A 56,573-nucleotide genomic window follows, 5' to 3' on the forward strand; every position below is an offset into this window, starting at 1 on the left:
GTAGTGTTCATCTGTACATGATTAAGAAATAAAGTCCGCGTTTTCGTGAATGTTGCAGAATAACCTCCTCGGTCTCGAAATGTTGTTTGAAAGATAAAAGCCGAGGCTTTTATATTTCAAACATTTCGAGACCGAGGAGGTTATTCTGCATCATTCACGAAAACAAGGACTTTATTTCTATTCTGCTACATGTACTAGCAGCCCTCAAATACGACTGATCGTTTCTCTATATAGAGAAACGAATTAGGTCACCATGCTGCGTTAACGCTGTTCCATTTAAAACCAGAGTGTAACTTTTTCTTTCATTATTTTAAAGTACTCAATACTTGTGACTGATCGGCACTTAAGTCTTAAATAGCTTGATTTAAGAAAATGTTTTATTTCCTATTTACTTTTTTAATACCCCAAAATATGTAACTTTTTAGTGCGAAAAGGTCACACAATAATTTACGCGCATTAATTTGCAAGATTGGTTCAATGATAAATATTACTCAAACTATTTTGCGTAATTATATAATTATATTTATTGCCATGGTTACATCTGATAAAATATGATAAAGGTTAAAGTAATCAACCAAAGAGTTAAAATTTAAGTGCAAAAAGGTCAACTTAATTGTACCGTAGATCAGTAAGATGCACATTGACCCCCTATTTTCTCTGCGATTTTGAGTCACACTACATGAGTACTTATCCAAAATATACCTCTCAAAAAATCCTTGATTTAACAAATTTCACGAGTGACATACCTTAATTAAAAAAAAGGAGGGAAGTAAACGAAACCTAATATATTTATATATCAATAACCAGAATTATTATCAACTTTCAGTATTCTCTATTGCAAAGTTGATGGCTCGTTTTAATCCCCCCCCCCTTTTAAGGGAAAACGAGCCATCAACTTCTCAACGGAGAATAAAACTTTCAGCAACTCTTTTGACACTCCAGCAACGCTCAGTCACCTTATTGTCTGATCAACGCATGTAGTGCTGTAAAACGGCAGCGACAATTGCAAGTGATTTATTTCAGCTGTTGATTTCTTATGTACATTAAACAGTCAATATGCATTTTCCTTTTTCTTATTTTCTGAAGACATCAAAGAGATCCTCTTATTTTAAAAATTCTGAATTCATACAGAGACCCCAATCATTTCATAGGCGACAGAACTTCGTTTTTATTAATGATGAATTCTGTCGAAGATAATGTCAGATGTTGGGTTGAATTTGACAGGAAAGACGTGAAAATTTTGTCAGAATGGAATAAGAGTTTTAGAACTATCCTTCCAGTTTCAGTAAATTGAAGGTGCTCAAAGATTTCGAAAGCTTTCATTGACAATATGTTTTGGTTCTATACAGCAAAAAAGGCGTGTAATAACTTTTTTCTTTCTACGTCTGGAAATACAGCATACATGTATATGCTGTCAGTCCACTTCCTAAGGATGGAATTCTTCAAAATCACACTTCAGTCTTTAATACTTTTAAAACATTCTAGTGTCAACCAATATGATTTTCAACTTCCATATATGTACAGTGGATTTCTCAGTTTTAGACATTTGACAGGTACCGTAGTCTTTACCCCCATCCCACCCCCCTTTATTGGGGTGGGGGTGTATCTTTATGTAATAAGAATTAGAAATGAAAATTGAATGGTTATGATATTAATATTTAATTAATCAAATGTATAAAAATTGGCCATCCCTTTAGATGTTCCGAATGGACACGTGATGTTGATTTCGTTCAGAATCATCCAGTTCATCGGGTCCAGGTAAGTGTAGACGAACTTAGTGGTACTGTTAGGGAATAGGTACCCGAAAGTGATGTCCCGGTAAAACATGGGGTGGTCGAAAGGAACTCCCAGAAACATGGGTTTATAAAGGGAAAACGTCAATGTACCGTCATCTTGTACCTGAAAATCTACAATGACAATTCCTTAATCAATATCATAAATAATATCTTTATGATGTATTGTTATTAGTAGCAATTTAAAGGGAGTCATGCTACTCACTGATAAGTTGATACTACAGGGGTTTTAACAAACTTATTTAAAGGCGGCAATTTACAGGTTGTTTTAATGACCCTGTTAGGAACAAACTTGTTAGGAAATATAACCTATCACTGCGTTGTATTTGGATGACTTAATTGATTCATACCAAATTGTTAGGTCTTATCTTTATACTGATGTGCCCACGGAGAGTTCCGTCTACCCGATTAATACATAGGACTCATGGCACTCGAACAGGGGATGCTTTCTCCTCCTAGACACACGATTCTGGATTTTTCAGAAGTATGTGTATTTTGTCCTCTACATTATTTATATGACCTATAGATTTTGTGAGAACGATCACTGTTTGTTATCATCTTTTACATTTCTTTGGATTGTGCATGGGTACTTGAAAAATGCATGCCATAGGCGTCGTAACCGGTGGTGGGGGCTTAGCCCCGCTTTTTTGCAAAGATAGACATAATATAGGCATGGAACATTGGGGGCATAGATTTAGCCCCCTCCCCCCATTTTCAACAGGAACGTTGTGTAGTTTAGGAAGAAAAGGTGGGTAATTAATATTGTTTAAGGAAAAAAAAATTGTATTAAAGAAGTTCGATCCTAACCCCCCCCCCCCCGAAATAGGTTTTTTTCGTGTTTGAACACTGGATACATTGTCCCTTTTTTGCTTGTCAAGTTTTTAGTTGGTTTGATTTTTTTTTCATTTACTTAGCCCCCCCCCCCTTTTCAATTTGCTTCCGACGCCAATGCATACCAAGAATTTCATCTATGTAGTGTTCATCTGTTGAGACCGAGGAGGTTATTCTGCATCATTCACGAAAACAAGGACTTTATTTCTATTCTGCTACATGTACTAGCAGCCCTAAAATACGACTGATCGTTTCTCTATAGAGAAACGAATTAGGTCACCATGCTGCGTTAACGCTGTTCCATTTAAAACCAGAGTGTAAATTTGTTTGTTTACCTCACAGGTGCTTGAGGACAGGACCCTCCCCCCAATATAGACCCCCGGATTACATCACAAATATGTTACTTAAGGATAGTTTAAGAAAAAAAATTCGAAAAGGCCCGGGGGTCTATATTGGGGGGAGGGTCCTGTCCTCAAGCACCTGTTATTTTTGTATATAGAGTGGGTTACGAATTTTTATAAACTGTTTGTTTTTCGTAATTTTTCGGTTTGATGGTATGGATTACATCACAAATATGTTACTTAAGGATAATTTAAGAAAAAAAATTCGAAAAGGCCCGGGGGTCTATATTGGGGGGAGGGTTCTGTCCTCAAGCACCTGTTATTTTTATATATAGAGTGGGTTACGAATTTTTATAAACTGTTTGTTTTTCGTAATTTTTCGGTTTGATGGTATGGATTACATCACAAATATGTTACTTAAGGATAGTTTAAGAAAAAAAAATTCGAAAAGGCCCGGGGGTCTATATTGGGGGGGGGGGGGGAGGGTCCTGTCCTCAAGCACCTGTTATTTTTATATAGAGAGTGGGTTACGAATTTTTATAAACTGTTTGTTTTTCGTAATTTTTTCGGTTTGATGGTATGGATTACATCACAAATATGTTACTTAAGGATAGTTTAAGAAAAAAAATTCGAAAAGGCCCAGGTGTCTATATTGGTGGGGGGTCCTGTCCTCAAGCACCTGTGATTTTACCACTTTATTACCAAGATCACGGAATTTAAATATGGCGGAGGGAGGTTCGGAAAACACTCCCGCTAAGCTTTAGAAACCTACATTCATCAGCTACTTTCTGCAATATACAGTGTTTAAATTGCAAAAGACGACACATCAATGTGGTTTAAATACGTATTTCATTCTTAAGTCAAATGTACATTTCAACTGCACAGGGTTTATACGTGTTTCTGATCTGATAATTTCTTGATGACGTTCGTGATTTATTGGAGAATAATGTCCGCGGCTTTTCTTTGAAGTAGCCAATAATCGTAGTAGAATAAAGATTTAATTTAGCATCTTGCCTTTAATATCGCCACCAAAAGTCAGATTCCTGCAGTCATTATACGTGCAGTTGCATCCCGACGTGTTTGTGACCATTCGGATTTCCTCTCCTGTTATCAGTTTCTTTTTAAGACTCTTAAATGAAGTCACCAATTCAGGGGCAGCACGTTTTGAAACGGAAAAACTGATAGTGTCACTGTAAAGATAAAGTCTAAAGTTCAACATGGACCAACAACGAAATATTACAATTACATTGAGCTTTTTGCAAAAATACGTGTATTTTAATTTTTTCTCCCCCCCAAAAAATAGTAGACCTTAAATTGAGTGAACATGATTTAAACGGCTCTTCCGTATTTGATAAACAATGTTATGTTAATAAGCTTACCTAGGTTTTCCTTCATCCCATTTACAAGAGGCACCGTGCATCCCTCTGGTGTCATTGAGATTGACAGTTGGTCTGTCCAGCAGAATTTGGACTGGTTTATCAGGATAAATCGATATATCTTTCATGTCAGTATTGAAGATTTCTACAAAGAAACGAACAGACAACCAATTCAATGTATGAGAGAGCGAAGCAGTATCATTAATCAAGTCTCATATCAGTTTTGTATTATTGTGCGTTAGCTGTTAAATTAAACGAAGAATTTATGACAGCTATTTAATACAGCTATCTCTTGATTACTCGAACTTCCTTGATCTCTCAAAGTGAGTATCTGCGGTCTTGAATTCTTCCCCTATACAACTATATAATCAGATTTACACTGCATGATTTCTCGGACTCTCAATCTCTCGAATCCAGAAAGTAAGAGCTTACCATAGTACCCGTCCCAGCCTTCTTGGACGTAGAGCATTTGTGTGAATATGATTTTACCATTGTCATACTTTCTGGGAGGAAAGGCTTCGAAAAATTGGATTTTTCCTCCAAAGATAGGCGTTTTCTGCTGTGGGATTTCGCTCCCCGTGGCCTGACAGAGAGTTGTATTGAAGAAGTAGTGGACCTTGTGTCCTGACGTCAGCGTGGTCATCAGTCCATCATAGGTGGTCAGTGGACTGGGACTGACAAACAACCCAATATCTGATTAATAAGGGCTAGAAACCTCATTTACATGTAATGTTACGGTATTTTCATATAGTTATATGCTATTTTTAAATGGGTTTCCAGTTGTATTGCTTAAAACACATGTAATCCTGCGCAAAGAAAAATAAATTATTTATTTGAAAAAAGGAAAATGTTTTAGATTATATCATTACCTTTCACTGCAGACGTGTTGAAAACACTGAGTGAAAGTCCCAATAACGAAACACAGGAATAAAGCTGCACAGGAACCCATGTAAAGAGGTTTAGGGACAAGAGCACCGATAGCGATAAGCCTGCCCTAGTGCTAAACATAGATATATACTGTATGTGTCGTATTCTCTGTAGAGAAGTGGTCAGGCTTTCGCCTACATCCACTTCTCTTCGCAGGCCTTCATGTTATTATTCTGGAAACTGTATAATTGTAGATGTAGGCGATAGCCTGTCCACTTCTCTAAAGAGAATGTATGTGTCGGTGAAAGAAGTTTTGAAACACGTTATAGATTTAGGGAACCTCAGAAAATGTTAATGAAAACGGTAAAGAAAACGAGCTGTGATCGATCTTAAATAATGTACAGATAAAACAAATTTATGAACAGAGCATGAACACAAGAGAGCATTATTAAACCTTGGGAAATACCACAAGTAGTCAAGTTAAATTTAGTACAAAGGTCTAACAGCTGGCATGAAACAAATCAGCCACATTACGACCCAAAGTTAGGTTATATTTGCTAACAAGGCTGTTATAACGACCTTAGAATTTACAAAATGTCGACTTTAAAGAGCTTGTTGTCTTGTTGAAATCCCTGTAACAACAATTAATTTGTCAGTAGCCTGACACAAGCTTTTTTAAAAAAAAAGATTGTACTCATAGCCTGCTCTTGAGTATCGAAGAATCTTGAAGACATAAACACCATATACAGGGGAAATCATAATTAATTTTAAGGAAAGATGACGATGGAAAAAAAATGAAGTCTTCTCGTTTGTCCTACATTTATTTGTTAGTTGGTCCTTATCGAGTATAGTCAGTAAAACATCCAAATGTGAAACAGGTATTGCAGATTCTGTGGTGTCATTTGTGTTCACTTTGATATATCGAGTTAACATATTAGTGGAAATTGTTAATGATACAACATCGTTGAGTATCTAAAATGCCGAGTTGAAGGCCAAAAGCAAGAGTTCTTTTTCTTCTCTTGAAAAATATATAAATGAAGTCTGCTTCTTAGGAATATAAAAACAGATCAGCTAATAAAGGAGCACAATTAGTGCTCATAGGTATTCCAACAGTTTGTTTGAAGACTTAGTCTCCGAAGACCATATAAATGGTGTTAATTAGGAACAGCAGTATCCCTTTATTATCAGCTCCAGAACCTGCGTGTAGAATCAGATTAATTTTCAATGGAGAAATTTTGCTGATAAACAAGGTAAAGATTTGAAAATTTCCTATTTCCTTTTTTTATGAAGAAGAATTTATTCGCAATATTAGACGTGACATTAAATCCAAGTTCGTCAAAGCCAATTACTCATTCGATACCCGCAGTTATAATCACGAGACTGTCAAGAAAAGACGACATTGTTACAACCTCGTACTGCTATAGTTTTATCCATTCACAGGATTTAGATACGAACTTGTCTCTCTCATCTGTGGAAAGTTGCTTTCCGCGTAATTAAGGACCTAACCAAATATAGTACGTGTACAATATAATTATTATATACATGTATATCAATATATTTTTGTGAGGAAAAAAGATATTTAAACAAGCGGCCCATGGGCCACATCGCTCACCTGAGCAATGTGGCTAGGAAAAAGTAGAAATTGGTTTATTATCGAAAAGTTTAAATCAAAAAGTAGTCCCATGACCAATCATGGCTTCGCTATTCTTGAGAAGATGATTTTTAAAGAATTTTCCTATATATTTCTATGTAAAACTTTGGTTGGTCATTTTGGCCCCGCCCTACCCCCGGGGGTCACGATTTGAACAAACTTGAATCTACACTACCTGAGGATGCTTCCTTATAAATATGATCAATTATGGCTTTGTCATTCTTGAGAAGAAGATTTTTTAAAAAATTTCCTATATATTTCTATGTAAAAGTTTGGTCGGCCATTTTGGCCCCGCCCTACCCCGGGTGGTCATGATATGAACAAACTTCAAACTACACTACCTGAGCATTTTTTTTTTTTTTTTTTTTTTTTTTTTTTTTAAAATTTATTGCAAATAACAAAAACATAATATACATGTCACACACATGTACAATACATTGATTAGATAAGTTGAACAATTACATTCTTTCTATTTGTCATGTGAGAATCATATATTTGAAATAAATAATCAAAATATCAAATTGAAGAAAAGTCCTTTAAAAATACAGCTGAATAACTTATGTATAATTGTAAGTACCCTTACATATCTGGGAGACCACACCTCCAGTTCAAAAAGTCTATTTATTGTCTCCCAGATAAGATTTGTAGAACAACAGGCTTATTCTACAATGGGTTGATGAATTATAGTTTGTCTTTAATACATTTTATAATATTACAATATTTCATATGGTGAATTTTCTTATATACTTCTGAAAAAATATTCAACATACTCTTCATATAATAACATATTTCTTTAGGCTTTTCTTCTTTGTTTTCTAGTCTACAGTACATTTTGTATTTGTAAATTTTACATGCAATCAGGGATATTATACTATTCAAAAATAATATCTTTTCATTTTTTTCATTATAAAATCCAATAACAATATTTTTCCTCGATATATCAAATTTCAAAACTTGCTGTACAACATCCCATATGTGAGACACATTTTGACATTTTAGAATAAGATGTTCATTATTTTCTTTTACATCTCTACAAAAGACACACAATTCATTTTCAACATGTTTCCATTTCTTCAACATTACTCTATTACACAATAAGTTATTTAATAATCTATAATTAAAGTCTGATATTCCTCTATCTACAATTGCTAATATTTTTTGTTCATATATAGATTTCCAAGCAGCTTTTGGAATTTCAAACAATTTTTCATAATAATATTGATGTAACGGAGGTTTAAATTTATCATGACATAAAATGCTATAAATCAATTTTGAAGTAATATCAAAAACTGTTACTTGATGATGGTATAGTAAATCATATACATTATTTTCATATTTGATATTTTCATACTGTATATTTGTAAAATCATAATCTACAAAAGCTTTCAAAACTACATTTTTCATTATCATATATTCACAAAACCAATTACTCTTACATACAAGTTTATCATTAAACCATTCTATGGGTTGCATACCACTTTTGTCTACAATATCACCAATATACTTAAAACCACTTTTCAGCCAATTTACAAAAAATAGTGGCTTGTTTTTAAACTTCATTTTATTATTGCACCACAGTGGTTCCTTTAATAAAGCATTTAAATTTAGTTCTCTTTCGTTTCTTTTACATTCATTAAAAAAATACAAGCATTTCTTTGTAAAACAAAGGAAAGTTTTCCATAATTTGATAATCCTTGGTATCAATAACGTTTGTTTTACAAAGATATTCAAAATCAAAATTTCTCTCTCTACACAAACTATCAACAAATAAGAATAAGGAATTTGTTTTACTTAATATGTTTTTAATCCACGATACTTTTATGGATTTTAATTTTAAAGGTACATCGACAATACCTATTCCTCCTTCTTGAACTCTTCCAATCTGAGTGTTTCGTTTTATTCTATCTTTTTTATTCCATATAAAATTGAAAATTAGACTTTGTATTTTCTTAAGTGTATTTTCATTTGGAAAACTTAAAACTGACCCAACATATATAATTTTTGATATTGCTAGACTATTAATTACACAGACTTTGCCAAGAATTGTTAATTTTCTTTTTTTCCAAGATTCAAAAAGTTTTTCTAAGTCGTCTACAATTTTTGTCCAGTTTTTATTGTAACATAGTTCCTTATCATGCCCTATGAAGATCCCTAAGGCTTTTATACAAGAATTATTAACGTCAACATTTTCTATTTGCCGATACAAATTTTTCCATTGGCCTGTTAAAAGACATTCTGTTTTGGACATGTTTAGTTTCATACCAGATACTTTACTGAATTTTTCTATAACCTCTAAAGAATGTTTGAAGGACTTCTTATCTTTTAATGGAAGTGTGCAGTCATCTGCATGTTGTATAATCTTTATAATATCAGTCATTAATGTTAGAATTTGATCTAATAGCAATGGCTAATACTTCTACTACGAATAGGAATAAAATAGCAGAAATAGGACATCCTTGTCTTTGAATCCATGTTATTTTCTTCACAATATTCAAAAATATCAACAATTAATCTTGCATTTAAGGCTATGTTGCGCCCTTTTATGTATGCTGATTGATTTACATGTATTGCATTATTTAGTATTTTTTGAAGTTTATTAGCTAAGATAAATGCTATTATTTTATAATCAGTATTTGTTAGACTAATAGGTCTATAATTTGTTATATTCTTAGAGTCACCTTTTTTAAATAAAAGAGTTATTAAAGATAACCTTTGTGTATATGCCATTTGGTTTTTTTCAAAAATCTCCTTAAGAGTCGAATAATAATAATCTTTAATATTTTCCCAGAATGTTTGGTAAAATTCACAAGGTAGTCCATCAAGTCTTGGTGATTTATTTTTCTTCATGTTAAACACTGCTTCTTTACAATCAGATATTGAAGGAAATTCATCTAATTCTATTCTTTCCTTATCATTTATAGTATATTCTAACTGTAAATCTTTGAGATATTCCTCTATCTTATTATCACTTACATTTTCTGAAGAGTATAATTTTTCAAAAAAATTACATGTTGATTGCAATATTTCATCCTCATCAAAAACAGTACCGTGCTCAGTATTTAAAGATTTTATTATGTTTGATATCTGTCTTTTCTTTTCTAAGGTTAAGAAATATGAAGTGTTTTTCTCTCCATTTTCAATCCAGTTTGCCCTTGATCTAACTTGAGCACCTTTTGCTTTTTTGTTTATCAATTCTGTTAATTCGTTTTCTAATTTTCTTTTTCTATTCATATCAATTTTTTCATAGGGCAGGTCTTCTATGTTTTTTAATTCTTCTTGAATGAAATTTATTTTACTTTTGTAAGATTTTGATAGATTCTTGGAGAAGTTAATACAAAAATCTTTTACATTTCTCTTTAAATCTTCCCATGATTCTATTGGGTTTTCTCTATCATAATTAAAATCTTTGAGAAAAGTTTTCATATCACTGATAAAATTTTCATTTTCAATTAAAGATGTGTTGAATTTCCAGTATCCTGGACCTCTAAGATTTTCATTTACTAACATGGAGAAAATTATACATTTATGATCAGACATTCTTGTTCCATTTGAATGTGAACCAGGAATGTTTTGGAGTCTTATAGTTTTACATTGATAACAAAAAGTATTTGAAAGTAAAATATAGTCAATTCTACTTGTTGGAGTATTTTCTCCATTACACCAAGTATACCCTTGTTTATCACTTTTTATAGTTTTCCACAAATCATGCAAATTTAACTTATTCAAAAGTTGTTTTAAAGAAAGAGTACTTTTATCATTATTGTTGTCCGACACACAGTTCAGATCGCCGCATATCAGCATATTTTCAAAACTTTCTGTGTATTTACTTATCCAGTCTTTAGTACGTTTAAAAAAATCTGTTCTATTGTTTATATCATCATACACTACCTGAGCATGCTTTCATATATATATGATGATTTATGGCTTTGTTATTCTTGAGAAGAGGATTTTTAAAGAATTTTCCTATATATTTCTATGTAAAACTTTGATCGGCCATTTTGGCCCCGCCCTACCCCCGGGGGTCATGATTTGAACAAAATTGAATCTACACTACCTGAGCATGCTTCCATATAAATATGATGAATAATGGCTTTGTCATTCTTGAGAAGAAGATTTTTAAAGAATTTTCCTATATATTTCTGTGTAAAACTTTCGTCGGCCATTTTGGCCCCGCCCTACCCCCGGGGGTCAGGATTTGAACAAACTTGAATCTACACTACCTGAGCATGCTTCCAAATAAATATGATGAATTATGGCTTTGTCATTCTTGGGAAGAAGCTTTTTAAAGAATTTTCCTATATATTTCTATGTAAAACTTTGGTCGGCCATTGTGGCCACGCCCTACCCCCGGGGGTCATGAATTGAACAAATTTGAATCTACACTTCCTGAGGATGTTTCCCCATAAGTTTCATCTTTCAAGGCACAGTGGTTCTGGAGAAGAATATTTTTAAAACATACCACCAAATTTTCATTAATTCCCAATTATCTCCCCTTGAATAAGGGCGTGGCCCTTCATTTGAACAAACTTGAATCCCCTTCACCTAAGGATGCTTTGTGGCAAGTTTGGTTGAAATTGGCCCAGTGGTTCTTGAGAAGAAGTCGAAAATGTGAAAAGTTTACGGACAGACAGACGGACGGACAGACAGACGGACAGACAGACAGACGCCGGACAAAATGTGATCAGAAAAGCTCATTTGAGCCTTCGGCTCAGGTGAGCTAAAAATGGAACCCTGCATACTTTTCCATTGGCCATCTGCAATCTTATTTTGTTAGAGTCATTAAAATTTTACAAACGAGTAGGGTTTTGGAGACCATCTTCATTCTGTTGAATTTCCATGGCTACTTATTGTACCCTGTTATTAACAGACCTATGAGGCAGAATTTTTTGAAGAAAAAAATCTACATGAAAATGGTCCTTTACTGTGACCTATAATTCGACATATTGTCAACGTTTTGGCAAAAAACAGTTGTTTTCATTCCTATTTGAAGTGGTAAATCCAACTGCACTCGAAATAAAACACACACAGAGTTTTCTTCACTTCTTATATACGATTTTATTAGATAAAGACACCGATTCCAAACTAACAATAAAATTTATTAAAGCTGATGACCATTTTTTTCTATCGTTAACTTCCCTTGTAAATGCCGCAATTTACATTATCAACTGCATTTAGAGTTATGATCTTTCCATTTACTCTCTATGTAAAAGCATATTCTAGTAAGAACAATTTCATAAAAACTGGCACTGATAATACAAAAAATTTAACAATCTCATTTACAATCAGATTTCGATATACTGGTTATGTTTGCAAACATAAGGAGCAGACGATAGATATCACAAGTTGACAGAGGATGCTTACTCCTTCATGGCCCCCGATCCAATCTTTGTTCTCAGGGGCTTGTGGTGGCTTTGCTCGTGATGAGTTGATATGAACTTTCGATCAAGTTTGTTATCTTCATTTCATCGATCGCTGTCCATCTTCATACTTAGTCTCCAATATGCTCATTTGATTCACAAGCTATTAAACTTTTCTTTTCAGTGAGATCAATTTTTTAAGGGGGGGGGGGAGGGGGAGGCATAAATGATTTTGAAAAAAATTGCAGGGAATCCTTTTTGCTTCATGTTTGTTAAAATAAGATTTCAATACTTTTAGATCTCGATAGTAATTTTACTTCCTCCAGACCAATAAGTACATGATCTGACTCATGTGTCTGATTTGTTCCCACCCTCTTCCTCTCAAAATTTGTAGTTTTGTTTATAATGTAACTGTGAATCATTTTATGTACCTTTTAAGAGATGTAACAGAATTAATTCTCAGGTGCATGGTTTAGTACATGTGTGGACCACAATAAACCAAGTACTGACTTTTCGTGTTTTATCGTCTCCAACAAAATTTGTTAGTTTAAGTCTCTACAGAATGTGGCCTGGCTGAACGCCTCGCTTCACAGCTTCATGAATATTTTCAATTACCGCTCATGTTCGTCAATTAATACAACAGTATCAGATCTCTTGGAAGGATCAACATGTTGATGTATGATCAAACTTTAAGATGCCAATAGTTTCTCCACAAAATGACAGTCAATACAGTTTAGTAAATCAAAAATTTTCAGTCTGTTAATCAGAAAGACGATAGTAGTTCGATGAGTGATACCGGTCTTCAAAACGAACACCGGGAACCCTGTATTCATCAAGGCCATTCCACTGTGAACTTGCTTCGTTAATTGTTTGTGGGTCAAGGGTGGAAAGCGTTTCCAAGGTGGGTTCTTGATGATCTAGTATATACAATACAAATAACAAATATTTTTTTATTAATCACTAATTCATTTTTTTTCTTAAACTATGAAAAGAAAAAAAAAACTCCACAAAAACACTTAGTTTATCAGTGGATTACATGACTTTATTTGATTGACCTACCTTGCACGTTAATTGTGTGAGGGCCATAATTGGAACCCGTACCAAAGCCGGATTCGTGATTATCTATACAATACGAATAAACAAATATTTTATATCACCAGTTCAATGACTTTCTTAAACTATGAAACTTATTATACAAGAAATAAAGAAAATCACTTTAGTTTACTTGACGTTATTGATTGACCCACCTTGTATGTTAATTGGACGAGAATAGATCTGGTCTCGACCTACATTGAAACAGAGAAACGAAGATAAGTATATAAGGAAAGTTTAAGGATGGAACTTCACTGATATATTTATACGGATGACACTCGTTTTTTAACTAATATACCGTATAAGTAGAATTTTTAGCGAGGATTTAATTTTGGCATTATTAGCGAGGGTGCTGACATCACTAAAATTGAATATCGCTAAAACTTAATTGCGTATTATTTGTAATAGCTTCTTTAGCTAGCATTTTGAAATCGCTAAAATTATTTCTCGTTACGAATAAAATACCAGGTAGAAATCGCTAAATTTGCGTCTCGCTAAAATTTCCACTTATACGGTAATTATGTCTTAATATACCTGACTGACTGACTGGAAGCGTATTCATGGTATTATCATCTGGGACGAGGAGTGGTTGGGACCTTTCATTACTGGATTCTGCTTCTGTAAAATGCGACAATAAAATTGTCCAAAAGATATTTATGAAAAAATGAGGTAACATTTCAATTTTCGGGTCAAGGTATTTATCAAATTATAGGTAGATGGTTTGATGAAAATGTATCTTATTATACCTTCGTATCTATAAGGAGGAACTCGTGCTTCCGGTCGCTGAGTTCTCTCCGTATTAGGCGGTGCTGAAAAAAAAAATCACTCTTTGACTTTTTGAAAATTATTTTATATCCAAAGATTTCAGGTACAAAATACTTTTATTTATTCATTTTAAAAGATCTTTGATGTCTATTATGAATTAAAACCTTGGTAAAAGCATGTCAGTGTTGTGGAGGTCGGATCCAGTGTTTTTCCTTTGCATTTTCCTCTTTTGTAACAAACTACAACTAGTATTATATTGGCGACCAGGACCGAGGCCAGAGATATCCCTCCCACTATCAACAAAGTGTCGGGGGTGTCATGCTTACGACTGGTAAGAAAAATTATTTTATGAATTATGAAAGATATTTAGATATTTATTTACTTACAAGACATTTGATTTTTTTTTAAATCTTAGCTTTGCATAAACAATGTTGTTTTTTTTAAAAGGAAAAGACGTGCTCTCTCTCTCTCTCTCACTCTCTCTCTCTCTCTCTCTCTCTCTCTCTCTCTCTCTCTCTCTCTCTCTCTCTCTCTCTCTCAGATATTAGAACTCATTTATGAAATTTTAGATAATACTATCTTGGCATTACAAAGAACTTATAGTAATTCAACAATTCTTACTTTAAATAAATTTTGTTGTCTTCTCCGGTAGTATTATTGAGAAATCTGTCGGTCTTGGTTTGCTTCTTTTCTTCTTTAAAATTTTCACTCGTGCTAGAAATTAAAAGAAATTAGAATGTCATTCAACACAAATTTAAAAAATAAATAAATAAATTTATTTTACATAAGAATACAACCAGAAGTCTCTGTCGAGACTAGCTCTACTGGTTTGTACTTATAACAAAGGATGAGAAAAGAAGCCATTGCCATCAGACCAAAACTGTAGAAGGGGTAGCGTTTTAAAGGAATTTCACGGATATTTCTATCTTTAGTAACAAAGGCAACACCGTTCATCGAAATCAAAAACCGATTCACTATATTATGTACCTTAGTGTAGTCTACTTGTGTGCCAAGTTATATATAAATCAGACCAAAATTGTAGGAGGAGTAGCGTTTAAAGGAATTTCACAGAAAATTCTATTTTAAATAACCATGGCAACACTGTTCATCGAAATCAAAAACCGATGCACTATTCTCTATATCTAAGTGTAGTCTTGTGTGCCAAGTTATATTGAAATCAGACCAAAACTGTAGAAGGAGTAGCGTTTAAAAGTTATTTCACAGAAAATTCTATTTTTAGTAACCAACTAACCATGGCAACACTGTTCATTGAAATCAAAATCCGATGCACTATTCTATGTATCTTAGTGTAGTCTACTTGTGTTAAGTAATTTGGAAATCAGACCAAAACTGTAGGAGGAGTAGCATTTTAAAGGAATTTCACAAAAAATTCTATTTTTAGTAACCATGGCAACACCATTCATCGAAATCAAAAACCAATGCACTTTTCTATGTATCTTAGTGTAGTCTACTTGTGTGCCAAGTTATATTGAAATCAGACCAAAACTGTAGAAGGAGCAGCATTTTAAAGTTATTTCATAGAAAATTCTATTTTTAGTAACCATGGCAACACCGTTCATCGAAATCAAAAACCGATGCACTATGTATCTTAGTGTAGTCTACTTGTGTGCCAAGTAACATTGAAATCAGACCAAAACTGTAGAAGTAGTAGCATTTTAAAGTTATTTCACAGAAAATTTTATTTTTAGTAACCAACTAACCATGGCAACACCGTTCATCGAAATCAAAATCCGATGCACTTTTTTTTGTATCTTAGTGTAGTCTACTTGTGTGCCAAGTAATACTGAAATCAGACCAAAACTGTAGGAGGATTAGCGTTTTAAAGGAATTTCACAGAAAATTCTACTTTTAGTAACCAAGGTAACATTGTTCATCGAAATCAAAAACCGATGCACTATTCTATGTATCTTAGTGTAGTCTTCTTGTGTGCCAAGTCATTATATAATCAGACCAAAACTGTAGGAGGAGTAGCATTTTGAAAAATTGTTTACAGACAGACGGACGGATGACGGACACCTTACTATCGCATAAGCTCTTCTGGTCTCTAACCAGTAGAGCTAAAAACCAGAAGTCTCTGTCGAGACTGACGCTCTCCTGGTTTGTACTTATAGAAAAGGAAGAGAAAAGTAGCAGTTGGGAATTGAAACTTTACAACAGCAATAAATAGAATAATGATCCTTGATTAAGTCTCTATGTTCTTAGTGTAGTCTATTTATTTGCCACATTATATTATAATCAGACTGAAACTGTATTTGGGGTAGCATTTTGATAGTATTTTACAGAAACTTCTATTTTTAGTAACCAAGGCAATAATGTTCATCGAAATAAAACATAGGTAATCAGAGATTACAGAGCTCACCTCAACAAATGTTGTCTTTAAGGAAGGCAAAGTCACACAATTAACCAACAAAAAGTATACATTCCAAAAATGAAAATATTTTTAAAAGCAATTTTGATCTGATACTTTGAAATAGACCTACATAACAAATTTAAACTACTTCTTCTTCATGAAAATGTAATGAAAATCCAGCATCTGAAGCAAATTTGAGAGTTTTCATCTCTTGATGCAGCATTTGTGCAAGTTTGGTTTATACAATGTTATATTAGCCTTATAGTTTTTGGTAATAGACCTGCAACCATAACTTTTACCTTGTCTATTATCTGAAAAATGTATGTCCAATTCAGCATCCGAAGCAAGTCCATTAGTGTGCATCCTTAGATGTATCATCCATGCAAGTTTGCTCATTATAGGGCTCATAGTTTATTGGAAATGAAACGTGCATCAAAACTAACATTTTCACTCATCCACAAAAAGTAGGTCAGATTCAGCATCCGAAACAAGCCTGGAAGTATGCATCCTTAGATGTATCATCTATGCAAGATTGGTCATTAAAGAACTCATAGTTCCTTGGAAATGAAACCTGCACCAAAAACTTTTAACTAATCACTCAACCGGAAAATGTAGGTCAGATTCAGCATCCGAAGCAAGCCTGGTAGTGTGCATCCTTAGATGTATCATCCATGCAAGTTTGGTCAACATAGGGCTTAAAGTTACTTGCAAATGAAACCTGCACCAACATTAACCTGTTTGCTCAACTGGAAAATGTAGGTCAGATTCAGCATCCGAAGCAAGCCCGGTAGTATGCATCCTTAGATGTATCATCCATGCAAGTTTGGTCAACATAGGGCTTAAAGTTACTTGCAAATGAAACCTGCACCAACAACATTAACCTGTTCACTCAACTGGAAAATGTAGGTCAGATTCAGCATCCGAAGCAAGCCCGGTAGTATGCATCCTTAGATGTATCATCCATGCAAGTTTGGTCAACATAGGGCTTATAGTTACTTGGAAATGAAACCTGCACCAAAATTTTAACCTGTTCACTCAACCGGAAAATGTAGGTCAGATTCAGCATCCGAAGCAAGCCCGGTAGTATGCATCCTTAGATGTATCATCCATGCAAGTTTGGTCAACATAGGGCTTATAGTTACTTGGAAATGAAACCCTCACCAAAAACTTTAACCTGTTCACTCAACCGGAAAATGTAGGTCAGATTCAGCATCCGAAGCAAGCCCGGTAGTATGCATCCTTAGATGTATCATCCATGCAAGTTTGATCAACATAGGGCTTATAGTTAATTGGAAATGAAACCTACACCAAAAACTTTAACCTGTTCACTCAACCGGAAAATGTAGGTCAGATTCAGCATCCGAAGCAAGCCCGGTAGTATGCATCCTTAGATGTATCATCCATGCAAGTTTGGTCAACATAGGGCTTATAGTTACTTGGAAATGAAACCCACACCAAAAACTGCACCAAAAATGTTAACCTGCTCCAAAAACATTAACCTGGTAATTCCTTTGCTGAAATTGCAGCATCTGAAACTTTGTCTGGTACAATAAAACACACTAAAACCATCTTCCATGCATGTCTAATCAGTATAGGACACAGAAGTAATTAAAAAGAAAACTGCTCCAAAAAACTTAACCTTAACCTGGGACGCCGACGCCGACACCGACACCGACGCCGACGCCGAGGGTATCACATAAGCTCCCCCCAACTTCGTTGAGGTGAGCTAAAAAATGATAAACAGAATTGTGTATCTTAGTGGAGTCTACTTGTGTGCAAAATTAAAATCAAAAACTAATACACCGATTTGTGCATCTTAGTGTAGTCTACTTGTGTGCCAAGTTATATTGAAATCAGACCAAAACTGTAGGAGGAGTAGCATTTTGAAACAATTTCACAGAAATTTCTATTTTTAGTAACCACGGCAACACCATTCATCGAAATCAAAACCGATAAACAGAATTATGTATCTTAGTGTAGTCCACTTGTGTGCCAAGTTATAATGAAATCAGTCTAAAACTGTAGGAGGAGTAGCATTTTGAAACAATGTCAGAAAAATTTCTATTTTTAGTAACCACGGCACCACCGTTCATCGAAAACTGTAGAAGGGGTAGAATTTTGAATGTTTTTCAAGGAAATTTCTATTTTAGTAACTACGGCAACACCATTCATCGAAGTCTAAACCAGATACACAGAATTGTGTATCTTAGTGTAGTCTACTTGTGTGCCAAGTTATAATGAAATCAGACCAAAACTGTAGGAGGAGTAGCATTTTGAAACAATTTCACAGAAATTTCTATTTTTAATAACCACGACAACACCGTTCTTCGAAATCAAAAACCGATACACAGAATTATGTATCTTAGTGTAGTCTACTTGTGTGCCAAGTTATATTGAAATCAGACCAAAACTGTAGGAGGAGTAACCACTACACTGTATAATTTATCGTGGAGAATGAGATGATGTCAAAAAGCCTGGACTTTAATTTATCGTGGTGAATGATTTCAAATTTTAAAAGTTTTTTTTTTTTAAAGTGTTACATCACTTCTTGAATACTTGTAATGTATATAGGACGGTGGCGTATGATGTTTTACTAAGGAATACACGGGAAATAATTCTGTTTAATAATATACCCCCACCCCGAGGAGATTGGGGCTATATAAAATAGCCCAGTTTAACATTGCCTTTTAAGAATCAAATAGATACCAAATTTGCTGATGAAGAAGTCACTCCAGTTACCTTTGGAGCCTATTGGTCTATATTTTAAATTCTTTGATATCAGAGTTGATGAACTTAGTTTAATTATCATCTTTATTTCTAGGTTTAAGCCATTCACGTGAATTTGATATGAAAATTGTAACCACTTAGCATGTAAAATATTGTTTAAATTCAATGCCCTGTCTGTAAAAAAATATTTCCATTGTAACTCTGACAACAGACACTGTTTTGTATGTGAAATGTCAATTTTAAATTTTGCCAATACACTTGGATTACCTAGATGTATTTGAATCTTTTATGTTTTCATTACGAGACTTTCTTGATGGTAGAATATAGGATTTATGTTGACAATTGCAGGGATCAGGTCCTTCAAAGCCATTTGTTTCGTCACAACGGCATTTCCTCTGGCACCCCGACAATGGAAAGGAATCTGTCGGAATCGAGTCTGTAAAAAGAACACAGAATTGTTTCCTTTTTATTCCCCCCGAATTAGTTACTTTCATTATGATAAAGGTTTGTTTTACTCCGCTATCTGAATAAGCTGTCTGAATAATTATGTTCCCCAAACGAAGTTGGGGAACATATTGTTTTTACTCTGTTTCTTATTATTAAGGTCTTCCGTCTCCAACGGAAGACCTTCTTGTTATTCTTCGGTTTCTTTTTCCCTGTTATTATTATTATTATTATTCTTACCGATTTTGTGCACGCGATTTCTCGTAAACTACCAGACCGATTCTCATGAAACTTTGACATCTGATAGGTTCTGATCTGAACCTTATTGGAAATTTTTTTCGTTGACGTCGTCACTTCCGGTCGTGAGATATGGCCAATTTTCTAATTTTAAAATGCAATTTTGTCTTGATTACTTAGCGAAAACTGCTTAAGATATGAAGTGAAGATTAATTGGAGATGATAGTTCATGATCAATAGCGTTGCAGAATTGCCTTTTCGTGCGTCGTCAGTACTTCCGGTCGATACCGGAAGCGAATTTAAAAAACGCAATTTTTCAACTTTTCTTTTTTAATATTTTTGTTTTTCATTTGAATAGAGACCCTTTTGCAGAAGCGAAATATGTAATTTGTTTGAAAATCGAAAAAGCCAATCTATAGATATTTGCATTTGAAAACGCGAAGCGGCGATCCCAATGGCTAAATGGTTAGCGCGTTGGATTGTCACGCGGGCGACCCGGGTTCGATCCCCCAAATGACCAAAAAATTTTATCATTTTTTCTGCTCGAATTTTCGATATTATTTAATTTTAGACCATTTGGAATAATATATTATAAACTTTTAAGCATATCTTGCGTAATTAGGGGTCACAAGGGGCCAGAATGTCACATCTTTGACGCTTTATAACTCGAAAAGGGGGAATATTTTGATAAGCAATATTGAACAAAAGATGGTCAGAATAATGTTCTAAACAATATGCATACTTTTAATTTTTGTAAAACGGCCCCATTAAGGACTTGTAGGAGTGGCCCTTAAATATTTTCATTTAGCATAGCTCCACAACGAATAGAAATCTCTGAATAAGTGTTGAATAAAAAATCTTCAAAATCACAAGACCTTTCATTTAATATCAAGAGATAGGGGCTGACCCCTCAAATTAGGGGCTCAGAGGGGCCAAAAGTCTTTTATCTATAATTCTCTTATGATCAATATTTTGTTATAAATTACAGAAGCAAAAGTATTCATCTTAACGATTTGCAACAATAAATGATACTATTTTGATAATATGTTACGTAATTAGGGGTCACAAGGGGCCAGAATGTCACATCTTTGACGCTTTATATCTCGAAAAGGGGGGATATTTTGATAAGCAATATTGAACAAAAGATGGTCAGAATAATGTTTTTAATAATATGCATACTTTGAATTTTTGTAAAACGGCCCCATTAAGGACTTGTAGGAGTGGCCCCTAAATATTTCCGTTAAGCATATCTCCACAACGAATAGAAATCTCTGAATAAGTGTTGAACAAAAAATCTTCAAAATCATAAGACCTTTCATTTGATATCAAGAAAAAGGGGCTGACCCTTCAAATTAGGGGCTCAGAGGGGCCAAAATTCTTTTATCTATAACTCCCTAATGATCAATATTCTGTTATACATTACTGAAGCAAAAGTATTTATCTGAACGATTTGCAACAATATATGATAATATTTTCATCATATGTTACGTAATTAGGGGTCACAAGGGGCCAGAATGTCAAATCTTTGACGATTTATATCTCAAAAAGTAGGAATATTTTGATAAGCAATATTGAACAAAAGACGGTCAAAATAACATTCTATACAATATGCCTACTTTGAATTTTTGTAAAATGGCCCCATTAAGGACTTGTAGGGGTGGCCCCTAAATATTTCCATTCAGCATATCTCCAAAACGAAAAGAAATCTCTGAATTGGTGTTAAACAAAAGTCTTTGAAATCACAAGACCTTTCATTCGATATCAAGAAAAAGGGGCTGACCCCTCAAATTAGGGGCTCAGAGGGGCTAAAAGTCTTTTATTTATAACTCTCTAATGATCAATATTTTGTGATACATTACTGAAGCAAAAGTATTTATCTTAACAATTTGCAACAATATATGAAAAAATTCGGATCATATGTTACGTAATTAGGGGTCACAAGGGGCCAGAATGTCAAATTTTTGACGCTTTATATCTCAAAAAGGGGGAATATTTTGATAAGCGATATTGAACAAAAGATGGTCAGAATAATGTTCTAAACAATATGCATACTTTGAATTTTTGTAAAACAGCCCCGTTTAGGACTTTTAGGATTGGCCCCTAAATATTTCCATTCAGCATATCTCCACAACGAATAAAAATCTCTGAATAAATACTGAACAAAATATCTTTAAAATCACAAGACCTTTCATTTGATACCAAGAAAATGGGGCTGACCCCTCAAATTAGGGGCTCAGAGGGGGCAAAAATCTTTTATCTATAACTTTATAGTAATCAATATTTTGTTATGGATTACTGAAGCAAAAGTATTCATCTTAATGATTTGCAACAATATATGATACAATTTTGATCATATGTTCCGTAATTAGGGGTCACAAGGGGCCAGAATGTCAAATCTTTGACGATTTATATCTCAAAAAGGGGGAATATTTCAATATGCAATATTGAACAAAAGATGGTCAGAATAATGTTCTAAACAATATGTATACTTTGAATTTTTGTAAAACGGCCCCGTTAAGGACTTGTAGGGGTAGCCCCTAAATATCTCCATTTAGCATATCTCCACAATGAATAGAAATCTCTGAATAAATACTGAGCAAAATATCTTTAAAATCACAAGACCTTTCATTTGATACCAAGAAAATAGGGCTGACCCCTCAAATTAGGGGCTCAGAGGGCCAAAAGTCTTTTATTCAATAATTCTCTAATGATTAATATTTTGTTATACATTACTGTAGCAAAAGTATTAATCTTAACAAATTGCAACAATATATGATAAAATTTTGATCATATATTACGTAATTAGGGGTAACAAGGGGCCAGAATGCTAAATCTTTGACGCTTCATATCTCGAAAAGGGGGAAAATTTTGATAAGCAATATTGAACAAAAGATGGTCAGAATAATGTTCTAAACAATATGCATACTTTGAATTTTTGTAAAATGGCCCCGTTAAGGACTTGTAAGGGAGGCCCCTAAATGTTTCCATTCAGCATATCTCCACAACGAATAAATATCTCTGAATAAATACTGAGCAAAATATCTTCAAATTCACAAGACCTTTCATTTGATACCAAGAAAAAAAAGGGCTGACCCCTCAATTTAGGGGTTCAGAGGGGTCAAAAGTCTTTTATCTATAACTCTCTAATGATCAATATTTTATGACGTATTACTGAAGCAAAAGTATTCATCTTAATGATTTGCAACAATATATTATAAAAGTTTAGTCATATCTTACGTAATAAGGGTTGCAAGGGGCCAAAATGCTATATTTTTTATGCTTTACGTCTCGAAAAGGGGGAGCATTTTTATAAGCTATAGTGAACAAAAGATGTTCAGAATATCGTGATAAAAATCAGAAACTTTAAATTTAATGAAGAAAAACTTAATGTCATTCTCTTTTAACTAATATCTCAGTCAAAATCACATCTCATCTTATCGAGAAATTCAACGGAAGACCTACTCGTTGCTCGCAACGAGATCTCATCTAGTTATGTTCCCCAAACGAAGTTGGGGAACATACTCTGTTTTTACTCTGTTTCTTATTCAAAGGACGATCACTGGTTGTACTGGTCCGATGGTAGCCATGGAAACCTGTGCAAATTTTGTGAGTGTTCTCTCTGGTAAACGTTCAGAAACTTTTCTTATTTTAAGCATAAATCTGTATAAAATTTTCATATAATCGATTATTTTTTCTTATTTTAAGCATTAGTATCTGTAGTTCTGCAACTCGTATTTAAAATTTTCATATAATCGATTATTGCCATGGAAACCGGGTGAAAGTAAAAATTCTTTAATTTCGATTTTCTCAATAACTACTCAGGCAATCGTTTTGAAACTTTCAATGTTTATTCCTTGCAATGTGTCAAAGTGATTTCTACTTTCAAAATAATTGTAATGAGTCGCTCACGGTTGCCATAGAAACGAAACAGAAAAAAAGATTCAGATGTACACATGTGTTCTCCAAGGTCTAGGTCAAAGGGTCAAAGTTCGTCGTATCCAATAAAAGTTCTTTTCACAAGGATTACATATTTGAAATACGAAAGCCCTAGTACTTACCGTTCAAACGTTATGGCTATTTACTATGTTCAAGACGACCCCCCCCCTTTTTTTTGAAGCACACAGCCAAGTAGAATACACAGATATAACATATACAACTTACAAGTAACTTTTTAAAATCTTCATTCATAAAATTCAGTTCCCGTCATGTGATATTTTGCCATCATTCATTCTCCTTCTGTTTTGTCTCTTGAATTTATAAATATTTTATTTTATCTATATAAAAAAAAATAACGATTGTCAGCTGCATTTATTATCATTTCGCGTTTTCTTGTATATCTATCACTTGTATATTATTCATTTCATTAGATAGTGCAAGTATAAATTAAAAAATTGGTACGTCATTTCCATAGTTTTTATTCATTCATAAATTCTTTGATCCGCTCCTGATGGTTCGCAAAGCCTTGATCACCACTGTATACAAAACATTCATCTCGCCGAAAATGTTCATGATTCCGCTAAACTGAGAAAGTTCACACATGATTTATCATCTCATAACACACATCAGCTCTCTGCAATGCAGAAATGCTCGAATTGAAGGGGAAAATTCAGGAGTTATTGATGAGAAAAATTCAGGAGTTATTATGTCGCCCCGAACGAAGTCGGGGACGACATATTGATATTGTACGCATGTTTTTTTTATCCAGGCTGTTTCTCGGAGATGGCTGGGACAATCTTCCTGAAACTTTCCTCAAAGGACGATCACTGGTTGTAGTTGTGCAGTGAGGTCGTTCAGTTCCAATATGTCTACCGTTGCCATGGAAACCTGTAAAAAGCGACAAATTTTGTCCGAGAGTGTTCTCTCTGGTCCCTTAAACGTTCGTCATGAAACTTTTCTTATTTTAAGCATTAGTATCTGTAGTTCTGCAACTCGTATTTAAAATTTTCATATAATCGATTATTGCCATGGAAACCGGGTGAAAGTAAAAATTCTTTAATTTCGATTTTCTCAATAACTACTCAGGCAATCGTTTTGAAACTTTCAATGTTTATTCCTTGCAATGTGTCAAAGTGATTTCTACTTTCAAAATAATTGTAATGAGTCGCTCACGGTTGCCATAGAAACGAAACAGAAAAAAAGATTCAGATGTACACATGTGTTCTCCAAGGTCTAGGTCAAAGGGTCAAAGTTCGTCGTATCCAATAAAAGTTCTTTTCACAAGGATTACATATTTGAAATACGAAAGCCCTAGTACTTACCGTTCAAACGTTATGGCTATTTACTATGTTCAAGACGACCCCCCCCCCTTTTTTTGAAGCACACAGCCAAGTAGAATACACAGATATAACATATACAACTTACAAGTAACTTTTTAAAATCTTCATTCATAAAATTCAGTTCCCGTCATGTGATATTTTGCCATCATTCATTCTCCTTCTGTTTTGTCTCTTGAATTTATAAATATTTTATTTTATCTATATAAAAAAAAATAACGATTGTCAGCTGCATTTATTATCATTTCGCGTTTTCTTGTATATCTATCACTTGTATATTATTCATTTCATTAGATAGTGCAAGTATAAATTAAAAAATTGGTACGTCATTTCCATAGTTTTTATTCATTCATAAATTCTTTGATCCGCTCCTGATGGTTCGCAAAGCCTTGATCACCACTGTATACAAAACATTCATCTCGCCGAAAATGTTCATGATTCCGCTAAACTGAGAAAGTTCACACATGATTTATCATCTCATAACACACATCAGCTCTCTGCAATGCAGAAATGCTCGAATTGAAGGGGAAAATTCAGGAGTTATTGATGAGAAAAATTCAGGAGTTATTATGTCGCCCCGAACGAAGTCGGGGACGACATATTGATATTGTACGCATGTTTTTTTTATCCAGGCTGTTTCTCGGAGATGGCTGGGACAATCTTCCTGAAACTTTCCTCAAAGGACGATCACTGGTTGTAGTTGTGCAGTGAGGTCGTTCAGTTCCAATATGTCTACCGTTGCCATGGAAACCTGTAAAAAGCGACAAATTTTGTCCGAGAGTGTTCTCTCTGGTCCCTTAAACGTTCGTCATGAAACTTTTCTTATTTTAAGCATTAGTATCTGTAGTTCTGCAACTCGTATTTAAAATTTTCATATAATCGATTATTGCCATGGAAACCGGGTGAAAGTAAAAATTCTTTAATTTCGATTTTCTCAATAACTACTCAGGCAATCGTTTTGAAACTTTCAATGTTTATTCCTTGCAATGTGTCAAAGTGATTTCTACTTTCAAAATAATTGTAATGAGTCGCTCACGGTTGCCATAGAAACGAAACAGAAAAAAAGATTCAGATGTACACATGTGTTCTCCAAGGTCTAGGTCAAAGGGTCAAAGTTCGTCGTATCCAATAAAAGTTCTTTTCACAAGGATTACATATTTGAAATACGAAAGCCCTAGTACTTACCGTTCAAACGTTATGGCTATTTACTATGTTCAAGACGACCCCCCCCCCTTTTTTTTTGAAGCACACAGCCAAGTAGAATACACAGATATAACATATACAACTTACAAGTAACTTTTTAAAATCTTCATTCATAAAATTCAGTTCCCGTCATGTGATATTTTGCCATCATTCATTCTCCTTCTGTTTTGTCTCTTGAATTTATAAATATTTTATTTTATCTATATAAAAAAAAATAACGATTGTCAGCTGCATTTATTATCATTTCGCGTTTTCTTGTATATCTATCACTTGTATATTATTCATTTCATTAGATAGTGCAAGTATAAATTAAAAAATTGGTACGTCATTTCCATAGTTTTTATTCATTCATAAATTCTTTGATCCGCTCCTGATGGTTCGCAAAGCCTTGATCACCACTGTATACAAAACATTCATCTCGCCGAAAATGTTCATGATTCCGCTAAACTGAGAAAGTTCACACATGATTTATCATCTCATAACACACATCAGCTCTCTGCAATGCAGAAATGCTCGAATTGACGGGGAAAATTCAGGAGTTATTGATTAGAAAAATTCAGGAGTTATTATGTCGCCCCGAACGAAGTCGGGGACGACATATTGATATTGTACGCATGTTTTTTTTATCCAGGCTGTTTCTCGGAGATGGCTGGGACAATCTTCCTGAAACTTTCCTCAAAGGACGATCACTGGTTGTAGTTGTGCAGTGAGGTCGTTCAGTTCCAATATGTCTACCGTTGCCATGGAAACCTGTAAAAAGCGACAAATTTTGTCCGAGAGTGTTCTCTCTGGTCCCTTAAACGTTCGTCATGAAACTTTTCTTATTTTAAGCATTAGTATCTGTAGTTCTGCAACTCGTATTTAAAATTTTCATATAATCGATTATTGCCATGGAAACCGGGTGAAAGTAAAAATTCTTTAATTTCGATTTTCTCAATAACTACTCAGGCAATCGTTTTGAAACTTTCAATGTTTATTCCTTGCAATGTGTCAAAGTGATTTCTATTTTCAAAATAATTGTAATGAGTCGCTCACGGTTGCCATAGAAACGACACAGAAAAAAAGATTCAGATGTACACATGTGTTCTCCAAGGTCTAGGTCAAAGGGTCAAAGTTCGTCGTATCCAATAAAAGTTCTTTTCACAAGGATTACATATTTGAAATACGAAAGCCCTAGTACTTACCGTTCAAACGTTATGGCTATTTACTATGTTCAAGACGACCCCCCCCCCTTTTTTTGAAGCACACAGCCAAGTAGAATACACAGATATAACATATACAACTTACAAGTAACTTTTTAAAATCTTCATTCATAAAATTCAGTTCCCGTCATGTGATATTTTGCCATCATTCATTCTCCTTCTGTTTTGTCTCTTGAATTTATAAATATTTTATTTTATCTATATAAAAAAAAATAACGATTGTCAGCTGCATTTATTATCATTTCGCGTTTTCTTGTATATCTATCACTTGTATATTATTCATTTCATTAGATAGTGCAAGTATAAATTAAAAAATTGGTACGTCATTTCCATAGTTTTTATTCATTCATAAATTCTTTGATCCGCTCCTGATGGTTCGCAAAGCCTTGATCACCACTGTATACAAAACATTCATCTCGCCGAAAATGTTCATGATTCCGCTAAACTGAGAAAGTTCACACATGATTTATCATCTCATAACACACATCAGCTCTCTGCAATGCAGAAATGCTCGAATTGAAGGGGAAAATTCAGGAGTTATTGATTAGAAAAATTCAGGTGTTATTATGTCGCCCCGAACGAAGTCGGGGACGACATATTGATATTGTACGCATGTTTTTTTTATCCAGGCTGTTTCTCGGAGATGGCTGGGACAATCTTCCTGAAACTTTCCTCAAAGGACGATCACTGGTTGTAGTTGTGCAGTGAGGTCGTTCAGTTCCAATATGTCTACCGTTGCCATGGAAACCTGTAAAAAGCGACAAATTTTGTCCGAGAGTGTTCTCTCTGGTCCCTTAAACGTTCGTCATGAAACTTTTCTTATTTTAAGCATTAGTATCTGTAGTTCTGCAACTCGTATTTAAAATTTTCATATAATCGATTATTGCCATGGAAACCGGGTGAAAGTAAAAATTCTTTAATTTCGATTTTCTCAATAACTACTCAGGCAATCGTTTTGAAACTTTCAATGTTTATTCCTTGCAATGTGTCAAAGTGATTTCTACTTTCAAAATAATTGTAATGAGTCGCTCACGGTTGCCATAGAAACGACACAGAAAAAAAGATTCAGATGTACACATGTGTTCTCCAAGGTCTAGGTCAAAGGGTCAAAGTTCGTCGTATCCAATAAAAGTTCTTTTCACAAGGATTACATATTTGAAATACGAAAGCCCTAGTACTTACCGTTCAAACGTTATGGCTATTTACTATGTTCAAGACGACCCCCCCCCCCTTTTTTTTGAAGCACACAGCCAAGTAGAATACACAGATATAACATATACAACTTACAAGTAACTTTTTAAAATCTTCATTCATAAAATTCAGTTCCCGTCATGTGATATTTTGCCATCATTCATTCTCCTTCTGTTTTGTCTCTTGAATTTATAAATATTTTATTTTATCTATATAAAAAAAAATAACGATTGTCAGCTGCATTTATTATCATTTCGCGTTTTCTTGTATATCTATCACTTGTATATTATTCATTTCATTAGATAGTGCAAGTATAAATTAAAAAATTGGTACGTCATTTCCATAGTTTTTATTCATTCATAAATTCTTTGATCCGCTCCTGATGGTTCGCAAAGCCTTGATCACCACTGTATACAAAACATTCATCTCGCCGAAAATGTTCATGATTCCGCTAAACTGAGAAAGTTCACACATGATTTATCATCTCATAACACACATCAGCTCTCTGCAATGCAGAAATGCTCGAATTGAAGGGGAAAATTCAGGAGTTATTGATGAGAAAAATTCAGGAGTTATTATGTCGCCCCGAACGAAGTCGGGGACGACATATTGATATTGTACGCATGTTTTTTTTATCCAGGCTGTTTCTCGGAGATGGCTGGGACAATCTTCCTGAAACTTTCCTCAAAGGACGATCACTGGTTGTAGTTGTGCAGTGAGGTCGTTCAGTTCCAATATGTCTACCGTTGCCATGGAAACCTGTAAAAAGCGACAAATTTTGTCCGAGAGTGTTCTCTCTGGTCCCTTAAACGTTCGTCATGAAACTTTTCTTATTTTAAGCATTAGTATCTGTAGTTCTGCAACTCGTATTTAAAATTTTCATATAATCGATTATTGCCATGGAAACCGGGTGAAAGTAAAAATTCTTTAATTTCGATTTTCTCAATAACTACTCAGGCAATCGTTTTGAAACTTTCAATGTTTATTCCTTGCAATGTGTCAAAGTGATTTCTATTTTCAAAATAATTGTAATGAGTCGCTCACGGTTGCCATAGAAACGAAACAGAAAAAAAGATTCAGATGTACACATGTGTTCTCCAAGGTCTAGGTCAAAGGGTCAAAGTTCGTCGTATCCAATAAAAGTTCTTTTCACAAGGATTACATATTTGAAATACGAAAGCCCTAGTACTTACCGTTCAAACGTTATGGCTATTTACTATGTTCAAGACGACCCCCCCCCCTTTTTTTTGAAGCACACAGCCAAGTAGAATACACAGATATAACATATACAACTTACAAGTAACTTTTTAAAATCTTCATTCATAAAATTCAGTTCCCGTCATGTGATATTTTGCCATCATTCATTCTCCTTCTGTTTTGTCTCTTGAATTTATAAATATTTTATTTTATCTATATAAAAAAAAATAACGATTGTCAGCTGCATTTATTATCATTTCGCGTTTTCTTGTATATCTATCACTTGTATATTATTCATTTCATTAGATAGTGCAAGTATAAATTAAAAAATTGGTACGTCATTTCCATAGTTTTTATTCATTCATAAATTCTTTGATCCGCTCCTGATGGTTCGCAAAGCCTTGATCACCACTGTATACAAAACATTCATCTCGCCGAAAATGTTCATGATTCCGCTAAACTGAGAAAGTTCACACATGATTTATCATCTCATAACACACATCAGCTCTCTGCAATGCAGAAATGCTCGAATTGAAGGGGAAAATTCAGGAGTTATTGATAAAAAAAAATTCAGGAGTTATTATGTCGCCCCGAACGAAGTCGGGGACGACATATTGATATTGTACGCATGTTTTTTTTATCCAGGCTGTTTCTCGGAGATGGCTGGGACAATCTTCCTGAAACTTTCCTCAAAGGACGATCACTGGTTGTAGTTGTGCAGTGAGGTCGTTCAGTTCCAATATGTCTACCGTTGCCATGGAAACCTGTAAAAAGCGACAAATTTTGTCCGAGAGTGTTCTCTCTGGTCCCTTAAACGTTCGTCATGAAACTTTTCTTATTTTAAGCATTAGTATCTGTAGTTCTGCAACTCGTATTTAAAATTTTCATATAATCGATTATTGCCATGGAAACCGGGTGAAAGTAAAAATTCTTTAATTTCGATTTTCTCAATAACTACTCAGGCAATCGTTTTGAAACTTTCAATGTTTATTCCTTGCAATGTGTCAAAGTGATTTCTACTTTCAAAATAATTGTAATGAGTCGCTCACGGTTGCCATAGAAACGAAACAGAAAAAAAGATTCAGATGTACACATGTGTTCTCCAAGGTCTAGGTCAAAGGGTCAAAGTTCGTCGTATCCAATAAAAGTTCTTTTCACAAGGATTACATATTTGAAATACGAAAGCCCTAGTACTTACCGTTCAAACGTTATGGCTATTTACTATGTTCAAGACGACCCCCCCCCCTTTTTTTTTGAAGCACACAGCCAAGTAGAATACACAGATATAACATATACAACTTACAAGTAACTTTTTAAAATCTTCATTCATAAAATTCAGTTCCCGTCATGTGATATTTTGCCATCATTCATTCTCCTTCTGTTTTGTCTCTTGAATTTATAAATATTTTATTTTATCTATATCTATATAAAAAAAAATAACGATTGTCAGCTGCATTTATTATCATTTCGCGTTTTCTTGTATATCTATCACTTGTATATTATTCATTTCATTAGATAGTGCAAGTATAAATTAAAAAATTGGTACGTCATTTCCATAGTTTTTATTCATTCATAAATTCTTTGATCCGCTCCTGATGGTTCGCAAAGCCTTGATCACCACTGTATACAAAACATTCATCTCGCCGAAAATGTTCATGATTCCGCTAAACTGAGAAAGGTCACACATGATTTATCATCTCATAACACACATCAGCTCTCTGCAATGCAGAAATGCTCGAATTGAAGGGGAAAATTCAGGAGTTATTGATAAAAAAAAATTCAGGAGTTATTATGTCGCCCCGAACTCCTGAATTCATATACAACTTACAAGTAACTTTTTAAAATCTTCATTCATAAAATTCAGTTCCCGTCATGTGATATTTTGCCATCATTCATTCTCCTTCTGTTTTGTCTCTTGAATTTATAAATATTTTATTTTATCTATATAAAAAAAAATAACGATTGTCAGCTGCATTTATTATCATTTCGCGTTTTCTTGTATATCTATCACTTGTATATTATTCATTTCATTAGATAGTGCAAGTATAAATTAAAAAATTGGTACGTCATTTCCATAGTTTTTATTCATTCATAAATTCTTTGATCCGCTCCTGATGGTTCGCAAAGCCTTGATCACCACTGTATACAAAACATTCATCTCGCCGAAAATGTTCATGATTCCGCTAAACTGAGAAAGGTCACACATGATTTATCATCTCATAACACACATCAGCTCTCTGCAATGCAGAAATGCTCGAATTGAAGGGGAAAATTCAGGAGTTATTGATAAAAAAAAATTCAGGAGTTATTATGTCGCCCCGAACGAAGTCGGGGACGACATATTGATATTGTACGCATGTTTTTTTTATCCAGGCTGTTTCTCGGAGATGGCTGGGACAATCTTCCTGAAACTTTCCTCAAAGGACGATCACTGGTTGTAGTTGTGCAGTGAGGTCGTTCAGTTCCAATATGTCTACCGTTGCCATGGAAACCTGTAAAAAGCGACAAATTTTGTCCGAGAGTGTTCTCTCTGGTCCCTTAAACGTTCGTCATGAAACTTTTCTTATTTTAAGCATTAGTATCTGTAGTTCTGCAACTCGTATTTAAAATTTTCATATAATCGATTATTGCCATGGAAACCGGGTGAAAGTAAAAATTCTTTAATTTCGATTTTCTCAATAACTACTCAGGCAATCGTTTTGAAACTTTCAATGTTTATTCCTTGCAATGTGTCAAAGTGATTTCTACTTTCAAAATAATTGTAATGAGTCGCTCACGGTTGCCATAGAAACGAAACAGAAAAAAAGATTCAGATGTACACATGTGTTCTCCAAGGTCTAGGTCAAAGGGTCAAAGTTCGTCGTATCCAATAAAAGTTCTTTTCACAAGGATTACATATTTGAAATACGAAAGCCCTAGTACTTACCGTTCAAACGTTATGGCTATTTACTATGTTCAAGACGACCCCCCCCCCTTTTTTTTTGAAGCACACAGCCAAGTAGAATACACAGATATAACATATACAACTTACAAGTAACTTTTTAAAATCTTCATTCATAAAATTCAGTTCCCGTCATGTGATATTTTGCCATCATTCATTCTCCTTCTGTTTTGTCTCTTGAATTTATAAATATTTTATTTTATCTATATAAAAAAAAATAACGATTGTCAGCTGCATTTATTATCATTTCGCGTTTTCTTGTATATCTATCACTTGTATATTATTCATTTCATTAGATAGTGCAAGTATAAATTAAAAAATTGGTACGTCATTTCCATAGTTTTTATTCATTCATAAATTCTTTGATCCGCTCCTGATGGTTCGCAAAGCCTTGATCACCACTGTATACAAAACATTCATCTCGCCGAAAATGTTCATGATTCCGCTAAACTGAGAAAGGTCACACATGATTTATCATCTCATAACACACATCAGCTCTCTGCAATGCAGAAATGCTCGAATTGAAGGGGAAAATTCAGGAGTTATTGATAAAAAAAAATTCAGGAGTTATTATGTCGCCCCGAACGAAGTCGGGGACGACATATTGATATTGTACGCATGTTTTTTTTATCCAGGCTGTTTCTCGGAGATGGCTGGGACAATCTTCCTGAAACTTTCCTCAAAGGACGATCACTGGTTGTAGTTGTGCAGTGAGGTCGTTCAGTTCCAATATGTCTACCGTTGCCATGGAAACCTGTAAAAAGCGACAAATTTTGTCCGAGAGTGTTCTCTCTGGTCCCTTAAACGTTCGTCATGAAACTTTTCTTATTTTAAGCATTAGTATCTGTAGTTCTGCAACTCGTATTTAAAATTTTCATATAATCGATTATTGCCATGGAAACCGGGTGAAAGTAAAAATTCTTTAATTTCGATTTTCTCAATAACTACTCAGGCAATCGTTTTGAAACTTTCAATGTTTATTCCTTGCAATGTGTCAAAGTGATTTCTACTTTCAAAATAATTGTAATGAGTCGCTCACGGTTGCCATAGAAACGAAACAGAAAAAAAGATTCAGATGTACACATGTGTTCTCCAAGGTCTAGGTCAAAGGGTCAAAGTTCGTCGTATCCAATAAAAGTTCTTTTCACAAGGATTACATATTTGAAATACGAAAGCCCTAGTACTTACCGTTCAAACGTTATGGCTATTTACTATGTTCAAGACGACCCCCCCCCTTTTTTTTTGAAGCACACAGCCAAGTAGAATACACAGATATAACATATACAACTTACAAGTAACTTTTTAAAATCTTCATTCATAAAATTCAGTTCCCGTCATGTGATATTTTGCCATCATTCATTCTCCTTCTGTTTTGTCTCTTGAATTTATAAATATTTTATTTTATCTATTTTATATCTATAAAAAAAAATAACGATTGTCAGCTGCATTTATTATCATTTCGCGTTTTCTTGTATATCTATCACTTGTATATTATTCATTTCATTAGATAGTGCAAGTATAAATTAAAAAATTGGTACGTCATTTCCATAGTTTTTATTCATTCATAAATTCTTTGATCCGCTCCTGATGGTTCGCAAAGCCTTGATCACCACTGTATACAAAACATTCATCTCGCCGAAAATGTTCATGATTCCGCTAAACTGAGAAAGGTCACACATGATTTATCATCTCATAACACACATCAGCTCTCTGCAATGCAGAAATGCTCGAATTGATGGTGGCATGTCTGATTCGTTTTTCGGTAGAACCTCTAAAATGAAAGTGAAAGAGGGAAATTTCAGAGTTCCCACTGGCGTTACAATACACAAAATAATTCGGCTGATCTTCTTCATAAATTACATTTCCCAAGCTTTTATGATAGGAAAGATACTGCCAATTAACAAGTATGAGGCTCAGTTCAGTACATCTGCCAGATTTCGTTTATGCAAGTCTGCAAATTGAGGAACTTGTAATTTTCCTGCACTACTTTCTTCTCCTACCGATTCTAAAAATAATGAGAGGGATGTACCGAATTAAGGTCTTCCGTTTCCAATGGAAAGGACTGATATAACTCAAAGGTTTTCAAACTTAGCTTATGGACTTTTGTTTTAGTGATGATAAAAATGAAAGTCTTGTCTAATACGGGGCGACATATGCTATTGCTTGCAATAGCAGACTTTCTAGTTCTTCTTCTTCTTCTTCCTGGGTACTTTTTTGTCCGGGAGTGATCTTGTAAACTACACATCCGACTTAGGTAAAACCTTTTTAGGGTCAGTAGGCATGTGATGTAGATTTGCGGAACGAAGGTCATTTTGCGCGCACGTGCTTGCAAGAGCGTGCACGTGCAACACGTGAAATGACCGAATTAATTGATAAAAGCGTAACTTTTTACATTTTTGATGAAATGCTTTGAAACTCATAATATAAGGATATATTAGTAGCATAGACAACATGACATGGTCAAAATAGCAAGATCTCACGCGCATGCACGTGCGCTTTGCTCTGATTGGCTGAAACTAAAGTATCAATATCTTTCTTGTTTTTCGGCGAAATCCTTTGAAATTTTGAACATAGCCATGCATTAGGATATCCTACAACATGATATATAGTAGCTATCATGAAAACACGTGTATGCACGTGCGCTGCAATCTGATTGGCTGAAACTTTAAATAGCTATAACTCCCTTTGTTTTCAACCAAACAGTATGGGATTTGGAACATAGATATATATATAATCGACTTTTACAAGAAGGTATGGTCACCATGCACATGCATACATGTTCGTGTACGTGCACTGCAATCTGATTGGCTGATACTTTTAACAGCTATTACTCCCTTGGTTTCAACAGAACGGGTTGGGATTTAGAACATAGATAGATGTAATGGACTTCTACAAGAAGGTATGGTCACCATGCTCATGTATGCACGTGTGTGCACGTGAAATAGGAAAATAAAAAAAATACACTTTTGGATTAAATACTTTAATATTTAGCATATTAAAATATATAGATTGTGTAGACAATATGATATGGTCATTACGCACATGCATTCACATGCACAAGTGTGCAATGATAAAATTTGAATGAACATGGTACACTTCTGAGTAAACGTTGTGAAAGTCTCAAATGCATAGAGTTTTTCTTGTCTAATTACGCTTACAGGGAATATGACTATAAAAGGGAGTTGGGGAGCGTTTGGGGAACATCTGTAACGGTCCCCGTTACAATTAGCACTAGTTATGTTCCCCAAACGAAGTTGGGGAACATATTGTTTTTACTCTGTTTCTTATTATTATTATTAAGTCTTCCGTTCACAACGGAAGACTTATAGTGATTGTATTGTTTCTTTTTATTATTATTATTATTATTCCTCCCAAATTTTGTGAGCGCGATTACTCAGAGATGGTTGGATAGATTTTCGCAATTTTTCACATGATAGTAGGCTGATATAAGAAGTTTATATAAAATTCCGTTTTTTGAAAAATTTACTTCCGGTCCGAAGTTATGGCCAATTTTCTAAATTTAAAATGAATTTTTGTCCAGAATTTTTCTCAAGAACGGTTTAAGGTAAAGATGTGGAATTTACAGGATTATTAGGTCATGACATTCCCTTTGTTTTAAAGTAGTTTTCGTGTGTTTTTGATACTTCCTGTCCGGACCGGAAGTGAATTTGTGTTTCGGTCAATTTTCGACTTTTTTGTTTTTAATATTTTTTTCAAAATATTTCTGGGCATAATAGAGATAGATCCACAATATCCAAATATATGATTTGTTTTAAAATCAGATCACGCCTTTTGTAGATTTCAGCTACTTTCGTTTTGCATTTATAAAATCAAAGTACTGAAAGTACTAAAGGGGCATTTATTACTTTAAATTACACAAAGGTTACGTTTACATGTTTTTTTCTGCATACAAAAATCAAAACATATAGACTCATTTATATTAAGATTAAGATAACATAATTGCAATGAAAATCAAAGTACCTAAAGTACTGAGAGGACTGTTTTAGATACCAACCTTTTTCTCACTAAAATGTACATGTACATGTATGTAGTATAAACAGGCATGTTTTTCCTACACATAGACATCAATGCATACAATAAGTTACCTATTTTTTGTCAATCAATAAAAGTCATAGTACCGCAAGTACTGAAAGGATATTAACTATTTTATTTTACTTTGACTTATATATACATGTAAATCTTTCTTTGAATGCAAAAATTCAATTCATATAAACACGTATTTTAATTTGTCATGTGTATACATCAAGGACGGTGAATACTTTCATTTTTGTAGTGAAAATCAAAGTACGGTAAGTTCTGAGACGTTGTCTTCTAGATACTCCTCATTTATTTTTTTTTTAATCTAAAGTAAGTTTAAATATGCTTCTTAAACACCCAATTTTATGTTAACGCCCCCAAAATCTACCTGATTCAAGATCAATAATTTACCGCCTGTCAATCATTAAAAAAAACAATAGCTTCTGATTTAGCTACCTGTGCTTCTTGATAATCTGAGTTTGCATGTTTTGAAAACAATTACCTGGTCACGCGTCAAACGCTTTCATGCACCCGCATAGTATACACGCGGATTAGAAAACTCCAATATGTTTGAATTTTATTTCAAAAAATAATTGGAAGTAGACTACTAAAACATTGACATAATGAAATATTTCTTTTCTATCTTCATTGCTGTTTGTTACTTGTAAGTATTATATCGTCCACGTAGAAAAAAATACCGCGTCCACAGAAACCAGCTCTAATTGCCGTAATTAGAAGTCCGACGAACTAAATTATTTTTTAAGAAATGGGATAGAAGAAAAATATTCAGCACTAATAAACGGCAAAGCATAGTTTTTAAAAGATGTTTTATTTTGTACTATGGCTACAATCCGCACGATGTTGCACAGAAATTGATGTTAGAATTAATGCTCGAATTTACTCTAGCGTCTGTATGTATACGTAATGAAAATGTGAAGATAATTAGTAGTGATCGATTCTGAAAAGAAATCTTTCTAAAAATAAAATTTTGTTAACACACGAAGAATAAAAAATATGGAATATTTTGGACAACATTGTTGGCCATAAAAAAATATTCCGATCGCGGTAAATGCATGTTCACATGCACGACGAATAGGTGGATCAATATTTTTTTTTATTTCAATAGTCAGACTTTTTTTAATCAAGTGATTTCTTTTATTGAAGAGTAAAAAAGATAAATATAATTGATTTGTAGTTTTTACTCGTGAATTTTTCTTTTATGTAAGGAAAAAAATTTCTTAAACGATATACTTGTATCTTATTATTTTTTTCCCTTCAAAACATTACCATGATTTCGATGAATGCGTTTAGTTTACAAATATATTCCATCTTAAAATAATTATTTTACGTAGTTTCACTCAAAACCAGACAAAAAACACGTAATGTTTACCCTGATTACCAAACACAGACTTCCTGTGTAATGCTACGTATACACAGATTTTTGACATCTTGAGTATTGGGGGTCTCCAGGTAAATAACACCACTGTTACTTTGACCACTCCCCCTCCTCAGGTAACCGTACGGTAAAAAAATTGGGTCTTTAACCAAACAAAAAATTGCATGCAGAGGGACAACAGATACATTTATTTTTGCAGTAAAAATCAAAGGACTGCGAGTACCGAAATGACATACTTAGTTTCTTACAATTTTAAATTTATTACATAATGTACACATTTCTCTACATATAAAAATCAATGCAAACGGTATCGTACAGGAACGGAAGACTTTTTTGTTGCCATGGCAACAAGAGTCTAGTTCTTATTATTATTTTTCTTCTTCCTGGGAAAATTTTGTCCACGAGTGATCTTGTAAACTACACATCCGACTTAGGTGAAACCTTTTTAGGGTCAGTAGGCATGTTATGTAGAGTTGCCAAACAAAGGTCATTTTGCGCGCACGTGCTTGCAAGAGCGCGCACGTGCAACAGGTGAAATTACCAATATAATGGATATTGCCGTAACTTTTCTATTTTTTGATGAAATTTTTTGAAACTCATAATGTAAGGATACATTAGTAGTATAGACAAGATAGCATGGTCAAAATAGCAAGATCTCACGCGCATGCACGTGCACTTCGCTCTGATTGGCTGAAACTAAAGTCTCAATAACTTTCTTGTTTCTTGTCATAATCCTTTGAAATTTTGAACATAGTCCTACATTATGAAGATCTACCGCATGATAAATAAAAATTTTCATGAAAGCATGCGCATGTGCGCGTGCTGCAAGCTGATTGGCTGAAACTTTAAATGGCAATATCTCCTTTAGTTTTTGACGAAATTCTTTGAAATTTAAAATATAGTCATGCATTAGGATATCCTACAAAATGATACAGAAAAAAAATCATGAAATCACGCGCATGCACGTGTGCTGCAATCTGATTGGCTGAAACTTTAAATGGCTATTTCTCCTTTGTTTTTTGACGAAATTCTTTGAAATTTAAAATATAGTCATGCATTAGGATATCCTACAAAATGATATAGAAAAAAAAATCATGAAATCACGCGCATGCACGTGTGCTGCAATCTGATTGGCTGAAACTTTAAATGGATATAACTCCCATGTTTTTCAACCAAACAGGATGAGATTTAGAACATAGATAGATGTAAGGGACTCCTACAAGAAGGTATGGTCATCATGCACGTACACGCACGTGCGTGCATTTGAAACGAGTATATTTAAAAATACTCTTGAATGAGTGATTTTTATTACTTTTGGACTGAATGCTTTAATACATAGTATATTAAAATAGATAAATAGTGTAGACAAGATGATATGGTCATAACGCCCATGCATTCACATGCGCTTGGGTGCAATGCTAAAAATTGAATATAATTGGTATCCTTCTGGGAAAACGTTGTGTAAGTCAAAAATGCACAGAGTGTGTCTTATTTAATGAAGCTTACAGGGAATATGGCACCGAAAGGGAGTTGGGGAGCGTTTGGGGAACATCTGTAACGGTTCCCGTTACAATTAGCACTAGTTATTATTATTTTTCTTCCTGGGAAAATTTTGTCCGCGAGTGATCTTGTAAACTACACATCCGACTTATGTAAAACCTTTTTAGGGTCAGTAGGGATGTTATGTAGATTTGCCGAACGAAGGTCATTTTGCGCGCACGTGCTTGCAAGAGCGCGCACGTGCAACACATGAAATGACCAATATAATGGATATTGCTGTAACTTTTCTTTCTCTTGATGAATTTTTTTGAAACTCATAATGTAAGGATACATAAGTAGTATAGACAAGATGGCATCATCAAAATAGCAAGATCTCACGCGCATGCACGTGCGCTTCGCTCTGATTGGCTGAAACTAAAGTCTCAATATCTTTCTTGTTTCTTGTCATAATCTTTTGAAATTTTGGACATAGTCCTACATTACGAAGATCTACAGCATGATATATATAAAAAAATCATGAAATCATGCGCCTGCGCGCGTGCTGCAATCTGATTGGCTGAAACATAAAATGGCTATATCTCCTTTGTTTTTTGACGAAATGCTTTGAAATTTAAAACATAGTCATGCATTAAGATATCCTAAAATATGATATAGAAAAAATTCATGAAATCACGTGCATGCACGTGTGCTGCAATCTGATTGGCTGAAACTTTATATGGCTATATCTCCTTTGTTTTATGACGAAATGCTTTGAAATTTAAAACATAGTCATGCATTAAGATATCCTAAAATATGATATAGAAAAAAAAACTCGTGAAATCACGCGCATGCACGTGTGCTGCAATCTGATTGGCTGAAACTTTATATGGCTATATCTCCTTTGTTTTTTGACGAAATGTTTGGAATTTTAAAATATAGTCATTCATTTAGATATCCTTCAATACGATAAAGATAAAAATTTATGAAATCACGCGCATGCATGTTTGCTGTAATCTGATTGGCTGAAACTTCAAATGGCTATAACTCCCTTGTTTTTCAACCAAACAGGATGTGATTTAGAACATAGATAAATATAAGGGACTCCTACAAGAAGGTGTAGTCATTATGCACGTGCTTGCACGTGCGTGCACGTTAAATGAGTAAAATTAAAAATACACTCGAATGAGTGAATTTTTTAATACTTTTGGATTAAATGCTTTGATATTAAGTATTTTAAAATTTGAGATAGTGTAGACAAGAAAATATAGTCGTTACGCACATGAACACACGTGTAATGCCTATTTTTAAATTTTGTATTTTTCTGGGAAGACCTTGATTAAGTCTAAATTCCATAAAGTATTTCTTATCTAATAGAGATTATAGGGAATATGGCACCAAAGGGGAGTTTGGGAGCGTTTGGGGAACATCTGTAACGGTCCCCGTTACAATTAGCACTAGTTCAGATTACTATCATGACAATATGTGATATTGAAAGGGGCTGAATCATGACAATATATGATTGTGCCCATGACAAAAGGGTCCTTATGGCATATTTGCTAAAACAGAGAAATAACGTCATAAAGATGTGACGTTGCAGACTGACGGTGAACTTCGACGCAGATTTTTTTTAACCACGTGTTTTGACGTTTGATGCATCCAGAGTTTTTATCGCTGTTTCCAACATGTGGAATTTATTTTCATTTATAAATTAATTTAATCAATATCTGAATCTCCTAATCCACTGATTTTAATAGATATGAATATTAAATAAAAACATTTAGAACTGGTTTCTTAACAAACATTATTATATAAATACGTCTCTATAATACCAATAGTTTTCCTATACATGCGTAATTAAATGTATAGAATCTGTAGACAAGGTGTTTTCTGATAGCATATTGAACCTTCATACTCTAGATAAATTTTATTTACATATTTATACCATTTTTAGAATACATCTTAGACAGGGTATATCGTAAAAAATATTGCAAAGGAAAATTGTCTTCCTACTTCTTTGAGATTCGCTCCACCACTCTCAAATATACATCGCGATCGCGTCGATCACTTGTAAACATTGATTCATCGGTGCATACTGCTTAAACTGTTGTTAAATTGTTTGTACAAATGTTGAAACTAAACATACATCTTCCACGTTTTTTTACAAATCTAGCAAGAATGTGTAAGAACGATAGTCAAGATTATTTGTATTTTCTATAAATAAAAATAGGAGAGATAACTCTGATGTCAACAATCGATGTAACAGGGGTACCAGACAGGGACATTCACTATTTTAGCTGCGTACTTTTTCACATTTCAGCTGCATGTTCGCATGAATTTTCTCCCGGATTATAAAAGTCATATTTTATAACCAAATAAAAAAACTTTTAATCGTCATCATAATTATGAATTTTTAAATTAAAAAAATATTATTGTACTTTGGGAATAAGGTTAATGTACAAAAAGGAAAAAACAAAGAAAAAAAAAAAGAAAAATGCAAAATTGAACAGACTTTAATTTTTTTTTCAAATCTCTTATCTATATCTTTTTTTTAATGAAATAATTTCATGACGAATTGCATTTTTAAAAAAATAATAAACATGTAAAGCGTCTACCTTATAATCATGATTAAATAAATTAAAATTTAAAAATGTTGTTTTGTCTTGTATTCTTGTTGCACAAAGATACTTCAATTTAGAGAAATTAAAACAAGCAAAAAACATCCGAATGAAAAAAATTTTTTCTTAATGTTCTAACATTAATAGAGCTGGTCAAGCAAATCTGATGAGAGAGAGAGAGAGAGAGAGAGAGAGAGGATGTAGGGTAGATAAAAATATTTATATTGAATGCATCTTTAATTTAATTCTATGGGTGTGCTTCTAAAACCCTCCATTTCATAAAATAAAACCAGATTTTTTAATTTTAGGGTATCATTATATACATGATTAACAATACTGAATTCATAGCAATTCAGTTCCAGGTTCATAGTGTTTATGATTGCTGTGCGATTTTGAAAATGGCAATGCTCAGAATTAAAGGTACAAATATAAAAAGAAGAATAATAGGCAGCATTATTTCAAACCTAAATAAAAAAGTGAATCTGCAAGTTGTAGGGTTAATGGTATTGGGTGCACCTAAAACTTCTGAATTAAAAAAAATATATATTTTTTTATTTATTTTAACTCGTGTTGACAAGAATTGTAAGTTTCTGCCATGTAGATTTTTTACCACCCCCCCCCCTTCACCAACATACACATAATCCTACAAATGTTAATTCTGGGTTTATCTATTGTGTAAATGATTGCGGATTATAACTCATTCATTTGTTCTTAAAATTTCCATCTTTTGGTTGGTTAATATTAAAATATTTTTACTGCTAGACTGAAAAATATTTCGTGTATCCTTTATATTTTCAAAAAAGCAGTGTCATTATTGACCCAATGCAGACAGACAACCTTATAGGTGCAGTGAATCAACCGAATTTCCTTTTTATTTACAGTCCATTGTGTATCGTAATTACATGTTACATGTACCACACTTCACAATTTTTCTGTCTTTATATAAAATTTAGAAAGAAAGAACAATCAACTAAATTTTAACTTCGCAGTAGCATTTAGGTAGCGTAATGTTGTAATTTAAAAAAAAAATAATTTTCACATATATGGTAACTTAAGATATATCGTTTTATGCTGAAATCTTGACCTATCGAGAACAATTGTTAAATATAAATAATTTTCTAATGAATTCTACAGGCTTATCAAATGACTCTTGCATGGATTACCAGTAAATATTTTGTTTGAGAAAATAATTGTTCCAAAAAAAAAATGAATGGATGTTGCCCGCTGTTCAGGTTTCCCCCTGGTGTCATAGAAAAGTGAAATGTAAAACAAACACTCACTCATAATACTATACACCACTGATCATGAATCCATAATATATATAACTATTAAATAATTATTAATAATTAAAAGAGACAATGAGATAAAAATAATGTGCATGGAAAAATATCAAATATTATACAACTATTAATCACCGTAGTAAAATTACAGAAGAAAATCATTTAACGTTCACTCTGAAAACGTTTGACGTTGTTGAAAAACATGACGTCATCATTAACCTGTTAAAGTATATTTGATAAAAAGGAAGAAAAAACCTACTTAGAGTAGACGTAGGACCATAAAAATTCATATTTGACAACTTCTAACCTTAGTCTATCAGAATCCGTGAAAAACTCAAAATGCATAAAAATTGCCATAAGGACCCTTTTCACATGGGCGCAATCATATAAGTATTGATATTTACTTGGATGATTTATGACAATATACGATATTGAACAATGAGATAATTCAGGACAATATATGATATGTGATATTTATGATATATATTGAATGGGATGATTCATAACAATAGTAATATATGATATTGAATGGGATGATTCATGACAATAGTAGTGTATGATATTTAATGGGATGATTCATGACAATACATGATATCAAATAGGATGATTCAAGACATAATATGATATTGAATGGGATGACTCATGACAATATATGATATTGACTTTATGGGTGAATCATGACATTATAATTATTTACTGGGCGGGCATTCGTGGGGAATACAAGACCGCGGCAGAGAAGAGTTTGTCGGATCCTCCATGTAAGTCCCCTCAGGACAGGTTCTACATATATCATTCGTCCAATTAGAGGTACACACCACAACATACGAACCTGGAAAAGGAAGAATGTTTTTGAAGGAATTTAACACAGTTGCTTTCTGTACATACACACAACTTTTTTACTTTTTTTTTATTCGCGATAAGAACATGAACAGCCCATACTCCACTTTACAGCTTAGTAAAAAGGAACGTATATACCGTATTTTAATGGTAAAATACTTTTAGCAAATAATTATTCTACCTGGATTGCAACTGATGGCACAACATTTCAGGACAACTCCTGTTCGGTAATTTTCCCTTCTTAGGATCCATTGTTTACAGGAAAGGACAATCGTCAAGAACTAAAGGAAAATGGATTTAATCATGTGCACACATTTCCATCCGAGAAACTTTATTTGAAATTAATTACCACGATAATATTGTAATAATTATACAAGTTTTATCATGATTATAAGGAAATAAAAAAATTCAAGAAACTATATCATGACTATGTCAGATTTATTTCATGTTTATAGATAATTGGAAAGTAAGCGTGGTATATTTTAGAATGAGGAAGTAGTATTAAATACAGATCAAAGTCGGTCAAGTAGATATACTTCCTCAATAGGAGTGCAGAGTTATAATATACTCACACATGACAGAATTGTAACCTGACGAAAAGGAACGAACAGGAACATTGTTAGATTTCATCTGAGGATTGCTCCTCCTGCATGAAAAGCAAAATGAAATTCCATTCAAAGTATATGATTCTATACACATGAAATAATGAAAAATTAGCAAACTATCACAAGCCCACTGAATCCCCCCCCCCAGGTCTACACACACTATTTTTCTGAGTATAGCGTTTTGCAGATTCCAGGATTCAGACAGTTTTAACCGCTACGGGCCAGTGTTGTGGAAAATACAAACACGTTAAGGGTATTATATTTCTATATGTTGTCGATTGAATGAGAAGCTAAGCGTACGCGTATAGATGAACACATTTACATTTGAACTTTAAATCGAAGCTTAATTTAACTTACGTAAAACTAAGTTTAATTTCTGACTGAATTAAACTTACGTTGGGTGTATTGGCTCAAGTCAGATTCCCAATGGAACCGAACTTGACCATTCGACAACATACTAGAGAAGTAAACAGGCTTTCAGACTTATTTTTAACTCCAACTCAGAAACTTTTTAAACTTACCTTATTGAACCTTTTTTTCCAATTTCACTGTGCGGTAATCACGCACTTTACCACACAAAGGAATATAGGTCTATTACATGTATATATATGACATCGATTGTGGTGCATCATGTGTATACAGATTTTAGAGTGGCATAATCATGATACTGCGCATGCACTTGATATATGACAGCATGACATATCATATTTCTAATTTTTGACTGAATGGCAAGATTATTCAGATTGGACGACCATTTGATTCTGAAGGAGGGAAGGCTAGCAGATTTTGGTACATGTAAATAATATGTCCACGAAAGTGTTGAAAATAAATAGTCTTTAACTGGGCAAGAAAATAAATAATCTGTCCAGGACGACTAGTGCTAGTAACCCCCCCCCATTGAAGTTTTTCACTTTGATATATTCCTTCTTTTTTTGGTTGTTGTTTTTGTTGTTGTTGATTTTTTTGGTCATTTTTGTTCCAGTGAAAAATAAATGCTATATCCACCACAAACATGAAAATAATCCAACTCTCTAACCCCCCCCCCCCCCCCCCCCGAATCAAATGGCCGTTCCTTAATTGATTCGTTGATATTTAGGGGTTTTTTCAGCATTTAAACCAAGATACAGAGAGCCATCCTGTAAAGTACAGTTCAAGAATCCTTCAAAATAATGAATTTAGATTTAATAATACAAATAAAGAGGTCTAGTATTTTAAATTAATTAGAGTATTATAATATTTTTTTTCCTTTCGAAGACTGCTTTTTAATTAACATTTTATCTAAAGTTTTCTGCACATTTACAAAGCACTAAACCATGCGAAATACACATGTATACCTTAATCGACAAGTCTAAAAATATTTAAGGCTAATTTTTGGCATTTTTAGGGAGAGTGTTGAAATTGCTAAATCGTAAAATTCTATACTGTGATTAAAAAAAACTTAATTGTTCTCATATTGTCTTTTTTTTTTAAATTTATTGCTGTAATAACTGCTACAGTATATATCAGTTTAGACACATCCACCCAACACATAATGTATAATAGTTTTTAAAAGTGTATTTTTCTAGTTTCAATACTGAATGGTAATTTGTGCAAAAATTGGTGTATTACTTGCATGTCTGTAGACATGTACATTACTATACAAGAAATTATCAAGGAAAAGCTTTTCATGTTATCATGCTTTAGTTGAAAAACTTGGTGTCCTTAGATCTAATATTCTATCAATCTAAATCATCCAACGTTTTATGAATTATACATACGTTTTCATATAATATAACATAAAGTAGATTACATTCAGTATGTGTGTTTTTAATTTCAGTAAAAGCCACCATGCACACGATAGCCGAGGCAATGTCAACAGAAGGTATGGTTTAGGAAGGTCGGGGAATGTTGTATGATACAAAGATGAAGATAAAAACCAAACTGACAGAAGTCTCAGAGAAAACTTCATACTAAAAACCAGACTATACACTGGCAGACGTGTAGTTTGGAATCTGTCCCACACTGTACTTTCAAACAGTCTAAACAAACGTATCACAGACTAGTCACACAATCCACCAATACGCTGTTAACATTTTTGTCCATGCAGTATTTGAATGTTGGCCAGAGGGGATATCAGCTATATTTGCCATGAATTTAATTTTTTATTTATTAATATGAAGAAATTACATGTAAATAAAAGAAATAAAACATCAAAATTTATCATCAGGTAAACAAAAATGACTTGCTGTGGATGATAATTACAATGTTCAATGATGATTTTTTTTTAACCTGGGATGTTGAACTTGCATACCAATACTCTCTATGAACCAGTGTACAAAATTTCTATTAAGGTCAAACAGATCTTTGTATTGAAACAATATTTTCTTTTCTTACATTGACTTCAATTGTCCCTTTTTTTTCTTTCTCATATTCACAAGAAACAACAGGAGACATCTCCTCAAACTCATACAAATTACATTAATATGTACAGTCTCTTTGTAAACAAACTAAACATCACAGTACATGTTCTTCCATTGGCTTCACTTTTCTCTCTAGGAAATTTTTCTGTCCCACTTCTTTACTTTCACTTTCGTTTTGACTTGGTTGTGGGTCTGTGGAACACCTGTTTCATCCCTCCTCCCTTTGTCATGTGAGTTTTCAGATTCTGTGCGGTGTCCGCTATCCAGGGTGAGTCAAACTGGGTCGTGTCCTGGTCCACAAGGTGAGTGTACTTTGTCCTTCCTGACCGACCAAAGTTCTTGACCTAATTCAAAAAATAACATAGATATAAATTCATTATACATGTACTGGTTATTGATGAAGAAATCTATAAAGAACTTTACTTTGAAAAGTATAATTATCTAAAAAAATATCTTGTAATATTTGACCTTAATCTAATCAATGTAAATAATGATTGCTGCTTTTTATACTGATCATTGTTCATTAAAACATACTGTAAGAGCACAAATATTCGTGGGGGATTAAATTTCGTTTATTTCGTTGTTAACAATATTCAACGAAATTAAATCCCACACGAAATTTTATATGACTATATATTGAATAGGGTTAATTTCAAAACAACGAAATTAAATGCCGTCGAAACTATTTTTTATGAGAAAACAACGAAATTTTATGCACACGAAAATTTGTGCTTTTACAGTATACAGAACATGTTCACTGAACAAAATATTTCTGATTTTTCAAGGGATTTAACTTGTACTGATTATTTGTATTTTATGCACCATGTCTTTGAAATGCTGTGGAAAAAAAACTATAACATATTTCACAAACACATTAAGAAAAAAAGGTTCAAGTACCTGCATGACTTTAGGTAGAATTGTCTTATCAAAGTGATCTTCCAATGTAGGGGCAGAAAAATCCTGTTTGTAGACCTGGTCTTCATAATCTTGCTGTAAATGAAACAAGACAAAGATACATGTACAGAGTCCTTATTAAAATTCAAAAAAAAATTCTGTTTGACTTTATTAGTTTCCACGTCAGAGAATTTTTAGAGGTAACATTTCACAACCACAATAAATTGCTTACATAAATATTTATCTAAGAGAAGAAACCAAGTTCACTTTTGCATTGCTTATACCAATATGCTTCTAAGCAATTTATTTTTGAAAACAAAGTAGTACAGAAGGAAAAAAAGGGAGAGTAGCATAAAAACTCTGTATCATATGGCGACTTCGATTCGTACCCGAGTACGTTCTCGAGTTACTTGAGTTTCAATCGAACGACTATAGTTACTACTCAAATCACGTCATATGACCTTATGAACTCTACCCAAGCTAACCCAGCCATACAGTAGGATTACTAGAGTTTTGATATGGCAGCGTCGAACGAAAAATCTGAGCTGTGGGAATCATTTTTTACAAAATGTTATGTTTTGCATCTGTAATCCTTAAAAGCAAACTTTGAAACGCACTTTCTACATGACGCTTTATAATTTATATGCATATATGTTTATTTGATTAGAATGTTCAGGCTTACTGCCCCATAACAACAGAGACATAAAATAATCTAATTCAAATTCAAAACCAAAAAAGTTCTTAGCTGGAAAAAAACCCACTTCAACTGCAGCTAAAGCTATAGAAAAATTAACTCAACAGAAGATGCCAAAATGGACCTATTTGAGTGCCTTTTAAATCTTATGGAGGAAAAAAAATTAATATGAAAATAGTATTGAAAACAAACAAGTATTCATTGTTTATAATGTAACAGATGTTTGATTTACTTTTTCATTAAGAAATATTAAATAATCAAAAGTTTAGCTGCAAAAAAGTTAAGATTCTCATTCATTTTTTTTCCAAAATACAATTCTTTGAATATATAAGTACATGTACATGGTGTATGCATTATTTGCAGTTTATTAATGAAATGTAAAAAAAAAATTAAATTAGAATAAATTTTAAAATGAAAGAAACTTTTCAAGTTTATATGTTTGTATTCAAATACAGTATACTTGAAAGCGTTTAAGAATTTCATTAAATAATTATTAAAATATTCAAAAGCTGATTTTTATTTTCAGTTTGTGGTCTTGGAGCCTGAATTTCTAAGAATTTAAAAATGCGCAAAATCGTCACTTAATTATAAATTTATCGTATAGAACAAATATGAACACCATTATTTTTGCTACCCTTCAAAGTCATATGAGTTCGCTTGAAAACCACATGTTGGTGTAAACATCTGGTCATGTGACGTCAACCAAGAGTTAATACTCGAGTACGAATCGAAGTCGCCCATAGTAAAATGCCTCTTATCATAAATGGGAAGGCATGGAATATTGTTAAAATGATAAAAAGAATGCAATGCAAATAGAAAGGCATGTGGTGAAGAAAGACTCGCTCTAATGTCTGATGACTTTTGTTTGACTGCCATAAAATCAGGACTTACCACATAAAAGGCTCCTCTGTGGTAGTACTTCTGTAGAAACTTGTATTTGCCCTTTGGAGCTTTGTTTGTGACGAGTTTTGGATTCTGGGAGAATTCTTGTCGTCTTTCGGCATCTGTCATATTTCTGACACGCTCTATCTCCATCTTATCTTTTTCAATACTTTAAAAGAATAAATTTTGAGATGTTTTACATAGTACAGGAAGTTAAGAAATTATTCAAAACATCTGTATTTTATCACTTAAATGTGTTAAAAAACTTATCATTTATTAGTGGGCATGCACTTCTCTTTTCATTTGACTTGTCTACTTATATTTCTTTTCTATGATTCCGTAATGCAGATATTGATAGGACATTTACTTTTCTCGTTCTTCTTTATCTCTCTTTAATCGCCTTAACTCTCGGACTTTCCAGGCCTCGTATTCTTCCTCATCATTTTCGTCTCCGGAGTCCAGAGCATCACAGGCGTCTTCCACAGTCTTCTCTTCCTCTGCTTCCTTACGGGCATCCTCCTTAATGATCTACAAAATAAAACAACCACCTTAATACAACACCATTCTCCTTAATGATCTACAAAAGAAATCCACCTTAATAGAACACCACCCTCCTTAATGATCAACAAAAAATCATCCACCTTAATAGAACACCATTCTCCTTAATGATCAACAAAAAATCATCCACCTTGATAGGACACCATCCTCCTTAATGATCTACAAAAAAATCCACCATAATAGGACACCATCCTCCTTAATGATCAACAAAAAATCATCCACCTTAATAGAACACCATCCTCCTTAATGAACTACAAAAGAAATCCACCTTAAGAGAAATCATCCTCTGTAATGATCTATAATAGAAATCCACCTTAATAGAACACCATCCTCCTTAATGATCTACAAAAGAAATCCACCTCAATAGTACACCATCCTCCTAAATAATCTAAAAAAAAAAAACAAACACCTTAATAGAACACCATCCTCCTTAATGATTTACAAATGAAATCCACCTTAATAGAGCACCATCCTCCTTAATGATCTACAAAAGAAATCCACCTTAATACAACATCATCAGGGTTCTCCACATTTGAAAATTTAACCATGGAGGAAGCTGCGCGAAGGCGAAATCACGAGTAACGATGTGACCGAAAACACGAATGCGAGTTTGACTTCCTAACCTTCATTTGATTACTCAAAACTTAATTACTGCAACACAGAAAGTTGAAAAATCCAATAATTCTTTCATCTAAAAAATATAAAAAAGACTAAACATGATAAAAAGATTATGTATCTTACTTTGCAAATGTGTAACAAAATCCAATGACTGTAGGAACAATTTGAAGGATTTCAAAAAAATTATTTGATAGAGTAACCATGGCAACATTATAAAATTAATATACAGAATTGATGTACCTATTGTATGAAACATTTTATTCAAAATATGAATTAAACTAATGAATGGGCAGTATTTTTTAAGTTAACAGACACACAAACACCGACATCACATCAATGTCTTAGCTTTTTTACTGAATGGTCTAGGAAAACTTATTGATGGCATGCATGGTAAAAGTATTAAACTTAATATTACCAGGGGCATAAATTTGATATAACTGTAATTTTACTTTCTCTGTTTTGTTTTTTTTTTTAAATCCTAAACGTTCTTATTTTTCAACGTATTGTATTTTCGCCAATTGTCCTCTATTGTTTACTTCCACGTGCTCCAGTGCTAAAATTAGAACCACACAACGTTTCATAAAAATGGGAAGCAACTCTAAAAGTAATACTACCATTGGCACTTACATACATTTTATCAGAAAGATAATAAAGAAAAGAAAGCATATGGAATTGATTAAATGCAAAGAATATGAAATGTTGATATGGTTATTGGTTTTTTTTTCTTGGCACAGAAACTTGAATGAATCGGATGCTTTACGATTTTCATGTTGTTACTGCTCGTTTATATGTCATCTTTTAAATTTATCGTTTTGAAAACACGTTGGAATTCCCCAAAATTAGATATATACATGTGTACAGGATAATTAACTCTCAAAATATTGATCATCAGCTGATTGACTCTCCATTATCACGCTTCATAGCATAGTCGCCGATCAACGACCGTGTTTCTTTAGCACAGTCCGCTTTCCTTCGAGGCATGCGAGGTGCATGGCAGTCGTAGTATAAACACAATTGACTAGTCAAGTTATTAACAAGTAGGTGTCAATATCAATACTAAAATGCAATAAAAATTTAATCATGGCGGTCGCCGATTTTAACCATGGCGCAGCTCGTTTAACCATGGCGCACATAAATTTAATCATGGCGGGCCGCCATGGTAAAACCGCTTGTGGAGAACCCTGATCATCCTCCTTAATGATCAACAAAAAAAGGAACACCCATCTTAAGAGAACACCATCCTCCAATGATCAACAGAAAGAACAACCTCTCCCTTAATGATCAATAGACAGAACATACTCCTCCTTAATGTCCCACAGAAAGAACAACTTTCTTCCTAATGAACTAAAGAATCACATCCAACTTTTTAAAAATGATTTAGAGAAATGTACTTTTATCATTTTGTTAGATTACTCCAATACAATGATGCATGTATTAAAAAGGTCATAATCATTGAACAGAATGGTATTTGCACTAGTTTTAAAGGTAACTATTGAATCGTTTTTACAAGATCATGATCTAATGGTATCAAAGTGAAAATGATCCACAAGTACTTTCTATTGCATATTATCTCCATATGACTAATTTTCAATGTGCTCTTGTCTGTTCTGTACTATTTTAATTTAGGATACTTTGTAAATGATTCTCACCTTCAGTGTGTGTCCTCTTCTCTCCTCTGCGATCTTCTTAGCCTCCATCTCCATTTCTCTTTTCTTTGCTTCTTCTCTCTCCTTCTCTTGGATGGTTATTCTGTCTTTTCTGTCAAATTCAATAAAATTGCAGTCTTTTTTTTTGATAAAAAAAAATTCTGCACATTTCGGTAAGCATACGTAGTCTAAGTAAATATAACAGTAGTGATAACTCCCTGTTTGAACTTACTTTCTGACAAACACGGGTTTGAGTCGAGGACCTGTCTCCTCCTCTGAGTCGGAATACTCCTCATATTCTGAGGACTCCTCCTCACTTTCTCCCTCCACCTTTTCCTCCTCTAATTCTAAAACTTCCTACAACACAATCAGTTGATAAAAATGTGTCAGTTCTGTGTATATGTCTTTATGCGGACATGCATTGCTAAGGCACTTAAATACAGTTTTTCTTGCTTAATCATAAAATTAATCCAGTTTATTCTAAACAAACCTCCTCTTCCTGTCTCTGTTGCATTCTTTGACGAAGGAGTTGTCTTCTCCTTTCTATTTCCTAGAAAATGTTTAGCAGACCATTGTTATAGAAATGAAACATTTGAATGATTCAGACAAGTTTCTAATCCTTGACAATATAAAATTCTGTAGAGGATGAAAAAGACACACCTCCTCATCTAACTCCTCTTCTTCTTCACTGCTTTCTTCATCTTCTCCAAACCTCTTTCTCCGCCGCTCATCTTCTGAGTCAGACTTCTCCTGAATAATTTCTGGTTCAACAATTTCTCTTCTATGTCTTGCTACCCTGTTATAAAATGTAACATTTTTCTTATATACCAGGGGTCTAGAATTTTTTTTATAACTCACTTGCCCTTGGGCAAGTGATACAATAAATTTCACTTGCCCGCCTAAAAAATTCATTTGCCCAGCAAGAACACGAAACAATAAAGTTTTAAGATTTTATTGACATTTATGTTTATTATATATATTGTATCCATTTACATGTGTACAGGCTAACATTTTTCCCATGGTTTGAACATGTGAATATTTTTCCACCAATTAAAATATTTATGCTATTTATTTCTCTGTTTTTATGCTATATTGCATTGCATTTTGGATATAGATATATTAATACACTGTATGCTATACTGAATTGTATTTTTAAAGTTAAAATTATTAATCAGTGGATTATAACATTTATTTCGTTAATTCTAACATTAATCATTTAAATTTTAAGAGTTATAGCCCTCAAATCACGTTCGTATCAATTCCGGGAAATCGAAAGAGTACCGTATTTGTTTTTTTATTTATACAGCAAACAAGTATTTCCGGTAGTGATAATGTACATTTTATATGACGGGAAACCCTTCATAGCGCTTCACACAACTCACTAGCTAAGTAAATAAATTAAAATCAATCAATTTATAATCAAAACACTTGAAAAGAACAACTTTCAACAACATAAATGTCTACTGTCATTTATTTTTACTTTCCCGAGCGGGTGAGCATGACCCACTATTGTACTTTCCCGTATTTACTCACCCCGGGCAACGGGAAAGCGTAATTCTAGACCCCTGTATACAAATGAAAAGTATAAATCTGTTTTGTACAAGAAAAATTATATTCAGCATTTTTAAACATGCAGATTTTTTATCAATTACTTTTAAACAAAAATAAAACAATGTACAATGCTTTCAGTGTCCATTACAATTCAATGGCAACAGAGCTTAATCAAACAAAGAAACATAAAATAATGATAACCTTTCATCATCATCGCTGTCATAGTCCTTGTCACGGGTCTGTAATCGTCGGAGACGTCGGTCCTGAATATTCTCCGATATCTCGGGTTCGTCTTCTTCAACTTCCTCATTTGCTTGCTGCTGCTGCTTTTTTCTGTTAAACTCAAATTCTTCGTCACTTTCTTCTCCACCACTGCTGTCTGGAGCATAATCTGGCCTAAACAGCGAGGAATGATTGAGGAAAATGTAAATACAATTAATACATGCACCTTAATACCTATCCGGTAAGTTTTGACATTTTACTAATGTGAAGTGACCTACCTCTTTCCAGTAACATATCTGTTTACTTTCACTTTTTGCATTACAACTTCCCCTGTTGAGATCAAAATGTATTTGTTAATAAAAATTCACTCATTGTATAAACTTCCCAATATTAAATGATATCTTGAATATTAGAAGTCGTGTGAGGATTGTTCGCCAGAATTCAATTTTAATATTGTACAATTTACCAGATTTATCGGTGAAAGAAAAAAATAGAAAATGTTCTTGAAACTAATTTAGTCACTTTATCCAAGTAATCAAATGTTAGAAAGAGAATACTGTATATAAAAAAAAACACAATGTAAACCAAAAACAAATTATGACTATGTCCCAAATAAATTGTAAATCTAGGAGTGATTCTGAATCAATCATGAACATATGTTAACAAAACCGTAGAAGTTAATTTGATTTTTATTATACAAGATCATCTTACCCTTTTCATTTTTCATGGGGACAGCACCCGCTGTAGACTGAATGGGAACATTTGGAAATGCTTTAGACATGATTGCTTTTTTGGTGAAGCCTTTTTCACTCTAAATGACGCACAATACAAAGAGTAAGGTGTAATTCACTTAGAAATCGGTCAATCCATGCCTCTTGAATGTAAATAAATCGGTACATATAATAAACTCTTGAGAGAGTGGATTTCCACAAAATTTCTTCTTTCATCAATGTCAATTTAAACTTGCAAAGATCAGTACAATTTTTCCATTTTGCAAAACGTATTATTGACCATGCCAAAAGGTTTACTAAACGACAAACCAATTCAAGTGGAAATCTTTTATCCGGAATTAAAATACACTCTTTTTTTTTGATCAACATAACTAAATTTAAAAAAAAATACATGTAGTTATAATAATTATTTTTTTTCTGCAGCCTCATTTACAGGTTATATATTTGGATCAACTGGAGTATACGGACAAATAGTATTTTACCACAGAACTTATTTTAAATTTTAAAATATGCCCAAGGAAGGGGGTGGTAGGTAAGAATCAAAATAATGAAGAAAAAAAAACTTATTTCCAGAAATTGAATTTTAATTATAAACAATAGATATTTGTGAAACATTAATGTGCCCCCATACAACACTTAATAACTCAAGAGAAAGTCTTTCAAAAGTAGGTTAAACTTGAAGGTAAAGGTCATGAGGTCAAAATTGAAAGTTTCTAGTTTTGTCACACTAGCTTGTGGGATATACCAAAAGCAATACAAATGTCCAAGCATGTACTTGTCTGAAGAAATTTGGATAGCTGACCAGAGATCAGAAGACTTGACAAACACTTGAAGTGGTATTTACAGTATCAAAAAAATGAATCACCAGCATATTTTATGCTCTATCAATTATATATTACAGTAGAACAAGCCACATAGCAAAGTGATACATGTATTAATTCCCCATTGCTTAAAAACATATGAATTCAATAGATAGAACGAATCAATATTGTCCATCCCAGGCACTTTGTTATAACCATGGTATAAATCAATGTACACATTTTTCAGTGTGTGGCACTTTCATACTGCATGCTTCATCATTTATTTCATTTTTTTTTTCAGTGCAATGAGCTACAGCTACAACCATTAGGAAGTTATGGGCAAGGTTAAATTTTTATAAAAGTGAGTCCAATTCCAAGATCAATGTCATGAGACCATCTCTAAGAAATGTTAGTTTGTACTCTCCCGACTGACCGGCTAAGAGTAGCTAGTCTAATCTCCAGTAAAGGA

General features: G+C 33.5%; 3 protein-coding genes across 3 annotated transcripts; all 3 read right to left on the reverse strand.

Annotated features, from left to right (window-relative positions):
* Nucleotides 1-1,648: 1,648 nt before the first annotated feature.
* On the reverse strand, nt 1,649-5,512 carry LOC134239150 (uncharacterized). Its single transcript, XM_062721311.1, has 5 exons — nt 5,211-5,512; nt 4,774-5,015; nt 4,345-4,486; nt 3,980-4,155; nt 1,649-1,907 (listed from the first exon to the last, which is right to left on the reverse strand). The coding sequence occupies exons 1-5, from the start codon at nt 5,288-5,290 to the stop codon at nt 1,663-1,665; spliced, it is 885 nt and encodes a 294-aa protein (XP_062577295.1). The 5' UTR covers nt 5,291-5,512; the 3' UTR covers nt 1,649-1,662.
* Nucleotides 5,513-11,856: 6,344 nt separating this feature from the next.
* LOC134239117 (uncharacterized) lies at nt 11,857-45,144 on the reverse strand. Its single transcript, XM_062721273.1, has 10 exons — nt 45,077-45,144; nt 44,686-44,785; nt 44,365-44,496; nt 19,439-19,607; nt 14,695-14,787; nt 14,238-14,401; nt 14,055-14,117; nt 13,843-13,926; nt 13,276-13,338; nt 11,857-13,133 (listed from the first exon to the last, which is right to left on the reverse strand). Exons 1-10 carry the CDS (start codon nt 45,119-45,121, stop codon nt 12,976-12,978), a joined length of 1,071 nt encoding a protein of 356 aa, XP_062577257.1. The 5' UTR covers nt 45,122-45,144; the 3' UTR covers nt 11,857-12,975.
* A 1,504-nt stretch (nt 45,145-46,648) lies between these two features.
* LOC134239116 (microfibrillar-associated protein 1-like) lies at nt 46,649-55,508 on the reverse strand. The gene is made up of 11 exons (XM_062721272.1): nt 55,285-55,508; nt 54,852-54,903; nt 54,553-54,747; nt 53,461-53,596; nt 53,291-53,350; nt 53,033-53,157; nt 52,804-52,912; nt 50,346-50,506; nt 49,988-50,147; nt 48,406-48,498; nt 46,649-47,852 (listed from the first exon to the last, which is right to left on the reverse strand). Exons 1-11 carry the CDS (start codon nt 55,352-55,354, stop codon nt 47,673-47,675), a joined length of 1,341 nt encoding a protein of 446 aa, XP_062577256.1. The 5' UTR covers nt 55,355-55,508; the 3' UTR covers nt 46,649-47,672.
* Between the last annotated feature and the right edge of the window lie 1,065 nt (nt 55,509-56,573).

The sequence above is a fragment of the Saccostrea cucullata genome, unplaced genomic scaffold (genome assembly GCF_032062105.1).
Source record: "Saccostrea cucullata isolate Sc308-1 unplaced genomic scaffold, CSIRO_AGI_Scuc_v1 ctg457, whole genome shotgun sequence".
Taxonomy (NCBI): domain Eukaryota; kingdom Metazoa; phylum Mollusca; class Bivalvia; order Ostreida; family Ostreidae; genus Saccostrea; species Saccostrea cuccullata.

Excerpts from the sequence above, each read along its gene's own strand:
- LOC134239116 (XM_062721272.1), bottom strand. The coding sequence starts at position 55,354 with ATGTCTAAAGCATTTCCAAATGTTCCCATTCAGTCTACAGCGGGTGCT. Across the intron at positions 53,351-53,460 it reads AAGAGGAGTTAGATGAGGAG|GAAATAGAAAGGAGAAGACA; the intron begins GTGTGTCTTTTT and ends AACATTTTCTAG. Across the intron at positions 47,853-48,405 it reads TTCTACCTAAAGTCATGCAG|GTCAAGAACTTTGGTCGGTC; the intron begins GTACTTGAACCT and ends TTTTTGAATTAG.
- LOC134239117 (XM_062721273.1), bottom strand. The coding sequence starts at position 45,121 with ATGTTCCTGTTCGTTCCTTTTCGTCAGGTTACAATTCTGTCATGT. Across the intron at positions 19,608-44,364 it reads TCCCCACGAATGCCCGCCCA|ACTCGATTCCGACAGATTCC; the intron begins GTAAATAATTAT and ends TTCTTTTTACAG. Across the intron at positions 14,788-19,438 it reads AAAGATTCAAATACATCTAG|CACGAGTGAAAATTTTAAAG; the intron begins GTAATCCAAGTG and ends TTTAATTTCTAG.
- LOC134239150 (XM_062721311.1), bottom strand. The coding sequence starts at position 5,290 with ATGGGTTCCTGTGCAGCTTTATTCCTGTGTTTCGTTATTGGGACTTTC. Across the intron at positions 5,016-5,210 it reads CAACACGTCTGCAGTGAAAG|TCCCAGTCCACTGACCACCT; the intron begins GTAATGATATAA and ends GTTGTTTGTCAG. Across the intron at positions 4,487-4,773 it reads AGGCTGGGACGGGTACTATG|AAATCTTCAATACTGACATG; the intron begins GTAAGCTCTTAC and ends GTTTCTTTGTAG.